Below are 70,403 nucleotides of genomic sequence, written 5' to 3'. Positions count from 1 at the left end.
CATATGCTTCAGTATTTTAGCCATAACTTGTGCTACAGAACTCCAAATGATGTGATTCTTAGACCATTGGGAAGCTAAGAGTTGGATCTACAACTTTTATGAAGATCACTTTACTCAGTTCTACCTTGAAGATAGAGACAATTGTGTCAGAAAATAGTTAGATGTACTATGACGGGAATGGAAATTTTTAAAAGCTGACAATTGATTTTTTGGGCCTCTCATTACACTTTTAAGCCCAATTAAATCCTAGGTCAATTTAGGGAATTATAGGTTAATTTTATTAGTATAAATAGGATATTTTTAAGAACATTAGGTTAGAGAATTTTGGAGATTCAAAAAGCTAGAAGTTGAGGCTGAAACTTGGAGAGCAATGCGGCAAATATTTGTTTTGTTTTCTTCCTTGGCTTTTATTTTTCTTGTTTCTCTTAATGGTTGAAATTATTATAATGTTATTTGTCTTTGCAATCATAAGTAGCTAATTTTCTTTTTCTAGGATTGCAATTGAACTCACGTGTAATATAAATTTTTAATCTCTTTCTTACTTATCTTCAATGGGATTTGAATTATTTATTCCAATTTGTTCTTAATGCTTTTAATTGCTTAGCCACCAATTAAATTAATTTAAGAACCTAAACAAACTTGCGAAAGGAAATTTAGTGTAGATTAAAATTGAGATAATATATAATCATATTAATTGATTTGCGTATAGGATAGGGATATACCTATAGGCCATATATAGCCAAATTAGAGCATAAACTTAATAAATCTATTTTAATTTAATTCACATAGGGATATACTGTTTTTGTTAAAATATATTTTTATAAGATAAGTCGGGAGACCCTTATAAATAATTTAGAACTATAGGTTAGCAATTCAACCTATTAAATTAAGTTAAGGAAGAGAGGTAAGATTTAGATAAAGTGTGAGGGATACTGTAATCCTAAGCTTGTTTGATTTGATATTTACTTAAATTATTATTACTTTGATTTTTCTTTTTGGTTTAAATTTTGGTTAATTAGTTTTAGTTAATTAATTAATTTTGATTGTTTGGATAAGATAAAATTATTATAATTTTAGTACTTGATAAAATTTTAGATTAATTATCTGTGGGATCGATACTCTGCTTACTTATATACTATATATTCGATACGTATACTTGCGTAGTATAATTTTAACTGACATAGCTTGTCACGACCCGGCACTCCCTTTCGAGCCCGTGACAACCGCCGCGAAGTCTCGGTAAACATTCATTATCTGATATGTCAACCGAAACCTTGCAAGGCTCTTGCATCAGTTTTCCACTTCTTCTGTGAACAATAGTTACTAAATATCTAGTTTTAAGAGAATATAAACTATTTTAGATTGAAAACAATCAAAATAAAATTTTCGCCATCACAGGGGTATTTTGGTCATTTTTACCTAAAAATTTTGAAACCTGAAAAAAATACAACGTATGGTAGAAAGATATCCATTTTCAATTAAAAATAAATTTTTGTAATCTAAATCATCCATTTTTTTATAAAACAATTTTTATAGAACTATGCATAAATAATTTTTGTAACGTAAGAACAAAATAAATTCATACACATAGTGATACAGTAAACCAGATATTCAAAATTATCCTACAGTGGCATATGGACCCCGAGATAACCAAAAGTGTGCAAGAATGTAGACCTACGATTTCCAAGGAAGTAAGTCCAAAAGAAATCCTTGATGAAATCGACTCCTGAACCTGAAATGGTTAAAAAAGAAAGGGTGAGTTTTCATAAACTCAGTGAGTAAACAAAGTCCGTCATTAACATCTAAAGCCGAGTAAATGGAGACAGTTAATTTTTCATCATACCATAATCCACAACATTTTGTACTTGTTTCAAATCATATAAAACAACACATTTCATTATAATACACATCACGACTTATGATTTTCTTAAAAACTTGGCTCATGCCAAAAATCATACTCGGTGATACCTTGGCCGAGGCATTCAACCGAGTCCGCCAAGGTTATTAAGTTAATAACTACTCATAAAAACATAGTTTAGCCATCCCTTGGCGTTGGCAGAGTTCATCCTCAAGTGGTGGTTCGGCGTGAAGTGAACTCTATCGTACCTTAGGAGATATCCTTCGCGCCTCTCCTACTAAGGTAAATATAACGGGGTTTACCGTGCCCCTCTAATAGGCTGGTCCACGGAAACCCGCCTAGTGCAGTGACTAATTCAATAACCCACCAATCAATAAATTATTGCACTTCCAGTACTCTCCAAAATTCCACAAACCTCACTACAAGTCTATTCTAAGTGCAATTACCAAAATATCTCTCATTATGGTGCAAATTGCCAACAACGGGAGTAAAATTTTTCGGTACCCGTTTTCGATTTTCGATATTCCTAAACACTAAATACATCTAAATGGCATGAAAAACAACCAAATTCATCATCAATCCTCACCCATAAAATTCAGCCAAGATAGGTTCTATAATGGGCATGTGGATTTCTTGCTTAATTTTCATACTAAATGTTACTAAACACCTAAAAACACTAAGTTACCTTGAAATTCAACTAAATTCATCACCAACTTTCTCTCTCTAAATTTGGCCAGCATATTGCCCCTCATGAAAACTTGAATTTAATTCATGGAAAATGGAAAAGAATGCATGGGCAAGATGAATTTCAAGCTTAATATTAAAAATCTTACCTTTAGTCACCAATTTCTTGAAAATTCAACAATTTTTCCTTAGTTTTTCCTCCCTAGGGTTTTTCTTTCTTTTCTTTTCTTCTCTTCCTTGCTTGGCCGAATGTTGGGAGTGATAATGGCTGATTTATACTGATTTTTTTTAGTTAAATAATAAAATATCCTAAGTTTGACACTTGTCATTTTCTTATTGGTCCATTTTTAAAACTTTAAAATTTTAAACCTTTTATCTCCACCACATGATTAGTCAAAGGTCAAAAATGAGGATAAAGGAAGACCATGTGCTGGATAAATGTCTTGGTGGTGGAAAATTACTGTTTTGCCCCTAAGAGGGTAAAATTACCATTTTACCCTTATGCTCTGAAAAATACCGGGATTCAAATTTTTTTCACTTTTTAACCTCAAATCATACTCTAATAAGCCAAATGGGGCCAAAAAATCTTTTCTAAAAATTCTCATTTTGTCCCCAGGTGGCAAATGACCATTTTACCCCTAGATGGTGAAAATTTCGGTTTGACTCCAAATTGATCCTCAAACTCCGAATTACCATTTTGAGTCATCCTTGGACTGTGACGCTCTTAATTTCACCTTAAAATTCCTATTTGATCTAGTTCGAGGCTTAAATCAACTTTATTATACCTCTAGGTACAATACCTACTTTTGTAAATTTTTCGAGACTCTCCTAGCATGCAATCATGCTATCATGCTATCATCACATGTATGTCATGACAAGTATTTTATAAGGTTAGGCTTTACATAGCTATTCAAGCAGTAGCTCTGTTTCATCATCCCCTCACCAAAGTTCTTCGTCAAAAGCAAATTCTGCAGTGATGACTGTCATGACAACTGGAACAGCATCTCTAGAAGAACAAGTTACGCTTCTTACGAAGACTTTGGAATCTTTAACGACAAGCATAAGAGAAAAATATGAACAAATTGCCTCCATGATGGCAAAAATTAGCAAGAAATTTTCAAATCAAGAAATTTTGACCAAAAATTTGTGTGTATTCAGCAAAAAATCTTTCCAACAAGTTGTAGGTTAGGCAAAAGCTATATCACTTAAAGATGGAGGAGAATAGAGATCTCATAAAGCATATGAACGAATTTGATGGGATCATTGATCAATTGAAGGATGTTAACGTTAGGGTGGAGGAAAGAAGGCACTATTGTTCCTTGCATCGTTTTAGATTATGGAATCTCTTATTTACAAGAATGATACGATAACATTAGATTAAGTACAAGCAATGTTAATGTTTAGTGAAGGAGATAGAGATTTAGTTGACTCAGCATTGGTGGTCGAGGTTCGAAAGAGTAAGTTAATGGGCATGAGATCTAAGGGTGACAAGTATTCAGTGTTTTCAATATGGACATATTTGAAGGGATTGTCCTACAAAAAGGATGAAAGTGATAAGAATAAAAGTGAGTGTGTTTTCGTTACTAACGTTGATGATTGTGTGATCTTGGCAATCTCAGAAGATATGCATGTAAATTCTTATTGGTATTTAGATTATACTTGTGTCACTCACATAGACTATCAAAAGGATTATTTTGATTTGCTTCAAGAATGGTTGGAAATTTGACTTTGGGTGATAAGTCAACAGTAAAGGTCATAGGTCTTAGAAAGGTGAAAATTAATGTCATGACCCTGAACTCCCATCGAGCCTGTGACAACCGCCGAGACGTCCCGATCGACATTCATTACCCGGAATGTCAACTAGAACCTCACAAGGCTTTAATATCAGCTTCTTATTTCTCCTGTGAGTAACTGTTGCCAAATACCACATTCTAAAAGATTTTAAACTATTTCCAACTTAAACAAATAAAATAATAATTTTTGTCTCATAAGGGTATTTTGATCTTTTTTTCCAAAAATCTCAAAATCAGTTAAAAATGTAGTACGTAAGTGGAAAACACATATTTCATAATCAAAAATAATTTTGGATGTCTAAAACATTCGTTTAAAATGGAATTATGACCGTTAGAATAAAATAAAAATATTGAATAAATATTCAATTTTCTCATAAAACAATATTTTAAGAACACTGCACAAATAATTTTTACAACGTAAAAGCAAAATAAATTCCTACATACAGTAATACAAATAACCAAAGTAAAGAATTTAATTTATAGTGATACGTGGGCCCACGAATGACCAAAAGTATCAAAAGAAATGAACCTACAGTTTTGGATGTGGCAAGTCCAACTGTAATCCTCGCCGATATCAGTTATCTACAATCTATTCTGAGCCTAAAATGGGTGGAAAGGAAGGTGGTGAGATTATAAAATCCCAGTGAGTAAACAAACATCACTCAAAATATCTAAAGTCGAGTAAAAAGAGACTATTAAAACATTTCATCAAACTGTAATTTATCATCTTTCAACTTATTTCAACCAAATGAATCAATTTATTTAAATCAAGTAATCGGTATGGCTTATGAATTTCTTAAAAAGCTTGGCTCATGCCAAAAATTATTATCATACTCAGTTATCTGAGATACCTTGGTCGAGGGCTATCCCAAACCGAGTCCGCCAAGGCTATTAAAATTATGTACGCATAAATCATGTTTTTATTTTAAAAATATAGTCGTTCCTTGGCGTTGGTCGAGTTTTTCCTCACGTGGTGGTTTAGCGTTAAGTGAACTCTAAAAGTTATACCTCGGAAGTTACCCTACTCGCCTCTCTAACTGAGGTAAAATATAAAGGGGTTTACTGTACCCCTCTAATAGGCTGGTCCACAGAAACTCGCCCACTGCAGCAAGCTAAACCCACCATACAATAAAATTCAATAACATGATATGGTAATTATTGTAATTCACAACCTTTCAAGGCTAAATACACATTTCATATATTTCAACACAAATACCAATTCAGCCATTCATGCAAATATTGTCATAAGCCATTTATTCAAATCATAAATTTTACAACATAACAAGTGGTCTCCAATTACTCTTTTCAAAATCATCATTCAGTTTCAAGACAATTTATAAAATCTTTTCATTTAAACACATTTTGTTTATAAAACCTAAAATTAACCATTTAACTCATTTTCATAAAATTTCACCAAAACCGAATTAAAACATACTTTAGATAATTAAAATGATGATAAGGTTACTCACAATGTTTAGAGTGTGAATTTTTGAAGTACTCATACTACTGGTTCTCGGGTGCAATTTTCTTGCCTTTATCAGAGGACTCACCACCTTGACACAGTACAAAATCGAGAAACTTACTACATTGGTACTAAATCAAAATTAAACTAATTTAGACTACTAATGCATGATATGGAATGCAAAATGTCCGATTAATCGCTTAAATGTGATATTCGACCTAAGTCACACTATACTCGGTCTAATCGGCTAAAATCTCCAATTTAACTCCAAATCAATTCTTCTCACTTTCTACACTCCAATTATACCTAAATTACCTCAGTGACTGTGAATGAGATTCAATTTATCAATCTCGGGTCAATAATCACACATGTCTATTCGTTGAGCAAAAATTCAGATTTTCACACCAAAATTTCTCATTTAATTTTCAGCCTCACCAAACATCAAATATCACCAAAATATCATGAAACATCATTAATTTCAGCCACAATATCCTCCCTAGAAAATTCGGCCATTGATGGGTGATGGGGAAAATGAATTCTTTTCTTGTTGTTTTGTTTCTAGACATAATAAACTAATTAAAAACACTAACATAACTTAGAATCAAATCAATCCAACATCATTCTCTCTCCATACCCATTTTGATCAGCCATGAATTCACTATGAAATCATGAAATCTAACCATGAAAAATAAGGAGACATGCTTAAGGAAAATAGATTTCAAGTTTAAATTTAGAAATTTTACCTTTTTCACTTGTTTTCCTTGATTTTTCACACTTTTTCTCTTGAAATTCTTCACCTAGAGTTTGTTCTCTTCCTTTTTGCCTTTGTTCTTGGTGTGGCCGAATATGGGGAAGAAGAATGGGATAAATATGGGCTGATTTTTATAGAAAATAATAAAATATCCTTGTTTGACACGTGTCACATGCTTATTGGTCCATTTTTCTTTTTATACTTTAATAATTATGCTTTCATTCTCCACCACATGATTAGTCAAAGGTCAAAATGAGGATAAGGGAAGACCATGTGCAGGACAAGTGTCCTGGTGGTGGAAAATTACTGTTTTGCCCTTAGGGTGGCAAAATTACCATTTTACCCATAAGCTCCGAAAAATATCAGGATTATAAATTTTTCACTTCTCAACCTCAAATCATACTCCAATAAGTCATATATGATCAAAATCTTTCAAAAAAAATTTCCATTTTGTCCTCGAGTGGCAAAATTACCATTTTACCCCTAAATAGTGAAATTTTCGGTTTGACTCCAAATTAATCCCCGAACCCCAAATCACCAGTTTAAGTCATTCTAAGACTTTAAAATTTTCAATTTCACCCTAAAATCCCTATTTAATCTAGTTCGAGGCTTAAATCAACTTTGTTGTACCTCTAGGTACAATACCGACTTTTGTAAATTCTTTGAGACTATTCTAGCATGCAAACATGTTATCCATCATATGTATGCCATGACAAGTATTTTATAGAGTCAGGCTTGACATCTTCTCCCCCACTTGGATCAACCATATGATCCTTCTTCGTGACTGATTTCGACATCCGGTTAAATATTAATATTTTACTATTATTTTATTAATAAGATATTATTTTATTTTAAAAAATTTTATCTTGTCTCCTTAGTTCCCAAAATACCTTATTATGCCTCAATTCACATCCGATAAGCTTTATTTGTCACCATATCAAAGTATGAGGTATTTCAATTAAAATGTTTGATAAGGTTATGTGTTCTTTGGGTCGTGTGGCCTCTGTCCGAAATATGTGTAAGCATCTAATATCATTAAGCTTATGAAACTCCAAAAGGTATGGATTTTCAACCTATGAAGGAACAGTAAAAGTCACACAATGCGACATGGTTCTAATGAAGGGAATTGACATAATGGTTTGTATTGTTTAAAATATAAGGCCTCAAAGGGATGGGAACAATGTACAAAAGATAATAACTACCCAAGTGAGATGAGATTTCATTTGTCGATCATGAAAGGATGACAAATCTTATTGATGAATTGGAAGGTTTTTCGAGGTCCTTTTTTGAAGTCAATTAACGCCATTGATTTGACAACTACACAAATGCATTGGTCGTTTTTGCAATTAAGTGTTGCACCATGCTTAATTCAGTATGTGTAGTCAGGGTAATTTTGAAGGCCAATGGTTCGAAAAGTCTTGTGCTTGGGGAGTTATTCAATGTGTTGGAAAGTAGGTGAAGTTGGAGAATTGCAATTAGTTGCGGCTTATGGAAAAGGTTTAAGGAGTTTGAATTCAAGTCAAAGGTGAAAGTTTGTTGAGTTTTAGGTTAACTATAAATCTTATTTTATTAAGATTATTGTTTGTGTATAATGTTGACTAGTTGTACGGTTTTAAACTTCTTGTTCCACATTAAATTCTAAACTTATTCTACTTTGAACTTTTATATAAAAGTGGATCTTTAGTCATTCGAAGAGGTAGTAGTGCTTTGAAAGACATAAAGAGGGAATACCTTATATCTTTGTTTTTTGCTCTAGGTGGCACTAGAGTTGTATGGATGAGTGTTTAGAGGCTATTGAGAGAGGGTGTAGAGGAACTCTTAGGTTAATTTGAAAAACCATAAAAGTCAATTTTATTGTACTTTAATTTCTCAATAGTAGAATAACTGTTTCACTTTGTAAACTTAAGCAATAGGCCAAACTATCAAAATTTTTATGATTTTTTTGTTACTTGATTTCTCTAAATTTTATCTTTATTATTGCTTAGGTGATTTTCATAACACAATGCATGTAAGTTAACCACCAACTACATAATACTTAACCTAGCAAGTGCACTGCATGTAAGCACATGAGCTAGTGCGCACAAAGGTGCCATTCTTATTGGAAAGGAAAGCTTCTCGCAATTATAAACTACATATAATCAAGGAAACAAGATTACATTGACAGTACCTAGATATGTTGATAGTAAATTAACACAACACATCAACTTGGGCTAAATGTGAACAACTATGATCATTAATTGGTTTGCTAAGTATTATCAATCTGCACTACAAGAGTTCAAAAACTCCAAGAGTCCGGTAAATCCATGAACAACAAAGGGCTTTGACATGGCCACTCCACAACGTTAGACATGGGGATGCATTTGTTATGTACATACTCATAGAATGTCGAAGAATATATTAATACTAAGTTATCATATTCTATTTTGTAAGAGAAAACCCTCTTTGAATTCAAAGGAACACTTGCATAGTTGCATTGGCATCCAAATGGGCTTTGACCAAGAGTACTTGCTATTGAACATGTCAACTGTCGCTGATGTAACTGTCCTATATGTGATAGACCCTATAAAGGAGGTAACCAAAATAATATCTTCAAACATCGGTTAGCCATTGCCATTATAAGCAAAGTTAATATCTCTGTATTTCCAACTTGCAAGGCAAAGCACAAAAAAACAAAGATATCTAACTTATAAACAGTTATTATACTTTGTTTATAAATCATTTTTTTAATCAATTTTTTACATGTTATCGATCTTCTCATTAAATTTTATCAATCTATCAATTTTGATTTTCAAACTTAATTTTCATTTAACCATACTAAAGAGAAAACCTTATGAATTGATTTAAAAAATTTTGTTTAAGATTGCTCATAATAATATTTCAAATGAATAAAAATTTTAAATTCAAATCAAAATTATTTTTATATCATAAATCATAATACAGTAGTTAACTTTATATTTTTCAAGTGTAACCATATATGATATTAGATTTGAGTATTTGATTTAATAATAAATATATGTTTTTTATATTTAAAGATCTAATTGAGAGATCATCTTTGGGTAAATTTATATTTGATAAAAAGAATATATATTTAAAAAGAAAAAAGAAAAAAAAAAAACGTATTCTAAATTTTGCCCCACAAAATCGAATATAATAGCATTAGCCAAATTTGTTCTCCCTAAATATGGAAGACAAGGAAAAGAAACAACATCCGCAGCATACAGCATAAAGAAAGCAAATGCATGCATGGTTTTCCTAAGTCCGCACAAGGCGTTGAACCCGCGTATTACGTTGATGCCATTCCATTCTCGTCCAAATTCAGTATTATATAAATCTCTCCCACTCCCTCCGCAGTTGTGGGGTGTTTCTCTATTATTAAATCCTAGAGAACAATTGCATTCTTGGCATCTTGATTTCTTCTTGTTCTCCCTCGTACCACCTCAAACAAATCTAACTCCAACCAAATAATAAACAAAAAAAAAAAATGGCACGCCAAATCCTTGTTCTTGCATTGGTCTTTATTGCCCTTGTTGGGTTGGTTTCGGCTGGTGAAGCCTCCTCTGGCAGCAAAGGAGGCGCCGAGGCCGCCACACCTATCAATGATGATACCATTGGCAACACTGATGAAGCAAGCGCACCAACTACTGGTGATGAGGCTGCTGCTGTTGTTGAAGGCCCTGTTGGTAGTGAGGATGAAGCAAAAAATGCTGCTGCTGCTCAGCCTCCTAGCAGTGGTGCAACCACCCTTGGGGTCTCTGCTGTCGCTGGAGCTGCTGCAGTTGCTAGCTACTTGGTCTTCTAAATTAGTTTCGCTTAATGCTACAACTTTTCTAGTTTTGGTCTGAGAAAAGTTGTCTTATTATTATTCGTTCGTTTAATTCACATTGTTTGTATCGTAATTTGAGGTTTGCACAAGACTGGTTGAATTTGTTATGAATAAAGGAATGCATTTTAAGCAGAATTTTTGCATATACGTTGCTTGTGTCCATTTGTTCGTTCAAATCTTTTATCTTCCATCATAATATCCATGGCATATCATGTGAAATATATATACACTTCTTTTTGAATTTCCCAAGCTAATACTATAATTAAATGAAGGACCTTATTTAAGGTGTACTGAATGTATGGTCATAAAAATTGGTGAAAAGAACAAAGCATTTGGATGTTGTTAGAATTGCACCAGATAATGACGAGAAACGAAAACAAAGATGCAAGCCACATATGATACAACTTATTAAGGTGAATTGAGGTCCGAGAAAAAATCTTAAATTTGAGTTATGGATTTTCATTTGTATAACCAAAAAGCAAGCAACCAAAGAAAATAAAATCTAATTGCAATAGCAGGTGATGCTCATTGGCCGTTGGCAAAACTATTCTGCAGTTGAGAGAGCATACGCATTCTATGTCAATCATACCAGAATTGACTCCTTCAAGGTTGAGGCAGTCATCAATGGGTTGCTTTGTTGGATACTGCATCATTGAATTTAAGTAATCCTTATCAACATGTACACAAACAGAGAGTTGGAAGGCCAAGATTTTATTTATTGGGGGGAGGGTGACACTTCTTATATCTATCCTTGCGAGTCTTCCAATTTTTTTATGTTCATCTTCCAAATACCTAAAGGCATGTTAAGGGAGCTTGAGAAAACTGAAAGAAGATTCTTGAGGTATGGAAGTGAAGAAAAACACAAGATTCATTACATTGAACAAAACAAAAGGTGCAACTACAAAGAAAATAGAGGGTTCGGAATTCTTAACCTTTAGTTAAAAAATAGAACCCTCCTTAATAAATGACTTTGGAGGTATGAGAGTGAGAGAGATGGCTTGTGGAGGGAGGTCATAGTGGAGAAAATAGATGGAAATCCCACCAATCTTCTATTAGAGACAAACACAAATAGGAGGTATTTGAATGTATGGAAAAATATTCTTAAACCATTATCTATGACTGACGAGTTTTTTTTTTTACAGATTAACTCTAATATGCATCTGGTTGTGGGTGATGGCAACCATATCCATTTCTGGCTTGATAAATGGATTTTGAAGGAACTGTTTTCGAGAATTTTTGCTCTTGCAAGGAATAAAGAAAGATATAGTGGTAAATAGGGGAGATGGAAAGGACAGATTAAGGTTTGGGATGTGGAGTTTAGACGACAACTATTTGGATGGGAAGAGCATCAATGGCAGCAATTAAAGGATTTAATTGAGGAATATCACTTGAGCAAAAAATTTCAAGATACTCTTGTTTGGAAAGGTTTGGCAACAGGGTAGTATACAATCAAATCCTTTTATAAGCAAGGGTTGATTCATGGGAGCTGCAATGAAAATGTGTGGAAGAAAGTGTGGTCAAATCTTGCACCTCATAGGATTGAGATATTTTGTTGGCAAATTTTCTGTTAAGATGAAATTAGTTTGAAGAGGATTAATTACTGAGGAAGCAACTGGTTGTGTGTTGTGTCACAAGGGATTAGAGACTGTGAACCATCTCTTTCTACATTGCGAGTAAGAGTGGGAAGTTTGGATGACACGGAGTGAGGAGTGGAGACATATCTTGGGCAATTCAAAATATAATAGAGTTTTCTAACATGTGGAATACGGTTAACATAAGAGAAGAAGAACAAGAAGTTTGGAGAATGGATTTCAATCACATGGTTAATATGGCTCTTTCTAAATGATGTGGTGTTTAAGGGCAACATTTGGAACACTAATCAGGCTGTTGCAAGTGGCAAGTTGCAAGTTGCAAAATGACTAAACAATTATGGTGTTATTATAGACACATATAGGAACCCCTCACTCGGTGCAGCACTGTTTAAAGACAAGAAAAGCAGAGAAGCGGACAGGTGGATCAAGCAAGAAAAATGAGAGATGAAATGTAATGTCAATGAAGCGGCCAAAAGAAGTTCCGGGGAAGCTGGAACAAGGGAGGTCATGAGGGATGAAAACAGCCAAGTTGGAATCTTAATTTCAAAACCAATTGGGGTGGGTGATGTGAACTTGACAGAAATAAGAGCGATTAGAGAGGCTTTCCTGTTGTTCATTGCTCTAAAATGGTGTCAAACTCACTCTCTCATCATAGAGTTAGAGAGTGATTCAAGCAACGCTGTAAAATGGGTTACTCAACCAAACGAAAGGTCACGGAAATTGTGCCAAAGGATACTCCATATTGAGAGACTAAAAATGGATGTTAATGGTTGGAAGGTCAACTACACTTTTAGGGAAAACAACCAGACAGCAGATAGGCTCGTAAAGGCCGGGATGCACCGGGACGAGGACCTCATCAGAGTTCTGGAATAATCCGAGGAAGCAACTAACAGCGCACAGACCTGTTTTTCAAAGAGGTTTCAACGAGCAGAGGGTCCTTTCTGAGTGCTGGAGTGAATCTGGTATATTTTCGTTTTTCTTCTATTGCTCGGTGTTACCAATGATGAATCAGCTGAATGTTGGACTTGTCTGGTTGAGAGATTTGGACGTCTGTCTTGTGGAGGATGTTACGCTGGGTGATTTTTGCAAATTTGTCAACTGCTGCTCGATGAGGCTTTCCTTTTTCAGATAGGAGAGTCTTCCTGCTTTGTGCTTTTGTGTTCTCTATGTTAGGCAAGCGGACGCCTTGTGAATTGTCAGGACTGTGAATTTTTGTTAATTGGGACAGGGAGGTGAGGTGAATGCCTCATGTAGTTGGGAGGCCTCCTAGAGTTCCTGCTCTTTTGAGTACTCATTTAGGTGATGACTTTTGGAGGTGATTCTGAGCTGTTACTCCCAAGTTCAGAGAGCAACAGACATGAATCTTCTTGTACTCTTTCCAGAGGTGAAAGCTTACTTCCCTCTGTTTCAATATATCATGAAATTTCAAAAAAACAAAAATCATGTACACAAACAAGAGCAAGAGACGTGGATGAAATTCAAAGTACATCCAAAAATTTGCAATGCAACATATCAAATTAGATAGATGAAATCCCAGCCAAGTCCAAGCATTCTAGATTTAGTCATAGTCAGAGCTAGTTTTGGAAGAAATTCGACAATCACATAGAAACAAAAAGACAGGAGGCGCAGAAACTTAAACCATATCAATAAGGTGAGGGCGGAGCAACACTGTAGTCTTTTAAGTACAGAAAGGACCAATCGCAACAACCTTATGTTTCTCCTGCCAGATTCTATCACAAAATCGTATACAATCAAAATCCAATTTCCCACAACCATAATACCAGATGCATTAACTTACAAGAATTGAAATCATTACATAGAACACTGATTAAAAAAATACACAAATAAATGAAAAGAAACATGAAGAGACCATATTTTGAAGTTGCCAAGAGACAACATACTGGAACTTTTACAGCCTTCCTCACCAGCCCATTGCCACTCATCATCAGAAGTAATGGAGGCGCCTAACTGTCTAAAAACACCTTCAAGAATGATTCGTTGCTCCTCAAATACAAATAGTATTAAGAAGAAAAAAAACCAGTAGATCTAATACACATCATACGCTACATCGGTTTTCATAAGAAGCAAAAAGACAGGAAAGCTTGATCTATGCAAGAGGTGATCATTACAATAATACATTAAAAATGGCCTTTTCAAGCTCAACTCCAAAATACATATAACTAAAACATCATCAGCCCTCCATACAGAACCCAAATCAACCCAAAATTCTCAGCCCAGCACATAGAGAATGCAGCAGCGAGACATAACTTTGTCACTCTTAAGCTTTATGCATAACAACAAAAAACTCCAGAATCATTCACAATTGATGGAAATAAAATGCTTAAACAGAAACTGAGTACATATGTTACATTGACCAGTTACAGTTGGAACATCAACCCCATGTTACAATTTGCATCTAGCTCATCTATCCTATTCTTAAGACAAAGTTAACGGTATCAATTACAAGTATATAAAGTATAACAAGAATCAGCCTCAATTTCTGTACAAGACTCCCATAAAGCTTATTAGAAAGCCAAATATGGCCATATAAACAATGAAGGAGGCCATTACAAAATTGTGGACCTAATAAACAGATTCAACTTTACAAGACAAAATGCTTTACAAGAAGACTATAATGTAAGTAGTGGTTGTATCCTGAAACATATCACCAACATCCACTTCATGAATTCAGTTGGATTTACTTTCTTTGCAGAGGTTACAGTTTCTTAGCAGTGCTCAAAAAAAAGATTTTTTTGCACACTTGAAAGGCCAAAGCAAATATCAGAGGAAGCCAATGAAGCCAGCCATTCTAACACATCTTCCTCAACAAAGAGTTGCCCACTCCACTCCCTGGATGTGATGATAAAAAGAAACCCCCATGTCAATAGACATTAAAGAGGAAAAGAAGATAAAGCCAAAGACACCACCCCAAAGTCTACCCACATAATCACTAACAGTATGTTAGAAAGAACACCACATCGCATCGTATTTTAATAGCAAACAAAGCCCAATGCTACTAGGAGCCCTATAAGCATGACACCCGTCTCTAGGAGACAATCAGTTCGGCTAGATGATGAGTACATTGGCATATTCAAGTTCACACTGAATATGAGCAAGTAAACCTCCTTAAAAATTGGGCACTACGACTGGAAATTATCGTATTCTGAGTAAAACACTGTTTTGAAACTGGCTCTATTTCTGAGGATTGTTCAAGGTTTCAATGTGTCATACGGTTCAAAACTTCAGCACAGTATGTCACTAGAGAAAGATTAGGAAACTAACAAATGAAAAGAAAGGAAAAAGGATCAGAGGAGAAAGAAACAAAAAAAAGTAGACTCTAGGCAACCCTGCATTCTTTCAGTACTTTAACACTATGCCTTTTCAGCTGAACAGTCACAAATACCCACGAGACTGGATTGCAACATTTATTACAGACAAACTAACTCTCCAATAGAGTCTAGGAAGGAGAACCTAGAAGCCTGGAAGCCAAGCCATAAAGAAAGGATAATAACACCTGCTTCACTTTACTGGCACAATACGGTTATATATAAACGAAAGGCACATTTAAATCGTAGAATGAACATTATTTGGCTCTAGGATTGCATACAAGCATACATGAAATTCCAAAACTCTTAACAAAACAAAAAATACTTAATGAGGGAAACGTCAACTGAATGACTCGGTATGGGAAAAAAGTACTACATACTAGTAAATCTACAACTATCTCACATATAGAACAACATACAAAAAGTTAAGTTGCAAACATTTGACAGAGGTAAAGGACAAACATATAATGGTTTCGATAATGTACAACGCATATACTACACACATTATTCAAAAAAAAAAATTGATCCTTAGTTGAAAAGCAAGTGGAATGCATATAGAAAAAGAATGCGTTAAAAAACAAGTGAGGAAGAAAGAAACCAGAGAACATCATGATCCAAAATTGAAGCAGCAAGATAAAAGTTAAAAAACAAAAAAAAAAAAAAAAAGAAGAAGAAGAGAGAGAGATGAACTTCATTTTCCCACCATCATCTAGCAATGTCTAATGGTTTAACCCATGCAAACTCCCTGACCTATGAACCCTCCCCACTTTCAACCCCAAGAAAGAAATGTACAAAAAGATCACATGCTAGAAAGATTTCTTATCAACCAAGATCACAATCATATGACAACAAGATTTCTAACGCAAAATATCCCAACAATCATTTAAACAAGAAGATTTTCAAAAGTACCATGATCAAGAGCCAAGAAAGCATTGCCTCAAATATAGGGTTTGGCAGATAATTATAAACCCAATACGGAGAGTCAGCTGTGGGATTTTAGGATTCCAACCCCACAAAAAGTATCCACATTGAATATGATACTATGTTTTCCAACACAGGAATAGTAAGTGTTGCATCTAATATTTGTTCTTTGGCATGCAGTAAGAAAGGAAAGGGGAGTCTATTCTTCCCTTCCACCCACAGAAGTAGCACTTACTTCATCCCTTAAGAAGCCACACTCTGCATATGGACCAGCGATCATCACAGCGGATGCTAAAATATATTTAGCAACCAAGGGGAGAGAAACTGAGAGTGAAAACTTAATTAAAGGTCTCATAAGAAATGGTAAAGAAGGATGCACAGCATATTTTGTCATTCTGATGGCAGGCGTCTCTTCTTCCCATAGTCCACATCCCTTGATCGAGACCTGTGCTCTTCTTCTGGCATTGCATGGGACCTTCTCCGAGATCTTGAAGAAGATTGTCCCCTATCCCAGTCATCATCATAATCCAAGTCACGTTCTCGATGTCGATGCTCTCTGTAGCTGTCTTTTTCTTCCCTATAGCGGTGTTCCCTATGCTCCCTCTCAGACCTGTCCCAGTCCCGTTCCTTCTCATCACGATGCCTCCTATCAGAGTTGCCTGACCACTCACGCTCAGAAACCCGCTCTTTTTCCCGAGAGGCACCACTCGACCTTCCTTTTTCATGATTTGCATCTCCATACCCATACTCTGAAGCACCATCTTCACCGCCATAACTAGACTCTCTAGTCCTGCGACCATGCTCATCTCCTCCCCACCCACCCATGCTTGCGTCAGTCCACATTCCCGCATGAGGTCCATCCATTCCAGATGCACCCATCATTCCCATCCCATTAGGTGCCATTCCACGGCCAAAGAAAGCAGGATTGACATGCGGAGCTACACCAGCAAGTCCCATTGTATTAACAGCTGGAAATGAAGGAAGCATGCCAGGAAAACCAGGTCCTGGAAAACCTCCATAACCACCTCCTCGAACCATATATGTTGGGTCAAACCCAGCTCCCATCATGCCCTGTGGATGCATCATGCCACCAGCAGGACCACCAAATGCAGGACCCGGTCCTTGTCCATAGGCCCCTGCACCATTAGCACCATTTCCAACTCCAGCCGAGATCCCAACCATGTTCTTTACACCTACACCTCCCCTTCCTCTCATTAGTCCTCCACCCCCAGCTCGGTTGACTCCTCCTTGACCACCCCGTCCCCAGCCACCCCTTCCGTAGTTCCTCCCTGCATCTCCACTTTGGTAATTCAGATTACCCCCTCTCCCCAAACCTTCATTTGGCCTCCTGCCTTGAGGCTGTGCTTGAGACTGGCCCTGGTTTTTGTTCATATAGGAAGCTCCCATCTGCTTCAATGTCTGTGGTGAAGCAAAAGCCACAACACAAGCTCTCCCATTGAACATATAACCATTCATTCCCTCTTTGCATACAGCTGCAGAAGATGGATCATAGAACTCAACTTGACAATACCCTTTGGATTTACCACTAGCTTTCTCATCAAAGAACTTAATCTCCTTCAACCTTCCATATTGAGATAAAACACTCTCAAGCTCTGCATCAGTTGTCCACCAATGGAGTTCTCCAACAAACAGCATGGTTGGACCATTCTCTATAGCTGGCTGAACCTGATTTTCGTTCATCACAGGATGATTAACATTCGTACCCATTTGATTAGGTGGCACATGTGGAGGACCTTGAGGACCACCAGTACCTGAATTTAGAGATTGAGCAGGGTCATTGGCAATCTTTTGAGGCACACCAGAAGGATCAATCCCAACCTTGTTGGATGCTGAAGTCAATCCTTGAAAACCCAAATTTTTCACTTGCTTATCATGGGTCCCCTCTGTAACACTGCCCTTCTGTGAAATAGAAGACCCAGATGGATAACTCCCAGATACCATTTCTGGTCTGTTAACAGCTGGCTGCTCCTCCTTCTCAGGATAACGGGCACTGACATTGGGGTGCTTCCCTTGAACTGAAACTCCTGGAATGTTTAGCCCTTGTGAACCCCCAGCTTCAACTCTCGGTTCAGGAGCCTCATTTCTCTGAGCTTTAAGTCCAGTACTGCCCAGGCCACCTGGTTGTAGTGGTGCCTCAGATCGTTGCAACTGAAGAAAGCCTTCTCCAACATTAACATCGTTGTAGAGATCATCATATTCATCATCTTCCCCCATCATCTCTTCATCAGCAAGAGCAGGTATGGCTCCACTTCCCTGATACTGCATCTTTTGTCCCCCTCCATACTCCTCATCTCCGAAATCTATTTGTTCTTCAGCCATTGCATCCATACAACCTGACTAATACATACCAAAAGAGAAAAGGTTATTCCTATCTCCACTCATATGAAAATAAAGGCACCACAAAGAAGAAAGTAAATAAAGGCGCCACAAAGAAAAAAGTAACTGTAAATCTAGATCAATTATGTCCAGAATGCAAGCATTCCAGTACAGATGTAATGAAGCATTCAAACTCCAGTAAGGATCATTTTTGGTGCATATGTACACTAACCAAAGCTCTTAAGCATATTGAAAACAAGAAAATCAAAAATAATTGAACTCGTAGCAAGAGATAAACAGCACCGAGATGAAAAAAGAGAGAGATCTAGCAGCTAGACATCAAAACAGAGGATTAAAATTCCCACAATAAACATGATAGAAAAGGCATCAATATGTAAAATTTACCAACATATTTTATCAAAATAATAGATACATGCCCTACCTACTTCATCAACTCATAGAAACCAAAACAGAAGCACGAGGTACATCTCAAACACCCAACTTGATGAATCCAGAGAAAAAAAACAAACACCCAGGTCGTAGAATGTCATAAAACAGATAAATTTCAATTACCCAGTTCTTCAAGTCAAAGGAACCAACAATGATAGAAAACCAAAAAGGAAAAATCAGTAAAGGAAAACGGAAAATTTAAGAAGACCCACCAGCAATTAACTTTGGAACATTGCAGAAAAAATAGAAACATGGAAATCCAGAGCTTAGAAATACTAGTAGAAAAACGCAAGATTATAATACCCAAGGAAATCAGGACATAAGAGCTATATAATCATTTATAATTATATTATGGTTAAATGTTTGATCTTACTCCTCCTCCTCTTCTCCTTTTGTCTTTGTTCTTCAGCTTACCTAGGTCAGGTAAAGCTGGGTTCACCTTTGCCCCTCGACTTTCGGTTTTCTTTTTTTGATTAAATTTTCATTTTGATCCGTATTCCTATTACTGTTAACTATTAAGGACACGTTTGACTTGCGAACGATATAGAATATGAATGATAACTGGGAATATTCATATGATTTTTATTATAATTTCTTTTTTTTCTATTTTCATTTTTCCTCTTATAATTTCTTTATTAACAAAATATAAAAAATAATATTTTATATGAAGGGGTTTGTAATTTCACATAATAAACATGACTATTTTTACTTATAACTATTTGAGCTTGGAATAGTTAGCACCAAGAAGGTGAATATCAATTATTCTATGCTTTTAAAGAATGATCATTCCTAATAATAGATCTTTTTTATTTAAAAGAAACAAACCAAGTAATAAGATAGGACCTAGGAATAATGGCGTATCTCTCAATCAAACATGTCTTTAGGTTTATATTTGATGTACTGACATTCACTGACATTGCATATATTGTCAAGTCATTAAATACAATAATTTTTTTTTTTTGTAAATATACATGCAATATTAAAATAATTTTAAGTTAAACTAGTATTTTAAGGTAATTAATTTGACAAATTTCTTACCTCTTTCTTTTATTAGTCAAGCCTGGCTCTAAGTTGAATAATTTATGGTTAGTGGGGTTAATTTCGACAATAAAAGAATGATTGTTATCTTAATACTTAAACTTGTAGACTGTAGTTTGTAGTGATGGTTTTACGTTACAAAATGTTCTTTATTTGAATTGATCTGTTTGTTTTTGTTCGAATTTTCGTGTTTTTTTTTCTAATAAAAAAAATGTGACAGGATCATTGTTTATTTAATTTATTTTTAATAGAAAAGGAATTACTTACACATTTAATATTTAATTCTAATAAAATTGTTGATTTTGTACTTGAAAAAAAAATAAATTTTCAGTTAAGTATTCTAATTTTTATTGCCAAATTGCATGTCTCGTTAATTTCATTAATCCAATGAAATGGTTAGAAAAAAATCAGGCAACACATATTTTTATTGATTATTCTTTATCACGTCATCTATTTGACTGATGAAGTTAACCATATAAGTGTCAATAACGGAAGTAAAATTTAAAAACTTAATTGTTAACTTTTAGACTTTAAATGTAAAATCGAATATATATAATTATAATTGGAAAATCAAATATGTAATTAATTAAAAAAGAAGAGTTTATTATGATTATTATTATTATTTTGACGAGAAAGTAAGTGTACTAATTAATCATAAATTTTCTTGAAGCCTCGGAGCAATATATGGTATCCTTAGGCTATAAAAACAAGTGATGAGAATTGATGGCTTTTGAGTGCAGGAACTTATGAATACGTGGTAACAACATTTTTTTTTGTCTTGTTACCCTTGATTTGAAGATTTAGCACCTTTAATTTCAATTGAATGCAGCCACCACCTCTCTCTCAAAACAAGGTTCATGTTTAGCATGCCCAAATGTCAGTAACTTGAAAAATCAATTAAGGAAAGAATATATCCCATACAAAAAGAACATCATAATTGTTGCATAATGTGCTGAAACCATATGTGAAATTTTGCCATCTTGATCAATATTACACAAAAGATTAATACCAATTACAGAATATCACAAAAACAAATTTCTAACTCAATTAGAACTCCAATCTTGCTTTCTAACAGAGAATGTACTGGTGGAACAAAGACTCAGAATCACCACCGGGTTTACCGTTGCCACCAAAACACAACCAACCACCCTACTCTGGCCCACCCCAAAATGAGAAAAAAAAAATTTATGTAAAACCCTAAGTAAGCTGAACACTAAAAATGCAATTCAGCTCAGCAGATTTTTTTCCAACTATTTGATATTCCATCTGTTCCATTAAGTGTTGGCAGAGCCTGCTGGCAACAAATTTGACTGCATTCTCCGGGCTGCTGTGAGGACGACCCTTGCCTCCTAATTAAAGAATGAATGTAAGAACTTTCCTTTTTTAACCATTGAAATTGAGACTGGCTACCATGTTTTACACCACCTCTTACAACCAATACACATGAGCACCTAGCACAGATGGAACAAGAGATAAGAACTGATGTTCATGATGGAAGTGGAAATACCAAGTCACCCACTTGAGCATCATCGATGATTACTTTTTCAATAATCGGCTGAAAAGTGGATATTTGCCTCAGTACATCCCCTTAAATACAGGATTTGTGCGGCAAATGCTCGCTCCGTATTCCTCATATTCTGCTTTTGTATGACATGCCTGCACAGGAAGGAGGTCACGAGACTTTCAGCCCAAATCCAAATTTTAGTGCATAAGATTAAGATTGATGCACAAAGCAATACTAATGGCGAGCATGTCAGACAACTAACATATCAACCAATGCAAGAACAGTGGCCGACTATAAATGCCATATTCAAGGCCATTCAGCAGCCTGTATAGAAACAAGGTGAAAGATGAGTTTAGAAGTGGAGATTCATACTGCAAAAAATTCAGGTGTTGAGGCAAGTACAGAACCTCCAAACCAAACTGCAAATCTTTGGATAGGATGACTGACAACATTAACTTCCACAGGTTGTGCCTGAAAGGTGAAGACACAAAAAGAGATTAGCACTTAGCTTTTGTAAAATGTTAAATGGGATAAACACACAAGTTTAGCACTAAAATTCTTACTTTTACTTCCCCACCAAGCCGAGCATCAGATGCAAGAACTCGGGCATCCACAATCTTTTTCAGATCCCGCTGCAACCTTCTGTGGAAGTCTTTGAACATGGTTGATCCACCAGATAAAACTATATTCTGAAAAGAGTTAAAATTGTGAATAAAGAGTGTACAAAGTTCTTAGATAAATATATGGCAAATCATGCGAAGATTTCCTTTTTCTCTACTCAATTCATTCATCAGTCTATGTATTCACTTTTTGGTCATTATCAAGAATGTAACGTAAAATACGCACAGCCAGGCATCAACATCTTGGAACTAGACTAAGATCTTTTTGCAGTAAAAGAATAGGAATCAAAAGCTATGACTTTAAAAATATAAATTGGCATCAGACAGGTCTGAGAAAACAGATTCTAATCAGGTCATTAATACAAAAGAAGGGACATTAATGCAAGAGTTTAAGGTACCACAACCAAATCTCAAAGAACTTTATCCTTGAAAAATTAAATTATAAACTGACAGTTGATCTCAGAAACCATTAGGAAGCAAAGTGCACGAGTAGCAGTTGAATCCTTAATCAGTACATCTCAACCTCCAAATATAACACTCTCTTATTGTTTCATTTAGATTTATCTTGGCTAAGAACCAAAATTTGCAATTTGCTTTTCTTTAAGCCAATGCATACTTTCACCTTATACAAAGCTCTTCTTGTGTCAATTGGTGCTGACTGAATGCACTTATCTATTACAGCTGGTAAAGGAGTGGTAAAATCACTGCTATAGATCTCAGGACTAAAGAAAACCTGCCAAACCAACCGTTACAAAACATCAGTTACAAAACATCAGCAACAAGCAATATTTGAGAAATAACTCATAAGCAGCAAAGTTAACCACTGTTTTATTTCTTGATAAACAAAGTGTATCATCAACTAACTAATTGCATCACCAAAGTAGATAAATGCCAAAGCATGCCAATTAAGACATGTAAACAGCACTCATAAATCAAGAAAACTTACATACCCCCAGCTCCATATGCTACAATTATGTTTCTGTTGACGGAAATTGACTTTAATTATTCAAGAAAGTATAATTTGTTGCAGCTGGTCCACACCAACATTTTGTTGGCAAGGGCATGGGTAGGGCACTCTCAATATTCTTTCATATTAAGGGAAGATTTTGCGATAAGTGGGTCGAAGAAGGGGCAGGAAGAATGTGCTATTTGAGAAATAAAGAGTTGACATGAATTGCAGCTGCAAGGCAACAAAGCCTCTAGAGCAAACATTGCTTGATTATTGACAATAAGGAAAAGGATGATCAAACATCTTAGTAATTAGATCCTGATGAACAGGAAAACCGTTGCTTGCATGTTATCAGATTGATAAGTACATTAATATAAAGGAAAGATCTTCATAAGGCAGCCAAGAGACCAACCATTTGAAATAGTTAGTTAATCAGTGTCCTTAAAGTGCTGCCCGTAGAACATGTTACTCTAGCATTAAGCATCCTAGACTAACCCCAACCCCCAAAAAAATAATTATTAAATATAAAGAAATGCCAAAAGTTTCAGTAAGCTTAAACTTAAACAATGAGTTTGCAAGGAAAAAAGAGGACAAACCTCTGGGCCTAAAAATCGTTCATAACCAATATCACAGGAGTATGGTGCCCCTGTCTTCGGTCTAATACCTCTCCATTGTTTGATGTACTTTGCAGGTTCTTTGTCATGCTTGTTGAACTCCTAAGATAATTACAAAAATGAGTTCTTATCAAATTACCATTGGAATGACAGAACATGTGAACTTCAATACAATATCTCATGCTAAGTAAGAATCATGAGATGAATAGTCATGCCAAAAATTTCCAAAATCATAATACAAGGAAAGCAAAAATAACCTTGACAATATCAGAACAAGTATAGCAGTACATCTCCTTCACTTTCCGAGCTGCTTCAAATGAGTCCTCTGGTGGAATTTTCTCTCCTCTTTCCTGCAAATAACAGTGTCAAAAGGCAAGAATTGATGATTCCTAAATAATGATTTTACAATCTCCATATCCACAAATCTAGATAACAACTATTTAAAGAGGAAACATTTAATTCCAATGTTTATGGGCATTTACAAGCAAAGCCAAGACAATAATAGAATACAAAAGCTCCAGATGTTCAAAAGAAAAGCAGAAAGATGCTTTAATTTAGCTTGCCTCCAGAAAATAGCTCTTTCTATCAAATTAATGCCAGCATTTTTTCAAATGGCAACAAATTCAAAACAATAAACTGCACCAACATAAAATAGCATTGAGTTTCCTCTACCAAGATACTGCCAGCCCAAATAACAATAGGAAGGATGCATGATACTGTCACAAACTGAGGCTGGGTGTTTGAAAGCACAGTGTATAAAAAGAAAGTCCATAAGTATAGAAATCCAACCATAGATAAGGGTGAGGCTACAGAGTATGGAGAAGTTTCACATGAAGACATAATAAGAACTGTAAGTAATAGAAAATTAAATAAACAGCAATACAATGCTACCAAAGTGCTACACAAACAGTTTCTAAAAAAAAGAAGCACAAACTAATCTATTGTTAATGGGTAGAGAGTCAAGAAAAAAAATACCCGCATTAGCTGCTGTATGAAGAGAGTTACATCTTTTCCAGCAATTGGTATTGATTTAATGCTGCTTCCAATAACATAACCGTCTGCAACAGGTACAACATGTGTAGCCCCATCTCCAACATCCACTACCACCCCTGTCATCTCACACTATGGAAAACTGTAGGTCAATCTAAATGGAAGTGATTGATATACACTGATGATTAACAAGACAAAACAATGCACAAAATGGAGGGTACAAAGAAAAACACAAGATAGACAGGTTCTCCAAACTCTACAACATTGAAGTATCCAAGAGACCCCATTAGTATACATGTAAATACTGCCACAGCTGATGCCCATGTCATTAGCAACAGCTATACACCTTCATCACAACCCTCTCAAATAATTAAAGACAAAAAGAATAAAAAATTTTAAAACATCAAAACAGTATATGGCAGGCACCATGTGCATTAACATTTAAATGAATACAAAAGCAGAAACAATTGAGAAAGTGGCAGAGACTTTTAAACTCAAAACGGCCTCCTCCAAGCTAACGTATTTTAAATGTAAATACTAACTAGATTGGCCTAAACCTGTCATCTTTCGCTACATAACCATTGATCATAAAATTACTCCAGGAGTGTCTATTCATAACAAATTCTTAGATTCTACGACACCATAGGTCACTATTCTATATCCCTAAAGCGAAGTTAAAACACTGGATTAAGAAAAAATCGTAGTTCAGCCATTTTTTCCAGGACAGTAATAACAAAATAATAAATCACAGAACGGCTTTATATCAATTGTTAATTGGCTGTTGAATGATAACCATGCTAGAACCATCATTCCCACTCACAATTCAACGTTAAAAGGTTTAGTTTACAAGTATAAATAAGAACAATCAGGGAGAATCAAGGACATAAAACTGATTCACGTAACATAATACTAGTAAATAACTAACCAATACATATAAAACCAGAAAACAATAGAATACTTCAGAAAATCAGTCACCAACCTTAGATGTAGTGTACCCAGCTGCTAAAGCAAGCACAGAATTCACAGCAATGTAAAGCCCCGGAACATTAAACGTCTCAAACATAATTTCACCAGTATACTCTCGACTCTCGGGAGCAGTAAGCGGACTCTCAGTCAACAAAAAGTAATGATCCTCAGGATCACACCGTAAATAATTGAAAATACATTGCTGCCAATAACGTTCCATAGCATCCCAATTATCAACTTGACCATGCCTAATAGGATAGGTAAGATTATAAGTATTACTAGCTCGCGATCTCGCGAGTGCTTCATCTCCAATGAAGAAATCAAGATCTGCCATTACCCCAGCTGAATACTGAGCTAACCAATTTGCTTTTGAAGAACTTCTTGATTGATTTAGAAACGACTCGTTTACTGCTACTACTGTTGGTTGAATAAAACACGGCTCTACATTACCCGCAAATCCCATCTTAGTATACCTGCAACGAAGAAAAAGGACCAATCTGATAAACAAGAAAGAAATTGGTCTGAAATGAAGTAAGTGGGGAATTTCATCAAACAGATTGTGAGCAACAACTATTTCAGTTACGATAATGGAAGACAAACCGTACCCGGTGCCGTTGTCGATGACGACAGCAGGGCGAGAAGTGGGATCCATCGGGAAGAAAAACAAAGGCTAGGGAGTTGTTTTTGTTGTTGTGATGGTGGCGGTGGGGGTGGATCTGCGAGCGAGATCCAAGAGAGATTTGTGGGGAAGGGATCATGGTCATGAAGCGCGCTTGAAGAAGCGCAAATAAGGAGAAGCGAACTCCCCCGACGGTATTGACTCGACCCCAACAAGAAACTTGGATCCCAACCGAAAGCAGCGACGTTTCAACGGTAGTAGCTTCTTGAAATAATAGCTGTCGTTGGCGATATCCAAACTCAGCAATCCAATAATGAAACCCATTTCAAAACTCCAACCGACGAAAAATTCTCATCAATTTCATCATCATTTTATCATCAAAATCGTATTCCCTCTCTCTCTCGATACTTTTCTTTGCAATCAAACTATAGAGAGAAAGGCAACACGACAACCTTCCTTTCCCTTTTTTTTTTTTTTACTCCGTTTTTTTTCTGCCTTTCTTCTTTTAAAGCTTGGAGGTACGGCTTCGTCAAATTTGACTAACAGCGGTAACAATTGTTTTTACATATATAATAATATGACGGTGACTCTGGACCGTTTGATTTCTGATTGGAGAAATTTGGGATTTTGGGACCCACGTATTGTTTGGGATGAAAAGTAGGGGAATAATTGGGTGTCACGGTTGTACTGGGAGAAAGACAAAATTTGAAAAAGGAAGGAGAAATTGGATGGTCCTGAGAGGAAGGAATAACGTGGTTTCGGAAACTGAGTTTTTCGAGATATGCGGTGGTGATGTCCCCTGATGTGTGGACTCTTGGGTTTCTATCATGGGACTTAGTGACTTATGGACCATGAGGTTTTTTCGATTTGAACAATGTCAGTCTTCGCTGCTTCAGTGCATCGCTTTGTTTAGCTTTGAACCAATACATGACTCACACGTGCTCTTTTAATGATCCAAAACATTACCTAAATTCAATTGTTAAATAAAGCTTAATACCATGGACGATGCAACTCTAAATTAGAGTACATTAAAATGGTATCCTCGCATTACTTCATTTGATCCTTTTAAAAAGTATTTATCGTAAAATATATTTCGATGTATAATGAGTTCATGTCTAGATTTTTTAAACAAATTTTAAATTTGGGAGATTACTAATTTTCTAATAATGTTAGAAGCATCGTATATTCCTATTTGTATAGAAAAAACAAAATGGTCTTACTATGTTTAACCTTAGTCATTAATCAATATTTTCTTGTCCAAATGAGAGAAGCTTCTTATGAAATAAATGAAAAAAGAGATCTTTCTTTTCAAGTATAAAAGCTTGCTTCCTGTTATTACTATAACAAGAAAAATACATCGTAACCAATGTGATCTTGTTACGGTAATCGTAATAATAATAAGAATAAAATACGATTCTACGTCAAGCCTTATTATGTAATGGATTTATTTCACATTTGTCTTTAATTTATTACTTGGTTTTATCTATTTAATGTAATGTTTGTTTATAATTTTAAGTTCGAATTATACTTGTAATTTCATACAAACAATGTACATTTTGTAGCAGTGTACAAAGGTTGGACTCCATGTGATGTAAGTATGTAACCGCCGCATTAAGGTGCTTTAATTTCAACATTATTTTTTACACTTTGAAGACGATTCATGATTGTACGAGTTTCCTTTGTCCCTTTTGTTTTAAAGTTATTAAAACCAAAAAAAAAAAAAAGGCAAACTACCTCCTCCTATGATCCTATCCTATCCTCTTGCCGTCTACATTCTTGCGATCTTTTCTGATAAAACATTACCATTTTTTTTTTAATTTTTTTGTAGAACACGAAGAATCCAAAGTTAATAATGCAACTCTCCTTGCCCCCTTTAAAATAATAAGGAAGAGGGCAGGCAGCATCTCAGTCTCAATCTGCACCTCGCTCAGCTGCACGTTAACTCGACTAAGGCACGTGCCACGTGTTTTGGCCACCTGGGCTCATGTGGCTGCAAAACCAGTCGGTGGTTGGTTGCCATTTTTCTTTCTTTGTTTTCTTATTTAAACATAGGACATTTCCCATCATGGTTCAGACTTTCAGATTCACCTTCCAACGGGACCCATCATATCTTGTTTTATCACAATTAACCTAAAAAAATTATATTCTGATTTTCTTTTCTGGTTTTTGTCCCATTTTGTTTTCGACCACCTTAAATTCAATGGTTGCACTCTGATGAATATTATGGTGAGAACGGTTGCCTGCAACAGATTAAATGATCCCATTTCAAGTAACGAGACCTACTCTGTTTTCTTTTATGTGTGTGTTTTTTTCTTCCCAAACATAAACATTATGAGCATGATGAAAATGATGGTTGGATGCTTGAATTATCCCAAGAATGTGTAGCAAAATTATTATATCACATTATTACTACCCTGTCTGTCACCTACTTAATCATTTTTTACTTTGTCGTTTATCTCCATGGAAATTTGAGGTTTTGTTGGTAAATAGCTTTATGCTTTACCCTTGGAGAAAAAGAAAAGCAAAATGTCTTTCCTTAACCAGTCATTTCTACTAATGTGACTGTGAATCAAAGGAAGGGTATAGTTTGTCGACCAGCCTGAATTTTGTTTGGTTATTGGTTGTAGGATTTATGTCGAGGCAAGAAAAGAGTCTCCGGATCCGGTATGATAAAGATAGTTCAACCCACAGCGGTCACGGGCCCATTCAATTGAGGGCGAAGTTCCACAAATTCATGGTGTGCTAGAAAAGTAATGGCATAATGTGCATTTCCTAATGTGTGCATATAAAATATAAATGCATGTCTTCCCTCTTCTTCTACATGGCTTTTGATAAATATTGATTGTGATATATTATTTAATCAAATGTTCCATGCTTTTGCGCAATGCCTAAATCCCAACAATACAATTTTTTTTTCATTTGTTTTACGTATAATTACATTTTTAATATGTTCCCAAACATAATTATTGACCCTAATCTTTTCCCTTTTCTTACAAGATAAGAGTAAAGCAAAAGAAAGCAGCTTTGATCATTGATAAATATTAATTGCAATACATTATTCATGGAAAATTCCTCTTTGTAAATTGAATTATATGCAAATTCCAAGCAAAGCTTATAGAGCAGGGAGTCGGATAAGTTGGGAAGTCAATTCAAACATCCACATATCTCTCTTTTATTTTTGTAGTCTACGGATGAAACTTTTTTGTTTCTGAGATGGGGCTTTCATGAAAGCGGTCCAGTGTGCTGATGAATGAGTAGTGAGAACCCCAGTGCTTGAAAAACAAGGGCACTAGTCTCGGTAAGTACGTAGGCCTTGACGTTGCTAAAGGCTGAAACTGACAAAGAAGAACTTCAATGAAGCTGCTGAATTTACCAGTTTTTATCACTGCCCAAGAGAGACTGAACATTTTTCAACGGCAGCGACCACAAACTTTCAAAGAAATCCAGATTCAGGGCAAAGCATTTAGATGGAAAAACGAAGGTCAAAAAGCGCCAAAAGGGGGTCTATTGCCCTTCAAGCAGGTTGGTCACATACAGAAATCTGTGTTTCAATGCTCACTGCTGCTCTGTTACGGGAATCAAAATCCCATCGTTCGCTAATCGCTTTCATGACGCGGGCGGAATCACCACAACACCCCTAATAAACATCGCAATCATGGTTAATAAATGCGAAAAACAGGGACAAAAACGTCATTATAAGGATGAACGGGCCATGCCCCAACGGACAAACGCTTCCCCACCCCTCCCCGCCTTCAATCACCAAAAAAATGCGCACGTTAGCTGTCTGCCCCCATAATGATCATCACATTCACCCCCCAAAAAAGCACAAAAATAAAAATTTCCTTCAATTTCTTTTTTCTTTAAAGAGGAAAGCTTAGTGAGAAGAAGAGAAGAAAAGAATTGCCAAAACGCATTTATATTGGTAGCGGGGATTTTAATGGCGTTTAGCTTAACCTACGCATCGAGGCCTCACTGGCTCCTATACTGAAATCACTGACCACTGCCTTAAATGGATCTCTGTGCGCACTGCACCTCTTCTTTATAACTTCTCGTAACTGCCCCCTTTTCTTTCCCTCTCTCTCTCTCTCTTTTCTTCTTTTCTTTTTTTTTCCCTTCTGTAATCTCCGTTTCTATGTCATTTCGAAAGCGTTTCATTTCGAGCTCCGATCGGGTCTCGCATTCCCTCGGATCCTGCCCGAATATTCTCCAATCGGAGCTCCAACTCCATCTCTGCTGCTGCTCTTCTTCGTCTCTGGCATTTATCTGAATCTGATCCGATGTCGTTTTGGTGAATGTAAAATTTGGTTATTGGTTTTAGCTCAAAAGGGATGAATCCTCTGTGCTGCATTGCTCCTGTATCCATCGATCGTGACCGGGCCAACCCGGTGGTTGCCAAATCGAGTCCTCAATGCCAGCTAAGCATAGAAACTTCCATCAGAACCGTTAACTACTCTTCCAAACCGAGCTTCTCCTCTCAAGTCTCCTCCATCAACGCCGACACCGACAAATCCTCGCCTTCGGTGACGAATCACCCCTCGGCGGCATTATTCGACGAGCCAATCATCGGCGAAGGCACTGCAGTCCATGGCGTCGCTGGGATCCTGTACAAGTGGGTGAATTACGGCAAAGGATGGAGGTCGCGGTGGTTCGTGTTAGAAGACGGAGTTCTCTCGTATTATAAGGTTCACGGACCTGATAAGATTTTAATGAGTCCCGCAAGGGAGAAGAGTGTTCGAGTGATCGGCGAGGACTCGGTACGGTATATGAGAAAAGCTAACTGGAGTAGCAATCGGGTTAACTCGGCGGTAACTCGGTGCAAGCCGTTTGGTGAAATTCATTTGAAGGTTGTTTTGCTTTCTTCCTTGCTTTTATTACTCAGTTCAGTTCCGCGTTTTCGTTATTTTTTGTTGCCGTGGCAAAAGGGCCGCTTCTTTTGGTATTTTAAAAGGAAAAGAAAATATCCCGACGATAAACTTTTTTTTTTCTTTTGAAAATTTTTAAACTTAAATGTGTGCTTATTGTATTGATGCTTGCATGCTTAGAAATTCAATACTGCTAAATTATTTAGTATTAGTTTCTTCCTTAGTACTTTCCCAATACGGAGCCACTTAGAAGTACCCATCAAAACTGGGAGAGGCCGTGAAAGCTTGGAGAATTTGGGGGGAAGGGAAGATCTCTGTTTAGGTTCATTTTTTAAAAAAATATTTGTGCTGCGTGTTTTGATTTGGAAGTATTTGTTTCTGTGAAAACCTGTTTATATGGATTCTAATATTAAGATTACCAAACCGTGGAGAAAGTCTATAGAGTACACTAGCCTTTCACACGGTTCTTTTGTCCATTGGTGTGGCAATAAACCATCCAAATGCAATTTCAGACGCTCCCTTGCAGTTGCACTACTCTGGATGAACACTTTGGAAAAAGCCCCAGGAAGAGAGTACGCTCTATATGACATGTTTTACAAAGATGCCCATCAGAACTATAACACACTTCAATTGATGGAAAGCAAAAAAACATTTCAAGAGAAGGAAAGACAATGCCCTAATTCTGTAATTTATATCGCTGCTTCAATAATTAGTACATCTCTTACTACCCTCCATTGCTTTGGTGATTTATTACAAAATTGGTATCTAACAACATATTTATTCTATTCTATTTGGGGAAAGATGACTGAGTTTGGAAACTGATTTACAGGTTTCTTCAATTCGTGCAAGCAAGTCAGATGATAAAAGGCTTACCATATTCACAGGAACAAAGACTCTTCACTTGCGTTGTGTGTCAAGAGAGGACAGAACTGCATGGATTGAGGCATTGGTGGCTGCTAAAGATCTTTTCCCTAGAGTGTTGTCAAGTAATGATTTTCAACCTTCTGAGGATGTTGTCATCTCAACTGAGAAGCTAAGGTCACGTTTATTACAGGAAGGCATGGGTGAGGCAGTCATTAAGGACTGCGAGTCTATAATGCTTTTAGAACTTTCTGAGATGCAAAATCAGCTCAAGTCTCTTCAACGTAAACATATTATATTACTGGAAACCTTGCGGCAATTAGAGGTACTTGTCATTTGCCACTGTGGAATAGTATGGTTTAATTATCAAATATCTGGCAAAATGAAGATAGCATGGTCCTGTATTCTTTAAACTCTCTTCCAGTGTCCCCTTGTAGATTGATACTTGTTGATAGGTTTTATCTAATATTGTGCCAATCTCATAGATTGTGGTGTTGGCATTTTACCTGAGAATAAGATATTTGATATGGTAACTTAAGCACCTGAATGTTTTCGAAACATATGTTAGCATGTTACCATGCATGAATAAATTACCAGATATTCTACTAGGCTTCCAATCTCTCTGTCCTTTTTGTTCTAGCTTGCTTGTTGAAGTCCTTCTAGGCTTGTATAGTACCAAACATCTCCCTTGTTTTTGAATAGGTGATTTTGTGATTTTTACTCAAATATTCTGATTTCTGAAGTGTCTTATAATATTATGTTAACCTTTTCTTCAATATGAAGAAAGTCTAAAGAATAAAATTTCTTGCTTTTTGAGGTCTAATATCTGCCTTCTAACTTGTTTTTCAGACAGAGAAAATAGAGCTCGAAACTACAGTAGTTGATGAAACAAAGGAACGTGAGTCATATTGTGGACAAGGGCGACGATTTAGTGGTTAGTTTTGCATTTAATTGTAATAAACAATTTTTCGTCTTAAATTATTAATCTTGCTTGAACTGATATTCTGTTGGTAACATTGGTTAAATCTTGAATAACTGCATTTGTGGGTAAATTAATACTATTTTATAATTCTCTAAGGGCTTGCCACATAATTGCTTGCTTGATTGCAGGAAATTCAGCTAAATTACTTACAAAAGAGACTTTTTACATTTTGGAAGAGTTTCCTGCTAGCTAAGGTTCTATGCGTTAACTACCGTTATAGATTTTGAAGTTTAGCAACTCTCTTGCCTTCCTCATGTTGCAGATTTCTACTCTGTCATGTCAGAGGGCAGTGCAACTGAATCCGATGCAGATAATGAAAGTCAAGATGGCGCAGATGTTGAAACAGATGAAGATGATGGAATATATTTTGATACAAATGACTTTTTGTCTTCAGAAGCTCTAAGAAGTGCTTCTTATCGGTGTAGGGAAACTGGGAAGGGCTGTATATATGATAAAGATGCTTTCTTTTCTGATCGTTTGTGCGGGCCTGAAAAGGAAATCAGGATCATTCGATATCCTTATGTCAAAAGGAGGGAAAACCTGCCAGAACCAAAGGAGAAAGAGAAGCCAGTTGGCTTGTGGTCTATTATCAAGGACAATATCGGAAAGGATTTATCTGGGGTCTGTCTTCCTGTGTATTTTAATGAGCCACTCTCTTCACTGCAAAAATGCTTTGAGGATTTGGAGTATTCATACTTGGTTGATCAAGCCTTGGAATGGGGAAAGCAGGTCAGGTCCTCAGCTCTGCTTTCTTTTGTGGCAAAGAAGTTTTAAAGCATGATCTGCTAGTTTCATTTTAATCCAGGTAGACTATGTGCTGGCCTTATGTAGATTAGCTTATCAGAAGTTGTCGATATTCCTTTAGGGTTTAAATTTTGGAGTCAGTGTCTATGTTTTTGAAGATGGTCTCCTTTACCATTAGCAGTTGTTTAGTGACCTTTTCTGGTTATCTGTATCACCGACTCTTTAACTATTTGTTTCTCCTCTAACCAAAAAAAGGAAAACAATAAAAAAGCCGAGAAAAGAAAGAATGAAGGAAAGAAATAATGGAAAGATCCTTTTTCCTGTTAGGTATCTCTTATGCACTATCATTTGAAACTTGCTGTATAAATAAACCCTGACCCTTAGTTTAGAAGCTTGATTGGTTGCTTCTTTGAAATATTTTAAGATTTGAATGCTTTAATAGCTTTTTTGAAAGGGCAACCTTCTACTGCTTATGAGAGGTTGTTTTTATTTGTATATGCAATTTATACAAAGACGTTCCCTACACTCACTCTGCTGTGCAATAAACATCAGTCCCACCTTCCATTTCTTATTTGGCTTGGAGCTTTTTGCAGATTACCTGCTTTGGGAACTCTTGCTATAGATGATAATATAGATGCTACCCTTTCTTTAAACCTTTTCTATGGGGTAAGAGTAGACTGAACAGACATTAGGAGAAATACAAGATATTATGAAGCCTTCTTAAGTTGGGTAGAGCAAACGGTTATTTCGGTTAGTTCGGTTTTGGATATCTAATAACCGAACTAACCAAACTCATGTTTAAAAATAACCGAAACCGAACTGAATTCCACAAGTAACCGAACTAACCAAAACTGAATTAATTTGGTTAGTTCGGTTCGATTTCCAAAAACCGAACTTGAGAAATTTCTTTTTTTTTTGTTTGTATATATTTATTTATGTTGTTTTTTTTTATAAATTAATACTGCAAAAATATTAAAAATGATGATAAACAATCAGAATAAATAAGATGGATACACATACAAACAACAAATAATAAAAAAAATGGATAAAAATAACAAATAGTTTATGATTTATTTCCCATGCGAAAACTCCATTATACCCTTACTCAAGTTCGGTTAGTTCGGTTAAGAAAATTCCTAACTGAAACCGAACCGAATTAACTCTAATAACCGAACTACCCTAACTGAATAAATCAAAAAACCGAACTAACTGAATAAAAAAAACCAAACTCACTTCGGTTTGGTTCGGTCTGCATTTGCACACCCCTATTCTCAAGCCCTTATAAGAGTTAAAAGCAGTATAGTGAATGAGATCTGGTCAATCATACTTTTCAAATGTGGTTGGCCATCAAAAATCCAGCAAGTCAAAGGATGACCCTGAATTTGCTTTTGGATGCTAGGTCGGAAAGAGCAGTGAATTAATTATTAACTTTGCATAGTCTCTTAGCATCATGAAAGAATATAAAGATATGATTTACAAGACCAAAGATGTAAATAAGACCGAAGCTAATCATTTTTCCATACTGAACTATCTATCCTCTTGTTTTCATGCATATTCTGATCATTACCTTTTTTAAGTAAGATCAGGCTGGAATAATCTGAACTTTTTCTGGGAGATGCCTGTGGATTTCTTCTACATTATGCTTTATTGTTTTCTTCTCACAAACAAAACTGTTAGCATTATAATATCAAGGGGTTTGGAAAAGAAATATCAAAAAGAGAAAAAAAACTTGCAGCTGCCTCCCCTTTTCTCGAATGGCTTTCGGCATGTCTGGCACTACTATTGCTTTCTGACATTTTCTACAACATTTTCTATATTTACCTGGCTTCACTAGCATTTGATTAACCTATATTATGGTCACTGAATGCTATATAATATCTACGGAATTTTTGGAAAAGACCATGTTTGTGATGCATTTCTTTCCAAGTTCTTTCGCTATTTTCATGCTTTAAAATTTTAGTTGCAGGTTTGTAATTCAATTCCACGTTATCATATATCTTGTTTTATTGGACATTAAATTAACATGGAAGATTCTCCTAAAGGATGCAATGGCATTTGGGTTCTTGTCTGTTTCTAACTTTGTCTAGAAATAAAGTCTTGCTTATTTTCTTGGTGCTGTATGTCTAACGGTTGCCATGGTGTATAAGTTTTATTCTTAGAGGCTATGCATAAGGAATTTATAGCAGCTCTTTAATGAGTTTATTTACATTATAATTGATTGCCAGTCGTTGTTGACATGGTGCAGGAAAATGACTTGATGAGAATTCTAAATGTTGCGGCTTTTGCCGTATCTGGCTATGCATCCACAGAAGGTCGACAGTGCAAGCCCTTCAATCCTCTTCTTGGGGAGACCTATGAGGCTGACTATCCCGATAAAGGACTTCGTTTTTTCTCTGAAAAGGTGCACTATTTTTCTCACCTAAGCACTATCTATATGTTGGACTAGCTGGTTATTGGCTGAATGAATGATAACAACTGATGGAAAGATAAAGAGCCTTTTTGTTATCTCATTGTTGTTGAAATAGGTGAGGTGGTAGTCATAGGACATATTAGATCTAACAATTTGGGCTGCTTGCATTCAGGTGAGTCACCACCCAGTGATTGTCGCCTGCCACTGTGAGGGTAGAGGATGGAAATTCTGGGCAGACTCCAATCTCAAAGGCAAATTTTGGGGAAGATCCATTCAACTTGATCCTGTTGGTGTCCTAACCCTGCAGTTCGAGGATGGAGAGACTTTTCAGTGGAGCAAAGTTACGACTTCCATATACAATATTATTCTTGGTAAAATCTATTGTGATCACTATGGCACCATGCGCATCAGAGGCAGTGGCAATTACTCTTGCAAGCTCAAGTTCAAGGAGCAGTCTATCATAGATCGAAATCCCCATCAGGTCATAATTTCTACTCCATAATGAATGGGTAAAACATGCTTCATTAAATATTTTCCATATTTTACCATAGTTTCCACTTCCGCTCGTAGATGGACGAGTTCACGTTTGATTTGCTTTGTGTAAGTAGAAATGTCCACGCTATTATCACAATACCAAAATTTTGGAAGCAGTTCTAAACAATAATTCAGATGTTGGTTCAGATTGTTATTACATATTTGCTTCTATCCCTAAAATATTAACAAATCAAGTTCAAAATGGTTTCAGTTGGCCAAAAAGGTGCAAAAGTTTCATAGGATGACACTGGAAGCAATTTTGGTGCTCATGCCAAAGTTGCTCACAGCTGTTTGAAAACCTTGTTGACATTAATCACAATGACAAACTCAAGTACTAAGGTGATTAACCACTGTTCTGATTGGCCATGATTAGAAAAGGAATAAATTGACGGTTTCTCTCAATAATTTCAGGTTCATGGATTTGTGCAAGATAATAGGACGGGAGAGAAGGTTGCCATGTTGGTGGGGAAATGGGATGAAGCTATGTATTATGTGCTAGGAGATCCAACTACGAAGCCAAAAGGGTATGATCCAATGACAGAAGCTGTGTTGCTTTGGGAAAGAGACAAATCCATTACTAAGACAAGATACAATCTTACCCCTTTTGCAATATCCTTAAATGAATTGACTCCTGGTTTATTGGAGAAATTACCTCCAACCGACTCAAGACTGAGGCCAGACCAGAGACACTTAGAGAATGGAGAATATGAAATGGCAAATGCAGAGAAGCTGAGGTTGGAGCAGTTACAGAGACAGGTATATATTCTTACAATGTTTATTTTTGAGTTCAGCAATTAATGGCCATAGGCTCTGGACTTACATAGGTACTTGGGACATATACAAGAAATGATTTTTTGGAGCTTGGCTTTGACAACCACTAGTTGCTTGTTCATTGAGCTTAAACTATATTTTATTATCTTTGTTTTTTTTGGTATTTGTTTTGCTTTATTAGATTACAATGTATGAGTTAAGAATAATCCTCAGACCTTGGTAGTGTGATTAAGGATCCCAAACTGACTCCATTTTACTCTCTGGTCTAATCTGTTACCATTGCACGCTGCTTTTTGAGAAAGAAAGAGCTTTAGCTTTGCATTTATTTCAGCAGATAAATCATTTGATTTAATTATTTTACTGTGCTTCAGGCGAGGAAATTACAAGAGAGAGGATGGCAGCCAAGATGGTTCCGGAAGGATGAAGATGGTTGTTATCATTATATCGGAGGATACTGGGAAGCAAGAGAGAAAAGGAAGTGGGATGGAATCCCTGATATATTTGGCCAGAGTAGTGATTCACCCTCGTATTTGGTCGAAGAGTAAGCTGCATTTTGGCTCTGCTTGCTTGGCTATATTTTGGGTATTGTTTATTTCTGTTTTTTCCCACCCGTCTCTTGTCTATGATGATGATGATGATGATGCCAGGACTCAAGAAATGTAGATGTAGCTTAAGTTATAAATGAGCTTATTTGGGGTGCAATTACGGAGTCAGGTTGTAATTTGTTATGTAGCTAGGCAGATGCGCTTCCACTGGGCAGTTATCCCCAAAAGAGATGAGCGTATTATTTCTTTTATTTTGATCAATAGCATAGCATAGGAATTACCCTATAAGATAACTTATAAATCTTGACCTTACCTTTGATATCTAATTGGTTTAAATTAAACAGATTCTGTTTATGGCCCCAATTGAGAGGTAAGAATACGCAATATGGACTGATTTCCAGAACCATCGGATGCATAGAAATTGATTGATGCATGTGAATGCAGCCGCCTAACATCGGACAAGATTAAGAACCAAGTATTTTTTAAAAAAAAAGAAATAAAAGAAAAGAAAATGGGTAAAGCCCTCGTACATTCACCTTCAGCTGGCGCTTGGAGAGACATATTATTTTGCATTTAAGGCTTCATGTACGCATTGCATTGGTACATCATTGAACGTGGGATTGTTGCATTCAACATGCAGTGCTAAGTTTGATTTGGGAGAGAGAAGAGCATGCGTGATGTCAAAGCCTCCACGTGCATTGAGAATAAAGATGGAATTAGTAGGACCATTCCATTCCATTTGCTATCAAACCCAGACTGCAATAGGCATTATTGCCAATAAATGCCAAAAATTACGACAAATATGAACTACGACACGATAATTGCAACATGTCCAAGGAAAACAAAAGACAAATGCCACCGACATGTAACACGTCAAAGCCATAATAACACTATTCTCGCCTAGTGAAGAGAGAATAATTACAAATAAAATTAAAACGGAACACCAATGATCAACTTCAACGGAAACACTATGCATGCGTTCCTCCTCTCCATGCGTTCTTCCCGCGGAACTGTTTGCCAGAACGTTGCCTCTTCTCACCTTTCTCTAGTCGAGATCTTTGACCCCTGGCCTTCTTTGCGGCAACAGACAAAAAAGGAACACCAATGATCAACTTTGAACCCGCCCACCGTCTTCTATGGAAAATACTATGCATGCCTTCCTCATTTCCACACTTTCTTCCCACGGAACTGTTTGCCAGAACGTTGCCTCTTCTTACCTTTCTCTTGTCGAGACCTTTGAGCCTTGGCCTTCTTTGCAGCAAACGGCATAACCTTCTTGTGTTCTTTCTGACGGTTGCTTAGACCACCCGTCTGTTCACAACAAGACAGAAGGAACAAACATGATAATCAGATTAATTGAAAGATCCAGCCAGTGGCTTGATTTAGATCGCATTTTAAGTTCTCAACCACAAAGACTCGTTATCTTAAGGTAAACCAAAATTCTTATACTCAGCAAGTTGAAAAGGGAAAACTTTAAATGTAATACGATATAAACATCTAAATAGAAAGTGCTACATATTCGACATCTAAATGGATCAATAATTCAACAAAACGCTGTGCCCTTGAAGAAACTAAAATTCAAGCAGCGAAGCATGGAATGCTAAAAATGGTTACTATATTTGACTTGCTTACAGCCTGGAAAACAGGCCTATAAATTGTAAAAGCACCCAAAATACCTTTTTCTGTTTTACAGCGGTTCGAGCCTGGTACTGCCCTCTGTCCTCCCTTCCGGCTTTGACTAATGCCAGTCTTTCCTCCTTGCTAAGCCTGAGTCGAACATGGGCCTATGAAGCACATATAAAAACTTTCGTCAATATATGTTTCTAGGACCAGCCCTTAACTAGAGAAGTGTACTTATCAATAAAGACAGAGAAGACATACTTCAAGCTTTGCAGGATCCACTCGTTTAAAACTCAGTTGATCAGAACTTGGAATCTTAAACCCTTGTCGAGCCAAAGCAGTCTTTGCTTCCTTCTTAGCCTAATAAAATAAATGAAGAACCCCCTAAAAATAAATTATTTTACTATGTCCAAACTAGTGTTAACAAAGTATATTAAAAGCAGTTATGAATTAACTTCTAGATCTGCACAAGGTCACACCTTTGGTGTCAACTTGAGCTTATAGATCTGTCAGAACAAATTTAATATACCTTAAGTTCCTTGATCCTTCGGAAATGCTCATCAGAAAGAATACCATCTGTTGAGTCTGATGAAGTATGGCTCATCTTTGCTTCTGCCAACCTCTTTAAAGCTCGAAGACTTGTATCAGCAGCAATAAGTTGTCCCTCAAAATCAGACAATTTTCTCTTACTTGCTTTTGACGTTTTATCTTCATTTCCACCATCTCCAGCACCGTCACTAGGCCTAGAAGAATCAGTAACTTCTTCATAGTCATCATCCTCTTCAGCTTCCACCTCCTCTGTCTCAACCTTGTCCTCATCATCATTGTCCTCCTCATCAGCATCACCAATATCACTCTCGTCCTCATCAATACTATCATTCTCATCATCTTCTTCATCCACTATGTCCTCATCCTCACTTCCATCTTCTGCAGTATACTGGCTTTCTTCACCGTCACTGTTTTCATTGCCATCATCAGAACTTATAGATGCAGCATCATCACTATTTTCATCATCCCTACTGCCATCAATTTCATCTTCATGTTCCAATAATTCAATGTCAGGAACATTGCTAAGGACATTGACTTCTCCATATGCCCTTGGTCTTGCCTTAGGGTCCACTGGGCGTCCACGATCTTTCTTAACCAGTAGTGAAGGGCAAACCTGACAATATAAAAATGGAGAAATATGCAGTCAAGGTTTATGAAGAACAAAGACAACAGACAATTAGAGAAGCAAGCAAGTAGAAAAGTATGGAAAGACAATGGTATACCTCTCTAAACAAAGTAATTAGTGAGCGAGCTGCTGCTGAAACTGCTTTCTCATGTGATTTTTTATACAATGCAAGATCTTGCAGCAAATCTTCAGTCATCAACTAGTAACAAGAAACAAGTGATTGTTTTAACAAATTCTAAGTAATACAGTACGTATAAGTGAATCCACTAATGAAATAAAATAAATTCAGTGGATTCCGAAACAAATTGACATAGATAGTTACCAATGGCATGCGCAAACATATTTCCCTTATCACGTTCATTCCAACAGCAATGGCCTAGAACAATAAGCAAAAATTTAATCAATCAGTAACCCAAAAAAAGAAAGATATATAAACAGCTTTTAAGTCATATGCATTACCTCTGGACGTGAACGGTCATGTACAAATTGATTTACTATTTGTTTGAATAATGGCTCAACTGCATCAGGAGGAACCTGCTTAGACAAGATTGAATAGATGGCAGGAAATCAGAGAAAGCTAAAGAAAGAAGGGAAGAAAAAAAGTGAAAATAAAAAAAGTTCAGGAAAAAAAGATTCAAACAATCAATGGAAAACCATACCATGTCATGACATGCCTGAACCGCTGCTGCAAGTAAATTAGTGATATCTTTTTGGTGAGGCTGCAGAGAAGAATATAGTTGCCTCCTATTAACCAGGCAGTTACATTTAATTTTAAATAAGAACACTTCAACAAGATAGCATACCTGAACATATCTCTGAAGGAACGGATAGAAATTTAGTAATATCAAATGGTGAAGTCCAACTGTTCTAGCAATCACTTTCAACATCATCATTTTAACCTGAAGTAAACAACAGAGGAGACTTGCAATGAATGAGGCAATTTAAATATAAGAATTAATTAATGTGAAAGCAAACCATATAGAACTTAACCTAAAACTCCTATTGCCATCAGTTAGACATAAAATGTTATCGAACAGAGTTATAATGCAATACACAGAAGCTCCAGTTTGCCAAAGAAATATAAAAACTAACAGGTAGGTTAACAGAAATGAAAACACTATGACTGCTACAGAAAGTATTATAAGTCACACGAGTTAGAGTAAAATCTGCCACATTAGAAATATCAGGAAAAGCATTCACCTCAAATCGTTCATTGCAGGTTTGAAGGCGAGAAAATAGCTTTTCAACAAATCCCTGTGTGCAAAAGAGAATTTTGAAATTTCTACAGAATTGAAATCACAGCAAAATTGACTAAATAAAATGTGTAAAGAGGGCAAAACCTGAGCATCTTTTAGATGGTTTAGGGGTGAATAATAACTAGAAGTGCTAGTTTCTGATGACAGGCGTTGCTGCCTTTTCATGGTACGAATAGCACGTTGTAATTTTGCTTTCTTTTTCTTCTTGCTAGCAGCTGTGCCCTTATGGTGTGCCTAAAATTTAATACAACATAATATTATAACACCAATCACACATCTTAGAATCAAAGGTAAAACTGAAAGCAACTACTTTTCTTAAAACAACTGACACAAACTGTCAGGCATTGAAGTTCAATTCATCAGCCGTAGAGATCATTTTTTTTCATTCACCTAAAATTTAAATATATTAACATATCTCCACAAAAGCTAAGAGTATTTTAAGCATAAAATCCGTGGGAGAATCAAGGAAACTTCACTTAGCTAGCACTAATTATAATAACTTTACAAGAATGGTACAAAGAAGAAAACAGAAAATAAATCACAGGATGCAAATAACCTTGTAGACAGCTTCTTTGCTGATGACAACTTGAGGTTTTTGTGTCATTTCATCTTCACTACTTGAAGCATCACTATCATCATCATCATTTTCAATCTTCTCATAATCAAGGAGAAACGAAAGTGCAGCAATCATTATTCTGTGAAATTCAAGCACATAAATGTACTCACTTGAACTAACCAGCTAAAACAACAGATATCAACCATACAAAAGTTCACACATACCTGGATGATGAGTGAAAACATGCCATACAAATAGCATTTGCTGTTCTGTCATCAAACCAAACCTTTCTTCGATGAAGTTCACATAAAGTAATAAGAGACCTTTTCGCTCTTGCTTCATCTTCTTGCTATAAAACACATTGAAAATATTTATAGAAAAAAAGAAAAAACTAACATTTTTTAAAACAGGAAAGCTCCAATTCAAATGGCATTGTTCAAAAACCTGCAATAATGCAAACAAGATATTCTGGAGGGGGCGATTCTTAGCCTCGTTCTTATGATTTTTATTCATTCTTCTGATACTATGAACAACATGAGAAAATGCTAATTTCCTCAAATTCCTATCTCCTAGTGTCTGTAACTCCATGAACAGTGATAGAGTGTCCTTTATATCAATAATCTGCCAAAAAAAAGTCCACATTTCAAGTCAAATTGAAAGCATCCAGATAGAGTGACCAAAAAAAGACTTCAACTTTTCATAATTGTAGGAACAAAAACTAACTAACTAATTTTCCACGTCACCTTCCGATTAACGAGAAGAATGAGGGCTTGGGTGACGTGGAATCTAAGCCCCGAGGGAAGAGTCCGCGCTGATGATTTGAGAAACGCGGCCAGATCGGAGGGGAACTCGGCGAGCTGCTTGGGATAAAACGGCGTGACATGGGACAAGAACATGGCACGATCACTGAGGTCCTTGGCGACGGTTGGGTCCGCACCGACGCCAGTAATGGAGGAGAAGTTGAGAGCCGCTTGCTGCTGGAAGAGCTCGAGAGCGGAATTGAATTGACTGTGGATGAGATGGAGCTCCGTTTCGTACCCCTCTGGGTCGGTTTTCATTTTAGATTGGAGAGACGGTAGATTCAGCTTCTCGGAGCTCCGACCCGACGCGGACAGAGGCTCCGGCAGGACACCGGCCAGCAACACCATTGTAAGAAGTTGATTTTTCTTTTTTTTTTTCTAGGGTTTTGGCTTGAAAGGTAAATCCTAACTATTTATAGATAAGACAACAGTTGGACACGTGGCATCTTAATAAATTTTTTTATTAAAATTTTACAGTTTAATTATTACAATGTATGAATTAAATTTTTGTATTTTTATTTTTAAGTTAAATAATTTTTTATAAATAATGATTGATTAATTGTATTAGCAAAATAATACTTGTCATTTTACACTCATCTAATGCTAATGTAAAAAATAAAATATCACATGAGGATGTTTTTATGCCACATTAACATGTAATATCATATTATCTACATATTAGTATATTAGTTCTTTGTTAATTATAATTATGATATGTAAAAAAAAATCATGTCCAGACAATATGATATAAAATGATAAATACATTTTGATTAGATTAATCGTTAATCATAAAAGTTTATTGTAAGTCAAATGTTTAAATTGAGACTAAATGTTTGGACACATTTTTCAATTAAGAGCCAAATGTTTCAATTGTAACAATCAAGAATTAAACATTTTCGATTCCTTATAATTAATGATTAAGTTGACTGGTGAATAGAACATATATCACATGCAACAGAAAAATCGCATGAGCTGATGATATGATAGCTGACCTAGCATGTTATTAAAACGGCGTTGTTTTGATTTAAATCTTACGTCTAATTTTCCCTCAATTTCACTGTTATGTTTCATCTCCTTTTCAATCTAGCTCTCCTCTCCTCAGAGATAGGCATGTGCACAATTAATGGTAAGGTGATACTAACTCATGACATCGAACTTCGTAAAATGTGTTATTTCGTGTGTGAAACATGCAAGACAAATTTCAATCACTGTTTTGATCGAGTTCATCAGAGACATATTTCAGTGTTGTTTCCATGAGCGATATGAGTAATGCGTCAAAGTTCCCATGACTCGCAGGCCTTGGGCTACCTTTCAGTTGTGTCAAAAATTTAATGAAACACATCACTTTACAATTAAATCTATCAGCCAAGTGGATGATTTGTATGTGAAATGTTAGCTATTTTCATTAAATGTTAACTTACTAATAATTTGTATGAAGTGTTAATATACCAGGATTTGTATAATTTTTGGATGTCTGTGAACTTCTGCTCAAAATATGCAAATATGTGAAAGGCTAAACTTATATAATGTATTGTTAAATGTCATAGTTGAAAAAGTTGTTTCACGGCATGTCAAAAAAATGATGTTATTACACACCATTTTCTAAATATTTGTTACACGGCATATTGTGAAAATGTTATTATTGCTTTTTGTGGAAAAAATATTGTTAGCATCCAGGTTGAAAAATGTAGTGTTATATGTCATGTTCTAAAATTTAATTTTTATACGTCATGTTGAAAATAATTGTTACACGTTATGTTGAAAATTTAGTTGTTATACGTCATGTTAAAAATTTAGTTATTACACACTAAGTTGAAATATGTACTTGTTATACGCCATGTTGAAGATTTAGTTATTATACGCCATGTTTAAAATTTAGTTATTATACGCCATGTTTAAAATTTAGTTATTACATGCTATTTTGAAAAACTTAGTTGTTACACATTATGTTGAAGATTTAGTTATTATATGTCATGTTGAAAAATGTAAATTATTATATGTCATGTTGAAAAATATAATTGTTTTACGTTATATTGAAGATTTAGTTGTTATATGTCATGTTGAAAAATTGAGTTGTTACATGCCATATTGAAGATTTACTTAAGGTTCTTTCCTCCCCCAACTAAAACATCGGCGTAATAAACCTTATGAGTTATGATGCGTAATTGATTAGCCATTCTGTTCAAAATATAAAAAATATTACGATTAGATAATTTTTTTGAATATAACGCGTAATAGTATCATTTTTTCAATATAGTGTGTAACAACAATTTGTTACACGCCATTACTAGTTATCACAAAGAATTACATGTCAATTACAAAATTTATTACACACTACGTAGAACAATTGTTCAATGATGATTTTATAGTTGGCAACTATTAAAGATAGAAATAAAAATGCAAGGCACACCTAACTATTTCTAATTTAGCAAACGAGAACAAGATAATGGCGACACAAACCCACAAACACAATGTCTAATATGCTAACGACAACAAATACCCAATTGGACGGTGATACGATAGAGAGGGAAAATGATCGGAGAAGAAAGGTGGATCGAAGAAAAAAAGAGGTAGAGTGTGGGTAATTTGGATCGAAGATGAGAAAACAAAATGGTAGGAAATTTTAATCGACAGGAATAATCCAATACGAAAAATGAAATCATTTGTGCCTAGACAAAATAGCGTTGTTTGTTAAAAATCCAATTCACTTATCCCGTTAGAAGCAAAAATTCAAGTTAGTATCCATATCATGCACGCATCTTATAAGTCACCTCTCATCATAGCCTTTAATTGTTAAAAACCGAAAACTTTTGGCACTTGATTATTACAATCGAAATGTTTGCTCCTAAATTGATAAAAAAATTCAAAGATTTTGACACCAAATTGTACATTTAGTCGTTTATTGTAGCTAAAAATAAAAAATATAAAAATTTATTTATTTTCAGATTAAAAGTAAAAGGACTTAATTAAAGAATAAAAAAGTGAAGTTTATTTAAAAGATGTTATACCGTTTATTTTCAACCAGGCTACCAATACCCTACAGGACGAAAGAAAGAAGCTTCCCGCCGGGGTCTCAGCTTATTTTAGGGAGCTGCTGAAATGAAACTTCATTGTTTACCCACCAGAACGACCTTCACAGCTATAAACAAAAATGGGCCAGCTCAGGTTCTATTCTTAATATTTGCCTGGGATTTCATATTTCCTTGTTTATTTATGTATTTATATATTTATTTTGCCAATATTAGAAAATTGGTTAAATTTTGCGTTTAAATAGTATCCATTTGGGTGTCAGCAAGTTGATAGTAAGTTTCTGTTTTTCTTTGTAAATTAGATGCATCATGGGTGCTTTTGAATTCTGTAGTTGGGATTTGTAAGTGATATGACAGTAATGTAGTTTACATTCATTTTGGAAGAAGGAAGAGTTAAAAGAGCGAAATTTTTAAACAACATATGGCATGTTGATACATCTAACTTCCATTAGTTAGAAAAGGATTAGTTCAGTAAAGACTGGTTTCCATCAATGTCCTCAGTGAGGAGGATATGCTGCCTCTAGCTTTATGAATGTAAATAATGTCTTTGTCAGTGTTGTTCCCCAAAATTGGAGAAAACTGGCATCATAGTTTATTAGAGTCAGAGAGAAATAATGATATGTCGGTTTGTTGAAAGTTAGCACAGTTTATGAGAATTGAAGTGGATTAGCACAGTTTATGAGAATTGAAGAGGAATACAGTGACATATACTGCAAGTTTTGCAATGGCATGGTCCTAGAACTTGAACACCCTTCATACAACTATGCTCTGATGTTTGGCCTTTACATGTTGCGGTTGTGGCAACTTGGCATCACATCAATCATGGTTGATGTAGTCAATAAGTTATTGCAATGCTGCCTTTCACTTTTGTCTTCCGATCCACCACCCCTCTCCCACAAAATTAATTAGCCACCTCATTTCATGAAAATTTCTTCCTTGTTCTCCTTCCATTTTCCTTTTGCTGGTCATATTTCTGGGCAATTGATGCTAAAATGCTAGTATAGCCATTTAAGATACAGGAAACATAATGCACACTTCTATAGCTTATTGATACTATCTTCCATGCTATTATAGTAGCTTTCTGGGATTCAGACTAACAGTTGACCAATGTCAGGCACTTCCCAAAATCAAACTTAGTGGTGAAGAGTTCTTGTCAAAATTGCTTGACAGAAGGTGGACATTGCTCAGTCCTGATACCAAAATTCATCAAATTATGGTTTCTTCAACAAAAGGGCGAAACAGAGGGGGAGTGTTTAGTAATGTTTCTTTCTTAAACAATAATCAGCCTTATCTTGGCAACAAGATGTTTGAGGACAATCAAGGCTTGTCATTCTATATTGTGAGGGATGATTTATTGCATCCCTTTGTCAATGGCAATAAAGCTAGAAAACTAGATGGACTGCTTCCTCTCATTGAAGATCATGATGTGACTGATGTGGTAAGATTGTGTTCCTTTCACATGTAAGATGGCAACTGGATTTAGATTTACCTGTCTGTTGATATGAATATGCCTCATCCATCTGGATCCCCATGTTAGTGTTTATCTTAACTTTCTCTTTTAAACTCTCTTGCATCTCTGTGTGCATCTGGGTAGGACAATGAAAGGTCTGGCAACCATTCTATTTTGGAAGACATTATATGCTTATGGGATGCTGACCAATATTCATTTAAGGGCTCATTAGGCTAAGGAGTAACAGTGGTCTATTTGCTGGATATACCATTTGTTGGATGGCTTGAACAGGAATAGGTTGTACTTTCATAACATTTATGGAACAGATAGATATCCTAGTGCACATACAATTTTCAGATGGATTCCAGTGCACTGTGTCTCTTATATGCAGCCCCTCCTCCCACCCTTTCCTCTTTTCAGTTTTGCAAACTTCGAAGAACAGATAATTTTAAATTGAGAACTTTTCTAGGTTACATGTGGCGGTTGTCAAAGTGCACATGCAGCAGCTGTTGGTAGGTATTTTCTTGTTGCAGTTACAAGAGTAAATTTCTTTGAAATTTCCTTTTCCAGAATTCATAATAAGTTTTGGTAATATTAGCCACATAAACTTTGCTTCAGATCAGTCATTTGCGTGTTTTGCAGCTGTTTCTTGTGCAGAGAGAGGGCTGAAGTCACACTTGCTTCTACGAGGGGAGCAGCCGGCAATTCTGACTGGCTATAACTTGATTTCAACAATATATGGAAATGTAACATATGTTCCGAGATCCTTTTATGCCCATAAGGAAAAAATGCTACAAACTCATGCTAGTATGGTTGCAGGCAGTAGTGGTAATGTTGTATATTGCAGTGATATTATTGATGCGTTTATAACAGCCCAGACATTTGAGCGTTCAAAGTTTGTGCAAATGGATACGCCTAGAAGCACCAAGAGCCACTCAACAAAGGTTGTTGTAGTCAATGAAGGTGCAGGAGATGCTGTTGCATTGCTAGGTAAAAGAAAAATGTGGACTATGGATTTGCTTGTAATCATCATTTTATTTTTTCACAAATATATCTGCATTCTCTTTTAACATTCAATGTTGCCAAGTCATCACAAAGACAGGTTGTGAAACTAACTATATGATGTCAATCTTGCACTAACAATAATTGCTCATCTTCGAGGATGCTGTTTTGGTACTACACATAAATATTATTCTTGACTGTGATCAGGTTGATAGTGATAACTCATGACAGATGGCCAAGGCCTTCCACTAGAGAATATGTGTCTTTAAATTTTAAGTTTTTAACTGTCTCCTTGGTCTCACTGCTTTCAGGTTATGATTTCTATGAAATGACATATTCTTAAAAAAACATAGGGTTCTTGTCTACCATGCTTCACTGATTTATTTCCTTACTAATATACTAGCATTTATAGATTTTCAATCCCTTTGTATGCCACTAATTTATTAATTGCAGGTTATAAGTTGTTATTACATGACTGAGTTGGTGTAATGTTGATGTCTAGGTAGCTTCAATTAATTAAGTTTCTTTCTTACAGGTCTATTTCGTTTGGTTGACTACCTATCTCAGGACCATTTACTTGGAAGAACGAGGGCTTTCAACTTTGTTGTGGATTCTGGTACTGGGACAACTGCTATTGGTTTAGGCCTTGCTGCCCTGTGTCTAGGGTATGTGCTGTTTTCATCATAAATCTTCTGGTTGAGACAAAAACTTTCAAGTAATTATGTTACTACCTTATGGAATGAATTTTTAAACTGAAGCACACTATGGCAGAATAGTCACCAATGCTATTGCTTTTTCCCAGGCTTCCTTGGAAAGTTACTGCTGTAATGTTGGCTGACAAAATTGATGCATACAGAGAACAAGAAAGACGCTTAATTTTTGAATTTAAGAGGCAGTTTTGTTTTCTTCTTGATATTCACAAACTAAATGGTGCAGATGATGGAATTGTGCACTGGGTAGACCGTAGTTGTCCAAGAAGGTAAATTCCTTCTCCTTTTCTTTTATTTTTCATTGCTTATAGTTTAGCTTGTTCGTAAGCTACTATCTAACCTCCTTGATGCATGAGGGGCATCACCTGTAAGTTTAGGGACGGATTCAGGATTTATATATATGAGCGAAAGGAGACTTTTTCAGCAAAAGGTGTTTATATACAATAATTATGAAAATTGTTTTTTTTTTCATATATAATATTGAGTATACAAAAGGTATAAATACAAAAGGATATGTACACAAAATTTTTCTTTTTGAGCAACTTCAAATTGATAGTTTCAAAATTGATAATTTTTTTTCCAAAATATTCTTTGGTTATTTTTATACAAACACCAAATTACTTTATCAATGTAAAAAACTCCAAATAGTAAATTTTTTATTACAATCATAAATTATCAAAATATAAAGAAAGCAATTACTCATTTGAATATCTTGGAACTTTAGAAGAAGAAAGTAGTTTAATTCTTTTGTTATTTTGGCTTTCTTTTGTTAATTGTCTAGTTAATGAAAGATATTTGTAAGTCAAGTTGTCTCCTATCATACCCGGTGTTTTTCTCATCTATTAAAGTTGTAAACATAACAAAAGAAAAGGAAGAACCAGTAGCTTGTAAAGAACAGTGACAAGTAACCAGAGAAAAGAAAAGCAAAAAAAAAAAAAAAGGGAATGGAACAAATTTCTTCTTTCAAAGTTCCAACATATTCAAGTGAGTAATTGCCTTCTTTATAATTTGTCTAATTTGTTATTGTGATAGAGTATTTATTTATTTTTATTTGGAAATTTTTATATTGATAAAATAATTTGTTTAATGATGTTTGTAGAGAATTAACCAAAAAATATTTTCGAAAGCACATTATCAATTTTGAGCAACCATTATCAATTCTGAAGATGCTCAAAAAGTAAAATTTTGTATTTATACTTTTTGTGTATCTATATTACATATAATAAAGCAATTTTTTTAATTTTTTTGTATATAAATACCTTTTGCTTAGAAAGTCTCCTTTTGCATATACATACTTTTTGCATATATATATATATATATATTTTAATTTACGTCCATTGAACATAGAGCTTGGAGCTGTCCATTCATTTGTTTCCATTTATTCCATTCTTTATAATTTAAATGTTGGTGGCGCTGCAGAGTTATGAAGAACCCTTGACAGAGGACAAATTTTCAGCTATTTACTGCAATTTCTTATTGTATTTGATTTAGATTTGAGGGTGTTCGTATATATTTTCTTTTGAATCACTTATAATTGAAAGAATGAAGGGAGAAGCAATGAAACCTAGGTCTTACAAACATCATTAAGAGGAAAAGAATTAAATTGCCTTGTCCAATCAATTTGCAACAGTTGCTGAAGTGATGCAGGAGCGTCTGTGAAGCAATCTAATGCTATAAGAAAGGCATGAAGATTGTTTAAAAATAATGAGTTAATAATAGGAATGTTCGATGATAAAGTATATGTTTTGTTATTTATTTTTAAAAAGGGTAGCTTTTTGTTTCCCAGCTGAATCTGTTATGATTACATTTTTGCTCTATCTTTCTCATAGATTTGGCAACATTTTGGAAGGGGACATAGAGGCTTGCCAGCAAATTGCACAGCAAACTGGTATTCTAGTGGATCCTGTCTATACCTTAGCTGCTTGGGAAATGGCAACACAAATTAGCACTGCACACGGAGATGCCGATGTGGTGATGCTTCACACTGGCGGCACACTTGGCATATTTGGATTAGCACAGAGGTACAAATCATACTTCGGTATGCTCAACGATGTAACAAAGAGTTAATTTTTGTATGTTATTATTTCCAACTCTATTTCTCCATATGAGCTTTGTATTAATTTTGGTGTGGGAGCAGAGTAACAGAAACAGGGAAAGACAAAGAAGGGTTCCTATTATATGGAGGTTTAACCGAAGTTTAGTGTATTCATCTTGTTTAGACTGGTATATTTGACTTGGAAAGTAAGTTTATAAAGTTGTATCTTTCTAATTCTAGAATGCTGAGATATCATTTCTAACTCTAGATTGCTGAGGATGCTAGATATGTGTCGTTTCATGATTAGAATGTTGAATGTTGAGCGTTTACTGAATTTATTTCTACGGTTAGGAGTTAAGGTAAGGAAGCCCTCTGGCAGAAAGGTTTGAATGTCCAAGTTTTTGTTTGCTGAAGCCAATCATGGTAGGCTTTATGGTGTCCAAGCTGGAGTAATAGCTGTGTAGTTTCAGAAAACTGACATAGTAAATAATATGACTCGGATGACCCATTCACTCTGCACATGATCTTAATTTTTGGGTTTTGAATGACAGGAGTTTAATGCTGTGGGAGCCTCAAAAGCATAGTACATTTACATTTCTTTCATACCCTACTTGAAGCTTTGAATTCACTGAAGCAGGGCAGGAACCTGCCTGTATTGATCTTGATTTTGCAAAAAACCCCTCTCACCTTTTCATTTTATCAAAGAGTGGTTTTGTCATGGTTCAGCTGCCTACTAAACTGGCCCAAGCTTTTCATGCTCACTTACGAGTATCAGGTTGTAAGTTCGTAACACAACACAGCTGCAATCAGAGTCTTAGGAATGTAAGTTGAGGGACGTTGGAGCCAAAGATGTTGATATTTCTGAAAGGAAAGGACATAAAGCTGCATTACGGTAAAGCTAGGGCCCTGCTAAATACCGCTACCTAAAGGTCATATCTCATTCACAACAAACGATGGGTTAAGGTCACTCTCTCTCGTCAAGCTTATACGATCACCGTACAGTAATCAACATGATTTACGTAGCTACCCCAACGGATTTTTGACTTGTTACTACTAGAGACTGACTTTCCCAATCGTCTACTCTAATGTTGCACCTTCCCTGGTTATAAATTTATTGGAGCAATTGTTCTTGATATCGATTTGATACAGTTAACGCTATGGGAATAAACAGCAGCAGCAGTTCCAGCTTAATAGTTGTTTTGTATGTTTTGTGTGTGTGTGTGTCTATGCATGTAAGGGCGGGGCAGGGGCTGACATATGAAATTGTGGGCTGTAGAAGAAGCAAATGGAGGAATGAGGAATCCCATCTGTGGATGAAAGACAGCAGTTAGGCCAGATTCCATTAAATCGAAAAACGAGTTACTGAAACCCATCTTTTGTGCATAGTTTCACTCATTGATGGCCATAACATTTATATATATATATATATATATATATATATATATGTATATGTATATATCCATCTCCTCCCTCTGTCCGAGACTTTTAAATTTGGGGAGAAGAGAAGCCATATTTAATAATCTAAAGTTGAGAGCTTGCGGTTTTTTAATTGGTTTCATTCGGTCATAATTTTATAATCCAACAAAAATCTTGATCATATCGTTTTATTTTAATTGAAAAGTGGTTACCCCATGATTATGATTATAATACAATTACACCCTTGAAAAGTTAAAAGCCATATCTTACAATCTAGAATATCAAACATTGAAAACATATCTCAGGCGGAACCAAACCCCTTTTTGTTCCAGCATACTGCAACTGAATCGACTCGCCACGGTGACAGGACACGACATAGCAAGCTCCTTATTGCGCACACGAAGTCCGAGGTTTTAGTTGGCAACGCTCTCCATTATCGATGGGCAATACATATTTGCGGCATTATTTAACAAAGCAGGAGGCACTAGCATATAGCAGCAAACAAACAGTAATGTTGTAGCATGGGTGGGTTTTAAACCCTTTTTAGGCACCCAAGGCCAAGGGCCATGAACAAGATTCCTGGTAACAAGGGGTGGGGTGGGGGTGGGGGGCACATGAGGATGGTCCGGTCCTATGGTCCCCTTTGTCTCCGCTGAAATTCCTGTGGACATTCACTTCCATTCCATGTACGCATAAACAACCAAATAGGCAAAATCCTATTCCTATCTAGTACGACTTATACCTTAGTCAATCAAACTCTAGTTCCACATGCACTTCATTTCCATCACCACACTTCTCTTTACATTTTCCAATTCTTTTATTTCTTCACCCAATTCTTTTTAACAGAATAATATTTATGAGTATTATTATATCCATCACTTAACTGTTAAAGTATAATAGATTTTCACAGTACTATTCATGTCAATCACTTTGTCACATGACAATAGAATAATTTTTCAAAAATTAATTCTTACCATATAACAAAAGTACTTGATGTGAAATGTCCCGTAAATGTCTATTATCTTTTAATAGTTAGGTGATTAAATTCGTAATACTTAAGTTGAATAATCAAAATAAAAAATCTTGAAAATTAAGTTATTTAAAAGAAAATTTTTTATATTCTGGACTTTCTAAATTAATTATACTCTAGTTCACTATAGACTCACATAAACTCAAGTGTGAAAATCAAGAATTTAGATTTAGTTTAGCAATTTTTTCATCCATTAATTCGTATCTTTTGAAAAAATTAAAAAAAGTTTAAGATTCAAGTGTTATTTTAAATTAATTAGTTTTTTTTTTATCAATTAGAAAGTCCACTTTTTCTTTTTTGCCAAATACAACATCATATGGTTGTGTGTTTTGCCAGTATTATTCTATACACGGTTAATGTTTTTAAATTCTACAAGTAAGATTAAAACATTATTACATGTCTTTTATGTCTTATATAATTAAGGTTCTAATTTTTTCAATTTTCCTTAATGAAGTATGTGTCAACCTTCTAATTTCTCTCGTAGAGATGTATAAAATACTTTTTTATTAATACTTTATATTAACAGAATTATGAATATATGTTTATTATAAACCAACCTCTACCCAAATGTTATCTATGCACTATTTATAAGTTAATTGTTGTTTAATATTGTGTAATATAGTTAGTTTAGTGGCAAAAAAATATCATGAAGAGTAATATAAGCTAAAATATGATTTTGGAAAGAAAATTAGATTTATCAAGATTCTGCTTAGGAATAATTTTCTAATATTTCTTCTTTTTTTTTCAAATCACTATTATTATTGGATTGTAAGATGAATCTTACCTATTTTTTTCTTCAATATTTCTTTTAATTAGATATGAGATTACAAGATTGTTAATGAAATTTTGTCTCAACAGTGAAGAAGAGATCCCAAATCTTTTAAATTTTAAATTGAAATCTTATTATGTACGAGTATCATCCAACATTAATGTTAAGTTATTTAGTTTCTGTAATTGGCATTATTTTCTTAGGATCTAATCTGTATATAATCTTATATAAATAAAGAAAAAAAAACTAGGTATGGGACTTTTTTTTGTTAATGTTGTTAGCTTTTCTCCTATGCACGACAATGTAAAGGCTAGTGTGTGGAATGGAGGCTCCTGGGTCCAGCAAATAGAATGTCTGGTAAGCGTCTGCAACCCAATACAACAAGTCTTTATAGTGTAATCTCCCTAAAAAAGGGTGGGCTCTGGGGGCAGAGAAAGAAACATCCCTTTCACTTACTTTTTATGCCCCCTTTACTGCCCTTAGTGGCCCATGAATTCGTGTGGCAACAATGGGGAACATACCCCTTGCAAAGCTACTCAGCTACCCACATTATTTATAAATTTAGCCAATGTCACGAGCTCAAATTCTTCTACATTTCTCGTGCACTGTTTTAAAAAATATATTATTATTACTATGATAAGCTTTTGCATCGCATCACAAATCATGTTTCCACTCATTCACATTTAAGATTTGAAGAAGTTGGTATGCCAATAAAATCATACTCACCAGTGAATGTTTTCTTTAATAAATTTCATGATGGACCAACATTCAAACATATAAGATTGGCAAAAACATATACTTAATACTAGTGCATGGAAAGGAGGAAAAATCCATGTAAAGGGCATGCATAGGTATTTGAATTCGATAGTATTTTGAAGAGAGCAAAGATATTGTCGAAGAAAAACAAGAGGACGTGGAAGGGGAGACATGAGCGTGCAAAGCAACAAAAGACAAAATTAAAATACAAGGATTGAGGTGGGCATTGGAATCAATCTCATGTTGGAATATGGAAACCAAAGACCTTAGAAATTTACTTTGAAGAGAAGACTAAATATATAAAAATGACGCACGTGTGCTGAACACGGGCCGAAGCCGATGCCCGAATAATTTGTTCACCACGAACACTATTACTACTACCATCCACTCCTTACTTTATTGAAGAACGGTACACATTTTCTCCTCCATTTTTCCGTGTTCACTCTCTCTCTCTCTCTCTGTGTCATTCTCGCATGTCAATTTCAAAAGGAGAAACTATTTACGTATGAAACAAGTCCGGTAGTCAAATCCCTTTATTGCATGACATTTACGAGGGGTAGCAATCATTTCATATTCTTTCAGAGATTTGATTGAAATCTTGCTGTTGTATTTAATCCCAAGTAATGTATCTGTCTTCTGATCAATGCCGTCATTTCAATTTATGAGATGCACACAACATAAACAAGACATCTAATCCACCCACTGGCTAACTCAAACGACAACAATCTTTGAAATGCTTCGTTTTTACTGTACACATTCAAGGGCCTCGGGATGTTACTAAAGCACTTTAAAGTGTTGAGATTGAAGTTTGCTTCTTCAGCCTTTTTAGCCTGTTTCCGTCAAGCCAATTAGTTTTGATAGTAGTAATAAATTCCCTCCATGTTGCAGTGGATAAAAAAAAATACCGAGGTGTTTCTTTTCCTCTTCTTCTTCTTTGTTTTTATAAGGAAGGTGATGGGATAATCTGGGCATTGGGCTAAGATAACTGAAGTGTCCCACTTCATTTGAATGTTGTTTTTGTTTTTTGTTTTCCACATTCTCTCTAGTCTCTTCTGTCATATATTAAATTTTCCTTGTCTGAATTAAATATATAGTTGGTAATTACATGCAGAGACTTAGTTCAGACTTTGCCATAAAGAGTAAGCTACACATAAAAAAGTAATGGAATGTTTAATGACTGATGATTTCACCTGCACAGCTTCCATGTTGCCATACTAACTCCACCCCCACCCAAAAACTTGATCAGTGCCGACAAGTGATGTCCCAAACTAAAACTAAAACTAAAATTAAAATTAAATATTCAGAGTTGAATTTTTGCCACCCACCAACCTTAAAAAGGTCCTTTTTTCTGTCCTAAGAAATAAGGTTTTGGCATAAAAACATTGTCCGAAATGAAAAATTAGATGTTGGGAGGGATGGGTAGCAAAAGATAAGAAGAAAAGGCCCGTGGAGGAGTCGGACAAAAGAATTAATAAGGGGGCGGGGAGGGTGCACAAATAAAGCATACGAGTAGTCAAAAATACCAACATGAAAAGTACCATGCATCAGGGCAATTATTACCCCAGTCCAGTTTTTGGCAACCCACACACATTCGTCCCTATCGCCACGTGTACGGCTCACATTCTTCATCACCCCCAAATCACAAGGAGGATCAGATAAAGGGGGGCTTCTCCGTAAATTCATGTTTTCCGTGAGGTGGCAAACGGCATTTTCAGCAACTTTTGCCTTGTTAAGAAAGTAGAGCAAAAAGGAGCCCAAACCCCCCATTTTCTCCTTCTTTGAATCCAAGACTTTTGAAGATGGAAAAAACAGCCAATAAACAAAAAAAGAAAAAACAAAATGGTTACCCAGTTTTTTAACTTACTTAGAAAAACAGCTTCCCGATAACTAAATTCTCAGCCTTTTTTGTTGTCGAGCCGAAGAAAAGGTTCTTGTTTTCTTTCTCTTGAGTCTTGCCTACTGGTTCTCAGCCCCGAAACAGCCATGGGGGACACCGGTCCGGTCCGGTTCCCTGGAAACCTTGACCCAACAGCGCAAGAATTTTGGCCAGCACAAATCCCCGTTTGCCAACCCCAAATTCCTCTCTTTAGACCACCCCAACTTTACTACCCGTACGCTACTCCTCCAGCGGTGCCGATTTGCGATGGCGGCGTAGCACAGTTCCATACGCCCGTACCTGCACCCGCACCAACGGCGTATGTTACATCTTCCATGGTGGTTGCCCCGCAGCCGCCACTGCCACCTCCGACGGCGGCGGCGACGAGGGCTTTAGTGTTGACGTTGGTCCCATGCGATGTTAGCGAGTCCAAGGTGAGGAAAGAATTGGAAGTTTTCGGGGAAGTACGTGGGGTCCAGATGGAAAGAGTCCGAGAAGGGATCGTGACCGTTCATTTCTACGATCTGAGACATGCGGAGAAAGCGTTGAAGGAAATACGAGAGCAGCACATGCAACAGCAAACCAGGGTTCGGAACCAGTGTGTTGCAGCTGCTGCCGGGTGTGAACCAGGAGAGATTAACGCGTGTGCGCCACTGCCTCCTTCTGCGCGTGGACTTATAGCGGGACGAGCTGCTTGGGCCCACTTTATTATTCCGGCAAGTAATGCTGTTCCTGACGGGAATAATCAAGGAACTGTTGTGGTTTTCAACTTGGACCCCGGCGTTTCCACTTCTAAACTTAAGGAGATTTTCCAAGCTTATGGTAAGTTTTGCTTCTCCACCTTTTCTCGTTGTTTCAAAAAAAGGAGAGTTGAAAAGGGTTTGATTGGCACCTAAGCTGTCTTGTTTTCGTTGTTTTTTGTTGTTTCAAATCGATGAGTCTCTATCTATTTTTTTTTTTTGTTTTTCCTCTTTGCCTGTTGAATTAGTATTGTCTCTCACTGTCAAAAAGGAGGCACAGCTTTTTTGAATATTTATAAATATGGTTTCATCCCTACGTTAAATTCTTCCTTTCCGTTGGTTTTCTTCAGTTTATTTTGTATATTTTTTCACTTTGTTGTCAGGTCCCGTGAAGGAACTGAGAGAGACACCATTGAAGAAACACCAAAAGTTTGTGGAGTTTTTTGATGTAAGAGATGCGGCTAAGGCTTTAAGAGAAATGAATGGAAAAGAAATTAATGGGAAGCAAGTTGTGATTGAATTTAGTCGACCTGGAGGATACAGCAGGAAGTTCTTCAACTCTAACAACGCCTCCAACGTTAACGCATTTGCAGCCTGCGCTAATAATATTTCATTGACGACCAACAATTACCATATAAGAAATTCGGAGTACCCATCTTCACCCCCGGCGCCGCCGCCTCCTCCAGCTTCGTTGTCTCGCAAATTCTCTGGTGGATTTTCTTCGAACATTCCTCGTTCATTCCTTTCTCAAAGCCAATCGCCAACGAAGAAAGCGTCTAATTCTAGTAAGGGAAACCCTAATGGGAATAGCAACAGCAAAGCTTCGGTTGAAGCGTCAGTGGTCGAAGAGAAGGTTGGTGGTGGAGGTCCTAAGAAGAATGCGAAGAAGAACCAGAACAACCAGTGGACCGTTAGTATTAGCAATGCGAGTAAGCAGCAGCAGTGTAGGGGCAGGCCATGGAAAGGTAGACAAGCAAAGAAGTTTGATCCTCGTTTCCTTATAAGTGAAGATGCCATGGTGGAATCCAGTCGTAAAGATTCCAGGACCACTGTTATGATCAAGAACATACCCAACAAATATAGGTTAGTCTCTTTTTACTTACTACTACTTCAATAGAAAATTAAATGATTGCATTTTTCGTTTCGTGGTAAAATGTAGGGAATTTTTTTGTGAATTTTTTCGTTCTTTCTTTTTCTTTTAAATTATTGCTTATTTGTAATTCTGCGGCGGTTTTTGTGTGTTTGAATTTGGCATGTTGCAGTCAGAAATTGTTGTTGAACATGCTGGACAATCACTGTATTCACTGCAACGAGCAGATTGCTGACGGGGACGAGCAGCCCTTATCTTGTTACGATTTCGTGTACCTCCCCATTGATTTTAAGTAATTCTTCTTATCCCCATTGATTTTATGTTGTGATGAAAACTGACGATTATTTGTATAATTTATTTATTTTTATTTGTATAATTTATTTACTAAACATTATTTTGCTTGGAATTGTTATATTTTTGAAATAAAAAACAGCAACAAGTGTAATGTGGGATATGGATTTGTGAACATGACATCCCCACAAGCAACATGGAGACTCTACAAGGCTTTCCATCATCAACACTGGGAAGTTTTCAACTCCAGAAAAATCTGTGAAGTTACTTACGCAAGAGTTCAGGTTTTTTTTTTTGTTTTCTTTACCCCAATAAGTTTACTCTTTAAGCCCGATAATTCATACGGGATTAACTTTTTTTTTGGATATGATTTTTGTCAATTGATTAAAAAATTAGGGATTGGAAGCTTTGAAAGAACATTTTAGGAACTCAAAATTCCCATGCGAAATGGATCACTATCTGCCAGTAGTTTTTTCGCCACCTCGAGACGGGAAACAACTGACTGAGCCACTTCCTATTGTTGGTCAAAAGCAGCAGCAGCAGTCTATCATAAGCGGTCCCTCCGCCAACGCCAATGAAGAAGAAGAAGAAGAAGAAGACGACGACGACGACGACGACGATGATCATAGCGTTGATGAGGTTTGTAATGATGATAAGGTGCCTGGTGATGGTGGTGGCGGGAGTGCAAATACGCCTCAAGAAAGTAATGCCAACGACCCCAATCATTTCAACTACTGTGATTCTGATACTGTTGACCAGCATGAGAAGCCCTCAGTAACGGCATCAGCAGCCAAAGGCCAAGCGGCGGCGATGTTAGTCATGATTAAATAAAGGAAAAAAGAAAAAGAAAAACAAAGAAAGTGAAGGGTTGGTGCAGCGTTGCGGCCTGAACCCTGAACAGGCCCTGAAGCCAAAAATTTTATATCTTTGTGACATTTACTACTACTCTTACATGAAGAAGTGAAATATGAATACAATATAATCTTTGTTTACTGCAACCAAGGCAGTGTCCATTCACAGCTGTGTTTGCTGTTGGAATTGGCTGCACCAACCAATGCCCAATGGGGTGCTTGTTGAGCACCGAGCCTCTCTTATATAGCTGCCCAACCCACCGCCAGCCTAAGGCTTTCTGTCATTTCTCTCTCTTTTTTCCTCTTTCAGGTTAGCTGGCTGGACCATCATCACCGCCATTAACTCCCTCATGACCTCCCTTCCTGTTGCTTTCTTAATTAGCATGATAAAGAAATGTAGTGTAGCCTTAGAATTTTTTTTTTGTATTTTGTTTTTTAATTTGGCTTCAAAATTGTACTGTTACCACCAGCTTAACCGCTTTTAACTGTTGTAGTTTCGAAATTTTTGATTTTTGTGATTCTCATAGTTTTTTTTTTTTAATTTTATTTTAAAGGATTATGTACATCGGAAAAATTGAAGCATGCATCTCTCTCCATCTATGATGCTAGGATGTGTTTTTTTTTTTTATTGTTTTTGTTGACGAATGAAGGTATAGACCGATGGATAAAGAGAAAGCTTCTACCATTGTTTGTAAGGCAGGCAGGACGTGACTGTTTCCCTACTGTTGCTAATACTTTTTGCAGTGGTTGCCTGTCTTTTTTCGCTTGTAGCCTGCCGCACTACACCCTCTAATGTTCAGCATTTGGGCTTATTCTCTACTGTTTCTATTACTGTTACAATTGTCACAGGGTTTAGCAACATTTAATTTAAGTTCCATTAATCAAACAATCAGCTCGGCATATAGCACTGTAATCAAGAAAACCAAATATAGCATTGCACCTTTTTAGATTTCAAATGGGTTTTTGTCATTGAGCCAGTATTTCAAAGATCGTTGTCAATTACCGAGTTATTTATGAAAATATTTTTCTTTTGAATGCGGTAATTAATACAAGGATAAATCAGGCTTTGAATAATAAGTTTATTGATTAATCGAAAACTGACGTGTATATTGTCTTTGAACTAAAAGTTGCATTAAGCTTTTTATCTAATGATAAATGCACGTATATTTCAAGAAAATGAACAACTTATGAGTTGGAAAAGAATTGATGGGTCAATATGATTCTATTTCTGGAGGTAAGATGTGATTGACTTTATTGGTATACAAGGAAAACATGGCTAATTAGTATTATTAGTAGATAAGCAACTGCATTTTTTCTCATATAAAATCTTATTATATATAAAAAGCTGAGTCTAATTTCACTCCGGTGATCCACAAAAGGTGAGAAATGAACTTAATTTGAAGAATATATAAATTGAAATTTTGTTAATGACAACAGTTGTCTCAAGTTCCTTTTTTATTTCTTCTTTTGGTAAGCTTGCAGCTTGCTATGGTTTGTTTCCACTTTTAAAGCTCGAGCATCATTTTGTGTTAACGTGGGAAAACCGGCTTTTTTTCAGTATGAAACTGAAATGGACTTTTTCTTTTCCTTATTGTGGGGGCTGATGAAAGGATGAACTTTCTAATATCATCGAAATTTACCCTCTATTTTTTTAAAATGTAAATAAGTAGATAAATGTTTGATGCAACATGACTTTGTAAATAAATATGATATCAAAGACCAGGATGCTATAATTTCAGTTAACATTTTAACTCAATAATAGATACATATATGTTTCTTTAAAACATTAAGATTTGAATTCTCCCTTTTTTTAAGAAAAAAAAAATAAAAAGAACTAATTCCAAATAACATACAACAAGATTAGCAAAATAAGTGATATAATATTTTAATTAATAACAAGTCAAGTTTGGACATTATTAACACCCGAACATTTGACTCATTAATTGGTGCATGATACCTGCCTAAAGAGAAAAATTCGAATCCTCTTTCTTTCAATTATAAAAAAACAAAATTTAGACATTACTACCTAATGGCTTAGTTTGGTATTGTTAATTGAGGTTGAAACATGTTTTAAGTTGGTAGCAGTTTTATTGGAAAATACTGAAGCATTGTTATGAAAAAGTGTTTAATATGACTGTAAAAATATTTTGGTTGTGACTGCAAAAACGCATCGAAATAGTAGTTTTAGGATGAAAAAACTTAATGGTTGAACAAGTGTTATTAAATTGAAAAGTGAAGTGTTTCGCATTGTGTTTGGCGGTGAAACGTTGCACTTCATGGCCCAAAGCAATGCCGAAGAATGAATGAGCACTCACTTTACTACTTACTTGCTCGGTTATAAGTGAATGTTCCTAGACTCGCCAATATATATATTACTCCTTGTTTTCCAATGAGCTGTTCACATTTTGATTTTTGTTGATAAAAATTTGACCTCTTGTAATTTTATATTTAACAGGTGAAACACTGTGCAAAATTATTTCTTTAAAACTTTGGATGAAGCAATTTTAAAAATATATTTTGTAAAATTGAATTAATTAAAATGTTTAAAATGATAGGTGTCAAAGTTAGAGTATTTAATTTGATAAAAAAAAAAAGGGTAAATTGCGAGAATCGAACTGGATCAAAGGGAGTTGAGGTTGACAATGGATAGTCTTGTAATAACTAGATCTAAGTAGAATTTGGAATCTTATTAATAAAGCTGTATTGCTGATCTCTGGCTTTTGCTCAAGACTTGGCTTGAGTACTTAGACTGAGATGGTTCCCTCTTTCATTTCACTAGACTGATTCTTCATGGTATCCTTTGTCCTAATACAAAGAAAGGAGAAGACGAGAGCGTTCAAGCTAGGATGATCAAATTGGAAAATTTATCCATGTGAACAAGTTTATAATTTGCAGAGCCCTTGATTCGTTTTTCCAGTCTGGATGAAATCGTAGAGTGTTATGGTTTTGTTTGCAATATATTCTCAAGAATTATTAATTATGATGTACTAATGCATGTTTAATTTCAGGTAACTTGGTTGACCAGCTCCATCGTTTGTTGCCCTGTATGTATATCTTTGTTCATTACATGACAACGTCATCCGACAAACATAGAAAACAACAAGTAATGGATACATAAGAGACAGAGATAAGGCGAAGGAACTTGCAAGAAGAGAAGAAATGGGAGTTGGAGAAGAAAAGAGGCAAAGCAAGTATGTGTACAGATAGGGGAGGTGGAGAGCATCAGCTGGAAGGGATTGGCTCGGTTATCTACGTGAATTGTAGTCGTAATTCAATATTGACGTTGTCGTACCATATGTACTCGGAAAGAGAGAGACCACGTGAATCGCTGACAATGTAAAAATAAAACCCCTTGAGCCTTGACATGTTGGACTGCAAATGATGTGGCACCGCATGTGGCCTTCGGAAGAGCCTTTGACCTTCACCTCTACCTGCTTAGACCCTAAGGCCTAAACTCCTACCTTTCAATGTTTGTATTTTGGACAACGCCAAAAAACCGGCCCTTCTCATCCTCTACTCAGTCTGGGTAGTAGTATATTATTCACTATTCTTTTTTCATTATAATCAATGAATGTTATGATTCAATTTAAAGTTTTAAATTTTGTTATCTATGAGCGAAAGAAATAATTTTTATTCGGAAAGTATATTAACATCAACACGACGTATGCCTAATAGCTAGGTGAGTTTATATGCCTCTGCAGCAGGGTGGACTATGGGGCTGGGATTCTACTTGTAGCCAGCCCCAGATTGCAAAGCCACTGAACCAGCAAAGAAGGAACTCACCTGATTGCATCCCTCACATGGTGAATAAATTGCCATCCCCCCATGTGAACCATGGTCCATGAGTATGCATAATATGGCAGGAGCACACCCCAACAGTGAGGTTTTTCAAAATTTCATTGTTGGGTCCTTGTCTTCTAGCTCTCTGCCTCTGCCACAGTCCGTGCAATCAGCTTTGGTGATGAACCTTGGGGGTTTCGACACGTGGACCATCCATTGCTCGCTACGTGCCTCACTTATATATCCAGCTCCTCTGTGGTGCCGGTTTGGGCCTGGGTTTTGGGTTTTTGTTTTTTCTTTTGGCCAACCTCGTATTGTTGGTGTCAAAGAGTACTGACGGTTTTAAGTTTTAACCGTGTTGACCGACTCCATGCAAGACAAATTTCTAGTCTTTCTTATTACCAGACACAAAATCGAAGTGAATCACATCTCCATGTTACAAAACCAGCTGTGTAGTTCGAAGCCTGACCCTGTCTCAGTTCAAAGTGGGCATTAATTTCGGTTATTATGCCATTACATAATTGGCTATTCTATACTCTACACAGTAGAAATTGGGTCTATTTAAGAACATTTTACCCTCACGGAAAAAACATGTTGAATAAGGATTGTCATGTGTAGTTTTTAATTTTTTTTTTCTTTCTCTTGTTCCTGGGAATTTGGTTTGTAGAGAACCATTGCAAACGGCATGTGCTCGATAGGTGAGGACAGGGGACCGACGGAGCAATTAAAAACTAGACCTCTCTCATGGTGTGATTTGGATGATGTTTTTTGTCCTGCTGTTAAATAATTTTAAGTTGAATAAAAAGTCTATTGACATTTATTGTTTACCAATAATGAGATCATATAGATGAAATTACCGCATGCTTTCGCATTTATTCTTTAAGTTTTGTCAAGGGGAGTAAAGAAATTAACACCGAAAGGGTGTTAATTTGTTGGTTGAAGGATCACGCTCATACACTCTGGTGGTCAAGTTGGCACGGATCTGAGTTAGGCATTAGGTGGAGTTATACTCATCGTGTGGGAGCGTGAGAATGAGACTCGTACATGTGAGTCTTCACTCTTCTTCAGTCACAATTTTAAAAGATTTATGCTTTTTGTTTAAACCATATATAATCTTTTCCAGTTTTTTTTTTTTAAATATACAATGAAGTTATTGTTTAGAGGTCATCCGCCGATGTTGCTTCCTTTGATACTGATGCCTAAATGGATAGCTGTTTACTTTTGAGTATTTTGATCCTTAATACCAAAAATAGTATTTTGTCTAAATTAATTATTGTATTGCGAATGGGATATTGGAAGGAGCTGTAATTGAATTAGCGTAAAGGTTTGTCCTTGGGGATTGTGGAAACTGTCCAGTCTCATGAGTCAGGGTTGTATTGTAGTTATTTAAGCTCCGTTAAGACTGACAACGATGCGAGTTAAGAAGACTGACAAAAGTTTGCAGTAACGGGGTTGTTTGTCCTTTCCAAAGTGAAATTGTTGCCGTAACCAAGAATGTTTAGATGAGCGCAAATTTAATTAAGAACGTGCTTGACTGATGAATAGGGCAAAGGGTAGAATGTAGACACTCGACAGAGCGGTAAGTGGTCAAAGATTTGGTCCCTTTTGAGCCGATCAATGCCACACGGTTGGCCACTTGGACCCATCTTATTATTTTTCTTTCTTTTATCAGAATTCATTTTGAAACCCAATAAAAAGGTCAAATTAAAGTCTTTCCAGAAACCACTACTTCCCTTCCTCTCTCACTCTCCGTCTCCATTTTTCTAGTTTTTGGTCTTCTTTCCCAGGCAAATTGTTTGGATTTGCCCCCAACATTACGTTTAAGGAATTGGTGAAGAATATTTGTTCGGTTTAGGTGTGTGGTAGGAAGAAAGAAATGGATCAAATAGAAAATTCAGGTGTCCATTTCAAGGTCATTTTCACACAAATAGATCGACCAAGCTATTGTTAAATCTTAACAACATGAAACCATATACTTGGACTTACTAAATAAACTCCTATGGCTGTGAAAGCAACATCACAAACAAGAGAAAAAGAATATGATATCAGCCTTTACAAATGAGTAATATATCTGTTCACTTATTGGAACCTGTCAAAACTTTCACCATAATCTGCATGACTTCGACCCTCATTTGCAAAGACAAAATGTAATCAGCTGTATCCCTGAAAAGGCCATCCAAGCCCATGGACTCGTTGTTTGGAATTAGCTTCTTCAGGGTTTTTAGCTTCTTTTCAACACGGTTCATGGGCCTTCTAGAACCTTCTAGACGTGCCCTTCTCTTCATCAAAATACTTCTGGGCCTTCTGCACCTAAGATGCCTTACCTTTTTGCTAGCGACTCTCTGCTTCTTAACTTTCAACCTTCTGTTGGCCTGGGCTTCCAGAAGTTTGCTCCACAAAGACACGTTGGACTCGGACATTTCCCCATTACCGTTCAAATGGGCAGAAAGGAGGGGAAGTGGAGAAATTCCCATGATTCAAAATTCTGGGTGCGTTAACACACTGTCTTCTCTCCAGAAAACTTGAAGCACACCTTTCAAACCTTTGTTGCCAAGACAAAGACCTTGTACAGCACAAACGGCAGGATTGAGAGCTTTTATATGGATTTTTGGGTACTTGGTTGGTGGCCAATGAGATAATTCAAATAATTTAATGACAGCCAAAAAGGGTGGGGACAGGGAGGGTACACAATATCATGGAAGGCTTCCAAGGGAATGGGATGAATGAATAAGCGATAGCCAAGTGTACCTAGGCGTGTTGCTTGTTGCTTTGGGCATGTTCTCCAACTCGATGCACATGCAACCACATGATTCTACACCACCACCCAACCCCAACCCCCCTCTAAACCACCACCTTCAATCACCCTATCTCATCAAAACACCCTGGATTATTCCTACCCACTTTCCAAATTCAATGCATAGAAAAATGTAAATAGGGGTCCATCATTTCCTCATTCCAGCTCAATCAACATTGGCATTCCACGTTTGAAGAACTTCCATCCTCCTGGCCGTTCATGGTGGTTAGCCCATGTTTCCAGACAGGAAACCTACGCATAAAGAATGGAGGAATTTATGTGCCTGAACATTGTAGCTTGTTAATATATGTGTAAACAAGAGTAGACATTTTAGATCCTAATGTTGGGATAAGGTAGATATTCTTCTGACATTCATGAACCACATTTTCCATCAAAATGATGATTGTTTTCTTAAGCAAGTATCTAAACATCATGTTCGAACATGTTCTGATCACAACAAAGTACACATGAAACTTGACCTAGACAAATCTTAGGGACAAAGATGCATGTATCTATCACCGCCGCCGATCCTCTAGAAAACTTTCTATAAACCTTGAGGTTATACAATAGTCTTTTCTTTGCCTTGTTCCAACACCAAGTTACACCTAAAACTATACAAACTAGCTGCGTGTATATATATTGTCATCGAGCCATTCATATATAATTGTATGATTTTTTAAACATATTTAACCAATTATCAGGCAAATACGAAAAATTAAAAAAAAAAAAACAGAATGAAAAGGAATGATTTTAATCACCCATCAAGTTCCAAAAAGGTCTAAAATTGCGTGGTTTTAAACATGCAATCGTGACTAAATATAGGCCAAGGCATGGTTCATTTTTTACTGAATTTCCAGCACTCCAAATTAAACTTAAAGTGACACGTCTGATGATTAGGTGGGCATACATTGTAGCATGTTCTGTTCCTGATGTAAGCCTGTTATCCAACTGCTCATGCATATTTGTTTCTTAATATTTCCCCCTCTATTTTTACAACAGCAACCATTTGTTATGACGGCTGCGGCACATGGATGAATCCCTGGCCACATTGCTATGCATTATTTAGTTGTTTATCCATTAAACTTTTGTTAGGAATTTTATAATACTCAACATATGTATGTATGTATGTTTCAACTAGTGAGACGGCACCGGTTATTAACATATAAGTTAGTATTATTTAAGGCTTGTTAATTCCAGTTCTCTTTCGATAGAAACCAAAGCTTATTTGCTCACTCAGTAAATCAAATTTAATGCGGGTAAAATATTTCTTTTTTTTTTTATCTCACTCCGTAAATCAAGTTATGAAATACTAAACTATTTTCACTCTATTTTATTCATAAAAAAACAAATATTTCATTCCGTTTCTATTCATCTCTGCCATTAAAAATTATCCTGAAAATGAAAAGCTGTTAGATAATAAGATACTTTAAAAGAAAGAAAAGAATCTACAATTAACTGATTCATAGGTTAAGCACTGTTCGGCATGACGAGGAAGGACCACTTCCACGTGCAAAAAATGATCGCCTACAGAAGAAAACAACGATACTGGTGGGCCTTGTGACGGAACCGACCCACCCATGCCCACCTCAGCCCCCTTTCTCCCACCCTTCCTTCTCTCTCAATTAAAATAAATTATTATGAAATATAACTTAAAAAAAACAATTATGAGGGTAAAAAATCTTATTGAAGTGTATATTTAGTAAAGAACCTATTTATAAATAAATAATCTTTTATCTAGATAAAATTTATAAAAATAACGATAATACTAAGATATTAGATAGATGGATTAAATTTTAATTTTAATCTAATTTAATCTACATCCAAATCTAAATATACATAACAAAATGGACACGTATATTCTTAACACTCTCATTGAATATTCATTTTACTAAGAATATGCCTTGTTAAATATTTACTAGAAAAAAAACTTATATAAAAAAATTCGAATGAAGGAAAAAAGTACATAATTCTTTTTAGAATACGCTTTTGAAATATTGTCTCATTAAAAACTTTATCAAGAAAAATTTAGTGAGAAGAACTTTGATGAAGGAAAAGAGTACAATATGTGTTTTACTCTTTTGATGACTGTATTATTTATAATATTTAAAATGACGCATTTCAACATCTTATACTAACTTTTCAAATGTTGCAGTAGGAAGGCATTTAGTGAATAAATTTGCTAGATTGTCATTTGATCGTATTTGTTAAAGCTAATATCACATTTTTCTTAAAGATCATGAGTGAAGAAGAATTTTGACGAAATATGTTTTATTCTATTGCTTTTAATAAATCTTTTTTTTAACTATGCTATGCAAGTGGTATTATTCTTATATAATGTTTTTACAATTTCGTTCTTAGTTGATAAGTTACATGTTTCTCACCTATGTTGTGTTACACATTTTAACTAGACACATTTACGACTTGCCTCATGAATTGTTAAAATTTTTTCAAGGCTATAAGAAGTAGCAAATATAGTTTGTTTTACAGAAAGTCATGAAATAGTCGCACCTCCATATGTGAGTAAGTAACCTATCTAAGATCAAGTTTTGTATGAATCAGATAAATATCCTGCATCTTCATAACCAATTAAATTTGATTTTGATATATGTGTGTAATATAAGCTCATGTCCATTGTTCCTCATAGTTATGTTTAGTTCCATTTTAATATCTTCGAGTTAAAAAAGAGCTATCTCCTACTAATAAATTTATAGCTAATGATACATCACGTTGTGTATTACTAGCAAAATAGATTAGTGCTCCAATTGCACTAAGATATACTACTTTAGAACCAAGAAGTTCTTTATCATTCTTATGAGGTCAAAAGAGTCTTTTTCTACATTTAGTAACCTTACAACCATTGGTGAATTCAATGGACGTGCTTTTTTCATATAAAATCGTTTTAACTCTTTTTCTATATAATTTGATTGATAGACAAAAATTTCATTTGTCATGTACTCAAATTGAAGATTCAAACAAAAATTTGTTTCCCAAGGTCTATTATCTCAAATTCTTTCTCTAAGTAATCCATGATTTTTGATAATTCTTCAGGAGTTCTGATAATGTTTAAGTCATTAACATAAACAACAATTATTACAAATTTAGATCCAAATCTTTTTATAAAAACACATGGGCATGTAGGATCATTTTTACAACATTTTTTCAACAAATATTCATTAAAGCAATTATGCCACATGCGTCCAAATTGCTTTAATCCATATAAAGATTTATTTAATTTAATTGAATAAATTTTCTAGGAATTCAAATTTTGTACTTTAGGCAACTTAAATCCTTTAGGGATTTTCATATAGATATTGTTATCAAGTGAGCTATATAAATAAATTGTAGCTATATTCATTAGACGCATTTTAATCT

The 70,403-nt window shown here is 35.7% G+C and overlaps 8 protein-coding genes across 15 annotated transcripts; 4 read left to right on the top strand and 4 right to left on the bottom strand.

Annotated features, from left to right (window-relative positions):
* LOC18609633 (anther-specific protein BCP1) lies at positions 9,892-10,516 on the top strand. The gene has a single exon (XM_018115098.1). The coding sequence runs from the start codon at positions 10,030-10,032 to the stop codon at positions 10,345-10,347; it is 318 nt and encodes a 105-aa protein (XP_017970587.1). The 5' UTR covers positions 9,892-10,029; the 3' UTR covers positions 10,348-10,516.
* Positions 14,256-19,494, bottom strand: LOC18609632 (cleavage and polyadenylation specificity factor subunit 6). Of its 5 annotated transcripts, none has more exons than XM_007044843.2 (3): positions 19,371-19,493; positions 16,446-18,568; positions 14,256-14,813 (listed from the first exon to the last, which is right to left on the bottom strand). In XM_007044843.2, the coding sequence occupies exon 2, from the start codon at positions 18,557-18,559 to the stop codon at positions 16,601-16,603; it is 1,959 nt and encodes a 652-aa protein (XP_007044905.2). In that variant the 5' UTR covers positions 18,560-18,568; positions 19,371-19,493; the 3' UTR covers positions 14,256-14,813; positions 16,446-16,600. The 5 variants fall into 5 exon arrangements, with proteins under 5 accessions (XP_007044905.2, XP_007044906.2, XP_017971546.1 ...); XM_007044844.2 differs by having other exon boundaries at positions 14,287-14,813; positions 16,199-18,568; XM_018116057.1 differs by lacking the exon at positions 14,256-14,813 and having other exon boundaries at positions 16,148-18,564; positions 19,371-19,494.
* Positions 20,947-26,802, bottom strand: LOC18609630 (actin-related protein 3). Of its 4 annotated transcripts, none has more exons than XR_001926792.1 (10): positions 26,284-26,802; positions 25,692-26,151; positions 24,698-24,844; positions 23,980-24,072; positions 23,705-23,824; positions 22,782-22,892; positions 22,103-22,228; positions 21,947-22,010; positions 21,802-21,863; positions 20,947-21,691 (listed from the first exon to the last, which is right to left on the bottom strand). XR_001926792.1 is itself a non-coding variant. In XM_007044837.2 (10 exons), exons 1-9 carry the CDS (start codon positions 26,328-26,330, stop codon positions 21,611-21,613), a joined length of 1,284 nt encoding a protein of 427 aa, XP_007044899.1. In that variant the 5' UTR covers positions 26,331-26,800; the 3' UTR covers positions 20,947-21,486; positions 21,576-21,610. The 4 variants fall into 4 exon arrangements, 2 of the variants coding, with proteins under 2 accessions (XP_007044899.1, XP_007044900.1); XR_001926791.1 differs by lacking the exon at positions 21,802-21,863 and having other exon boundaries at positions 20,947-21,384; positions 21,543-21,691; positions 21,912-22,010; positions 26,284-26,800; XM_007044837.2 differs by lacking the exon at positions 21,802-21,863 and having other exon boundaries at positions 20,947-21,486; positions 21,576-21,691; positions 21,912-22,010; positions 26,284-26,800.
* On the top strand, positions 30,167-38,349 carry LOC18609628 (oxysterol-binding protein-related protein 1D). Its single transcript, XM_007044832.2, has 8 exons — positions 30,167-31,141; positions 31,989-32,345; positions 32,870-32,954; positions 33,265-33,731; positions 35,992-36,147; positions 36,329-36,637; positions 37,102-37,446; positions 37,833-38,349. The coding sequence occupies exons 1-8, from the start codon at positions 30,626-30,628 to the stop codon at positions 38,004-38,006; spliced, it is 2,409 nt and encodes an 802-aa protein (XP_007044894.2). The 5' UTR covers positions 30,167-30,625; the 3' UTR covers positions 38,007-38,349.
* Positions 38,682-43,794, bottom strand: LOC18609627 (protein SDA1 homolog). The gene is made up of 15 exons (XM_018115544.1): positions 43,356-43,794; positions 43,057-43,233; positions 42,837-42,961; positions 42,613-42,751; positions 42,141-42,290; positions 42,001-42,054; positions 41,604-41,699; positions 41,460-41,519; positions 41,260-41,334; positions 41,123-41,176; positions 40,898-40,999; positions 40,156-40,788; positions 39,888-39,986; positions 39,683-39,790; positions 38,682-39,317 (listed from the first exon to the last, which is right to left on the bottom strand). The coding sequence occupies exons 1-15, from the start codon at positions 43,758-43,760 to the stop codon at positions 39,168-39,170; spliced, it is 2,427 nt and encodes an 808-aa protein (XP_017971033.1). The 5' UTR covers positions 43,761-43,794; the 3' UTR covers positions 38,682-39,167.
* On the top strand, positions 46,445-51,880 carry LOC18609626 (D-cysteine desulfhydrase 2, mitochondrial). Its single transcript, XM_007044827.2, has 7 exons — positions 46,445-46,577; positions 47,556-47,879; positions 48,361-48,403; positions 48,534-48,881; positions 49,429-49,558; positions 49,696-49,872; positions 51,433-51,880. Exons 1-7 carry the CDS (start codon positions 46,512-46,514, stop codon positions 51,668-51,670), a joined length of 1,326 nt encoding a protein of 441 aa, XP_007044889.1. The 5' UTR covers positions 46,445-46,511; the 3' UTR covers positions 51,671-51,880.
* Positions 57,385-60,604, top strand: LOC18609625 (protein terminal ear1). Its single transcript, XM_018114688.1, has 5 exons — positions 57,385-58,307; positions 58,609-59,308; positions 59,488-59,607; positions 59,749-59,890; positions 60,003-60,604. Exons 1-5 carry the CDS (start codon positions 57,593-57,595, stop codon positions 60,435-60,437), a joined length of 2,112 nt encoding a protein of 703 aa, XP_017970177.1. The 5' UTR covers positions 57,385-57,592; the 3' UTR covers positions 60,438-60,604.
* On the bottom strand, positions 66,115-66,798 carry LOC18609624 (transcription factor UPBEAT1). Its single transcript, XM_007044823.2, has one exon. It carries the CDS (start codon positions 66,709-66,711, stop codon positions 66,313-66,315), a length of 399 nt encoding a protein of 132 aa, XP_007044885.2. The 5' UTR covers positions 66,712-66,798; the 3' UTR covers positions 66,115-66,312.

This window comes from Theobroma cacao, chromosome 2 (assembly GCF_000208745.1).
Source record: "Theobroma cacao cultivar B97-61/B2 chromosome 2, Criollo_cocoa_genome_V2, whole genome shotgun sequence".
Lineage (NCBI taxonomy): Eukaryota > Viridiplantae > Streptophyta > Magnoliopsida > Malvales > Malvaceae > Theobroma > Theobroma cacao.
The sequence above is the reverse complement of the archived record's forward strand: the minus strand, read 5'-3'. Positions and strand labels throughout refer to the sequence as shown.

Excerpts from the sequence above, each read along its gene's own strand:
- LOC18609624 (XM_007044823.2), bottom strand. The coding sequence starts at position 66,711 with ATGGGAATTTCTCCACTTCCCCTCCTTTCTGCCCATTTGAACGGTAAT.
- LOC18609630 (XM_007044838.2), bottom strand. The coding sequence starts at position 26,330 with ATGGATCCCACTTCTCGCCCTGCTGTCGTCATCGACAACGGCACCGG. Across the intron at positions 24,845-25,691 it reads CTGGGTACACTACATCTAAG|TGTGAGATGACAGGGGTGGT; the intron begins GTTGGTGACTGA and ends AGTTTTCCATAG. Across the intron at positions 23,825-23,979 it reads CTTGTTCTGATATTGTCAAG|GAGTTCAACAAGCATGACAA; the intron begins GTTATTTTTGCT and ends TAATTATCTTAG.
- LOC18609625 (XM_018114688.1), top strand. The coding sequence starts at position 57,593 with ATGGGGGACACCGGTCCGGTCCGGTTCCCTGGAAACCTTGACCCAACA. Across the intron at positions 59,309-59,487 it reads AACATACCCAACAAATATAG|TCAGAAATTGTTGTTGAACA; the intron begins GTTAGTCTCTTT and ends GGCATGTTGCAG. Across the intron at positions 59,608-59,748 it reads TACCTCCCCATTGATTTTAA|CAACAAGTGTAATGTGGGAT; the intron begins GTAATTCTTCTT and ends AATAAAAAACAG.
- LOC18609627 (XM_018115544.1), bottom strand. The coding sequence starts at position 43,760 with ATGGTGTTGCTGGCCGGTGTCCTGCCGGAGCCTCTGTCCGCGTCGGGT. Across the intron at positions 42,752-42,836 it reads TGTTTTCACTCATCATCCAG|AATAATGATTGCTGCACTTT; the intron begins GTATGTGTGAAC and ends TGAATTTCACAG. Across the intron at positions 39,791-39,887 it reads TGGATCCTGCAAAGCTTGAA|GCCCATGTTCGACTCAGGCT; the intron begins GTATGTCTTCTC and ends TGTGCTTCATAG.
- LOC18609628 (XM_007044832.2), top strand. The coding sequence starts at position 30,626 with ATGAATCCTCTGTGCTGCATTGCTCCTGTATCCATCGATCGTGACCGG. Across the intron at positions 32,955-33,264 it reads ACAAGGGCGACGATTTAGTG|ATTTCTACTCTGTCATGTCA; the intron begins GTTAGTTTTGCA and ends CTCATGTTGCAG. Across the intron at positions 36,638-37,101 it reads TAGATCGAAATCCCCATCAG|GTTCATGGATTTGTGCAAGA; the intron begins GTCATAATTTCT and ends CAATAATTTCAG.
- LOC18609633 (XM_018115098.1), top strand. The coding sequence starts at position 10,030 with ATGGCACGCCAAATCCTTGTTCTTGCATTGGTCTTTATTGCCCTTGTT.
- LOC18609626 (XM_007044827.2), top strand. The coding sequence starts at position 46,512 with ATGAAACTTCATTGTTTACCCACCAGAACGACCTTCACAGCTATAAAC. Across the intron at positions 47,880-48,360 it reads ATCATGATGTGACTGATGTG|GTTACATGTGGCGGTTGTCA; the intron begins GTAAGATTGTGT and ends GAACTTTTCTAG. Across the intron at positions 49,873-51,432 it reads GACCGTAGTTGTCCAAGAAG|ATTTGGCAACATTTTGGAAG; the intron begins GTAAATTCCTTC and ends TCTTTCTCATAG.
- LOC18609632 (XM_018116057.1), bottom strand. The coding sequence starts at position 18,559 with ATGGATGCAATGGCTGAAGAACAAATAGATTTCGGAGATGAGGAGTAT.